Consider the following 72,089-nt stretch of genomic DNA (forward strand, 5'->3'; position numbering starts at 1 on the left):
GGATACCGACTCCAAAAATAAAATAATAATCAAATAAACTAAAAAAAAAACTAAAAAAAACTAAACACTGAGTACATTTTTCACCCAATAACCGTAATACAATGTGTTGATAATTTAGGTATTTTGCAACAATATATGATACAAAAATAATTTATATTCTGAAAGTATCTATTCCGCTGAGACTTCTGATGAGGTGTTTTGTCGAAAAGTTAGGAATAGATTTAGGCCTATGTACCATTTTCAGGTGCTGCAGTAGCAACAAAGTTGAGTTGCAGGGCTTTCCTTTAAATATATCTATTTTCATATATTATCATTCTTGGGAAGGTGTAACCGGGCCTTACTATGGGAAAGAATTGGCGGGGAAATGATTACAAGACCTGCATGATGCACATGAGTGCTCAACCGAATCTGAATAGTCTGCGTTGCCATAGAGCAAGTAATTGGCCCCATTTTCATTAATTGAATAATTTTGTCATTTTAAAAAGAGTGCAGTGCTAGCCGAGAAGTCAAGTTCGGGCCATGCATAGTTCAGAATTTGTTTAGTGGCAGAAATTCAGACAGACAAAAAACCTTTAGAGGGGGGGGGGGGGGGGGAGAAAAGATAAGGATAAATGTAAAAAAAAAAAGAAGCAAATGTGTAGAATGAAAAGAAATAACGACAACAAAAAAGGAAATGAAAAAAAAAATGATCGGCCGACCTTAAAACACGCCCATGCAGAGTAAAGGCAAGTGAGAAAGAGCCATAATGAGTAATAAAACACCTCTAAGTGAAAGTAGGTCTATAAATAAGACAAAAACAAAATACATAACAGATCTAAAACAAATGGGGTTGGCCTCAAGTTTTGAGCTATTATTTCACTAAGGACAAAGTATCGATAAAAACATCTCATCATACATATCATAGTGTTGAAGGTTTCTCTACTCACGTTAACATTTCTGGAGTTTATTGATTTTCGATCTTTCCCTGATTTTTATAATCACCACTCTATCTCTGGATCTTGAGTTTTAATGCCTTAGGACCATCCAATCAATTGTTTTAACGCTCATCATGACGCACATAAAAATAATTTAATGGAGGGGGGGGGGGGGGGGGGGCTATTTTCACTTTCTACTACGTCATTGTCTCAATTTCTAAATATTCTACTGAAACCCGCCAACCAAAATGAACCCGACCCCTATCCCACACATTCACTCGGAGCCCCGATCCAACATCGCTTCTATAAATCTGCAAGTACAGTCTCTACTTCAACAACAACAACAACAACAACAACAACAATCATGAGACTGGTTTAGCATTTAACCACTAACAAGAGACTTAACTGACCAAAGCGCGTACAATATTATTAATATCCCAGTCACTTTAATAAATAACTTTTCTGCACATTAAAGTGCACATTATCCACTCCCTGGGGAGTATTCCTAATGGTCGCCTTTATACCTGGCGCGCACATGCTAATCCAAACACAATGACGTTCTCATCCTACCCGGTACCCGACCAACACCTGGGCGGAGAGGAGCAATATATATAAAATGTCTTACTCAAGGGCACAAGTGCAGTTCCAGGGCTCGAACCCAAACTTTTGCATTTCCAGTCAAGTAGTGATTGAACCACTCGACTACGACTTATCAAAGGTATACCGGATAGTTCATGAGTTGTGAGAAGCATTGTGACTAGCATAGGTTTGTGCTTGCGAACTAGCAGTGGCGTAGCCAGCATAAGATGAAGTCAGCCGACGCCCCCGTTTGATAGTCCTGAAAATAAAATGATTTTGCAGTAGGGTTTTACAGTATATTTATGATGCCACCTTCGGATTGGGCAGGCAAGATAAAACTTATATTCCGCCCCAGTCCGCCCCAGTCCGCCCCCAGTCCGCCCCCAGTCCGCCCTCTCTGCGGCACTTTGTTTCTCTGGATACGCCATTGAAATATAGCTCACCTCCCCCCCCCAAAAAAAAGCCCGATACATCACAAAGAATATTCCTTTGATATCATTGGTAGTAGTCCTGCCTCTTTCCCTCTAGTTGAGATTCCGCCCTTATAGTTATCATTCCTGGATACACCCCCACTGAAGCCCCCCCCCCCCCCCCCCACCACCACCACCACCACCACCATCCCTCCCCCATCAAGGCCCCTTCATCACGTCCAGATACAGAGCGAAATTCTTCTTCAGTGTTCCAGTCACATCTCATGTCTGTTTCCTCTTCCATTCTCCTCCGTCTAGCGGCAAATAACGCTCCACATCGCTTAAAGTCCGTTGACCTTCAATCTCGTCACGATTGATTGATGAGTGTCGAAGTCCTGTTCGCCTGGCTTTGATGTCGGTAATGCGCGTCCTTGACGGGTTTGGACGTGCTCGTCCGACGGAAGAAATATTGCGCAGAAAAGTTCACTCCGTGCACACTCAGAAATCTTCGAAACTTTTTTTTCTTCGTCAAGTCCATCTGGATTCATGCCTCACTGACATTGTCTAACCGACTACACACCGACACTAACCCGGCCGATTCCTTGGCCATGTTTGGTCTGTTGCTGGTCTGGGCCTGCATTCTATAAGCTTCTAAGGAGTAGGATTTTGTTCTTATCTGGAAGAAAGGAAAGGGTTCTTAAATTTCACGCTCATGACTCATGAGGTTGACTGAATACTGGCCTTTTGTCAGTCTCGTTGTTGTGGCTGGGCCATGATAATAAAACACCGGCTTCAAACCGACCGATTCTTGGTCATTCGGGGGGGGGGGGGGAATGGTGATTGCTTCTTCGGTCTATAGTCGGTCTGGTGTCGGTCTTGTTGGTGTGACTAGAGTATCACGGAGGAAATTAAGAAAAGGAGGAAGAGGAAGAAAAAGAAGAAGAAAAATAAGAGAAAGAAGAAGAAGAAGAAGAAGAAGAAGAAGAAGAAGAAGAAGAAGAAGAAGAAGAAGAAAAAAAAGAAGAAGAAGAGAAAGAAGAAGAAAAAGAAGAAGAAGAGAAAAAAGAAGAAGAAGAAGAAGAAGAAGAAGAAGAGGAAAAAAGAAGAAGAGAAAGAAGAAGAAGAAGAAGAAGAAGAAGAAGAAGAAGGAAGAGGAGGAGGAGGAAGAAGAAGCACTAGACATTGTAGACCGACGGTTGATACCTCAGTCATACCGCTAAACAGACTTCAAACTGACTGATTTTACGTTATTCGGAGTAATGTATGTCTTGTTCGGTCTGTTTTCGGTCCGGTGTAAGTCTCTTTGGTGTAACACGGAAGGGAAAAAGAACCGGTCCAGAGACATGATATGTCACTGATATGTATATGGTCGCTTCTGTGCTAAACTTCCCCCCTTGGTCACACCAAGGAGGATATTGGTCACACCCAGGAGATGGGAGAACGCCAAATTGACACTATTAAAACCGACCGATTCCTGGGGATTCGGAGTAATGTTGCTTGTTCGATCTGTTATTGATCCGGTTCCGGTCTCGTGAGTGTTACTTGGGGGTGGGTATCATTATGAAGAAGCGATAGAGCTGTACGTAGGTCTGGTCTATGGTCAAGCTCCATTCTAACTATCGTGTTATGCTTATAAGCCTACCAAGGAGCATCGAATTTTTTTTGAACAACAAGCTGAAACGGTACGGGACGAGGCCTACATCCCAATCATCATCATTTGCCCACACAGAGATCTTACAGGATAAGGATCATTTCCTAAAGTTGTTAGAGCAACCTTGCATTTATGTCTTTTAAAAAAATCTTCTAGGAAACTGGTATGCTCACAAATACGCCCAAATGTTTACCTTGATAATATGGAATAACACTTTATGTTTTCGGTCAAGGAAAAAAAATAGTACTTATTCCCAACCTTTTTCGTCTTATTTAGGAAATTATTATAATCTATTTTTTTCTCGTAGTTTCAAAATTGCCATATTCGCTGGTATAGTGTGGGATCCAACCATTGAGGGGGGGGGGGGAGGGGTAGTAGCATCGGCTTTTTACTTGAGCATGGTGGGGGCGTGAAGGGGGGGGGGTTGTCGTTTTCGCTACCTACCCTTTCCCATTATCCCCTCTCTTTCTCTATATCTTTCTCTGTCTCGCTTTCTTTCTCGCTATCATTCTCTCCCTTTCATTTGCTACCATTCGATCATACCTACAAGATATTTGAACGTACATTATGTCAATAAGAAATCGCATGTAATGATATTTCAAATATCCCTTGGAATACAATACTGATTGTTTGATTGATAAATGTACTTTATTTATCCCAATAAATATTTAACATATCCCAGAAATCAGTACAGAAAAAAAGCAAACAAGTAAGCCAGCCCCCCCCCCACAAATTACCAACAACAGCACTGCAGTCACGTTCGCATTTTTGTTGTTGTTCAAATTAATACAAATTATATTTTGAAATGTCATTTTTAAGTATGATAAACAGAGAAACCAAAGGTTAAGCAAGATCGTTACGTGCGCTTTGTAGGTCAAAAAACAAAACAAGACTGACAATTAAGATTCATTCTTATCCCCTAAAAGGGAAGAAACGACAATTAGAATGCGATGCATTTTTTGTTATTACCGGAGAAAAATAATACTTAGAAGTTTTACAATTGCGTGTATAAGGATAGACGTATGTCTATTTACAAATAATATAATCTGCATCGTGGAATGGATTTTTCATTATTATCTTCATTATTATGATACATCATACTTGAATTTTTATCGCATACATACAATTAAATGAATAAAAAGAGCGAATAATACGCTTATTCTGGATGAGTCATCGGAGATATACAATTTATTGTTCCCTTATGAATTATCAAACCGTTTTGGGGATGACAATTAATTATGACCACTTCAGTTATATTCTTCAGTTTCTTTGTATTCTTAGGCACCGAAGAATATAACCGGAGTGCGGATTCAGGCGTAGTCCTTTTTATCCCATCTTTGCAAAAAGTTGACGTTTAATTATTCTTGTCTAAATCCTTCACTGCCCCTGTTGATCAATTAGAAGAATCACTTATAAAGGAAATAAAAACAAGAGCCCCCTTTTTTAAACCTCCGAGCCGCAGCCTTGGTTGAAGCCTGGTGAGGTCCCCGTATCGAATAGACAGTATGAGTCATGATGGTAGATTATTAATAGCTTGATCTATATCAAGTGCGTGGACTATATAGGGGAAGCAATCAGCGAAGATCAAAGTATTTGTCATACTATGGGCGTCGATCTACTTGGACTTGTGGGAGGGGGCCCCCATATCAAGAGAAATTGACATTTCATGGAATGGGCTATTATCATGGCGAACAAACGGCCTATTTTCAGCTTCCAGAGCTCTTTGGGTACTAAATGATGTCACGAGGTTGTAGTGACCTGTCAAAATAGGTTGCGTCTGTAGGATCAGACATCATGTACATGGGGAGTGGTGCATAGGAGTGAGGTGGGGCATTTAATATTATTTCCTCAACTCAACGCTGACCAATATATTACCAACCCGAAACAATAGGTGTGGTTATCAACGTATGACCTGAAATTTGACTTTGGCCAAGGCGCTGAAAGCATTCAATGAATATTATCTTCATATCAGGTGCCCATTAATTACACTTAGGTAGTGAGTGGCAAACATAGATTAATGTCTTCGCAAAGGACATTGGCGCCGAGGCCGGGACTCGAACCACGAACTATCACATCCACAGTCCGGTGACTATTCCTCTAGACCACCATACCGCTACTATCTAAAGCTTATCCTGATTTAAACAAAAAAGGATTATACTACGATATCTTCTCACACTGCTAATACAATAACACAAAATCGTGCATATGCAATCAGAATATGTGCTCCTAAATGATAATATTCTAAATAACAAAAGATCATTGTGCAACCACTGATACTTATAATTATTCAAGGGAAGATATGAGGGTATATTTTATACACCAGACTGTCTTATTTAAACCTCATACGGTTTTTAGCTTTATACTGGCTGATTATCTGTCTTATATTTGATTGGTTTAATGGCAACCTCGTAATTACACAAATCAAAGTATACCATATTATTCTTTCGTTTCTCTTCGTTATCAAATGTAAATAGCTCTTTAAATAATTCGATGCTTGAAATGAGGGTATCTTTCACTTTTTATACTCTCTTGTTAGTTTCATAACGCTCACGATTCATCAACAAAATTATCGACATCACGACTATCATATTCCAATAGTTATTTGTATTACACTTTCGTTCGATTTTCTGCTGATAGATCTAAAAGAAAAATGTCTAAACAATATAAAGGTACACTCGCATGACTATATCATACCGATAACTTTTATATACGCTTTCCATTGATTACAACTGACAATAGAATAAAAACATATGCAAATTGAATAATTAAAGAAAAAAACTATAAAAAAACAAAAACAATATCAAACTTTGATATTTTTTTTATATATAAAAAAAAGAAAGAAAAAAAAAATGTCATTATTGGGGCCTTTTAGGTCGACTGAAGGCATATGGGCATCTTTGCGAATCTAACAGATCTTGGGTACCTAACATAAGATTCTTTTCTTTTTGCCGACGGGAATGGGGGGGGGGGGTGTACCCCTCTATCGTCTGAATACGCCATTGCACCATGGATGAACTACTATACTACGAGAGATCATAAACGTGTTAGTATGAGGGTCACCTTGGATAGACAATAACTGGAGTAACCCTGGACACAGGAAACAATATAGGATGTACGACTTAACAATATTAGATGTATGACCAACCAAGAGTGCATTATTATGAGCCCTCTGTTAGGAATCTCCCTATATGCCCTTCCCCACTCCTACTTCCACGGTAACCATTTACGTAAACTATTCGTCTGAATGATGTATGATTTCATTTCTATATTTCCCTTTTGACGCAATTGTTTTCTGCCTCCCACGCTCATTCTCATCTTCACCTGCGTATCTTTTCCTCTCTTTGTCTAAACTCTCTCTCTCTCTCTCTCTCCCCCCCCCTCTCTCTCTCTCTCTCTCTCTCTAGCTCTCTCTCTCTGTCTCCGTCTCACTCCCTCTAAGCCTTACTTCCAGATCAGTCTTATGTTACATCTTTCTTTCCTGATTTCTCACTCTCTCCATTTTCACTTTTCTTAAATCGAAATTTGAAATTCCATTAAAAATCAATTTTGATTCCTCCAGCGCTGTTTTTTTTTCTCGATTTCCTTTCATACCTCTGTTTAAAATTATTAATTATTCTCTTTTCTTCTTTTCTCTAGCTCTGCCTTTTCAATCGTATTTTTTCAACTTTAATAATGCTCTTTCTTCCTGATTTTCTTTTTTTCTCCCCCCTCTCTCTCTCTCTCTCTTTCTCTTCTACCTCTTCCCGACCCCCTTTTCACTGGTTCTCCCTCTCTCTATCTCTTTCTACAAATTCCCTTCCTTTTGCGTTATTTGCTTTAGTTTCGTGAGCCAATTTATTATCGTCTATCTTTCTTTCATTACTTCACGATACTCCAATGTTCACTTCACATCCTCCTGTTTTTCATTACTTCTCTGTGGTTGATCGGCTTCAATTAATTTCTCTCTCTTGTTCCATTTATTATCTTGCCCCAAGATTGATCACTCTTTTTCTATTGTGTTGAAGGCCTTCTTGAATCACTTTCTAATCTATTTGCAATGTAGGGAAAGAAAGAAAAATTAATAACTTAAGAAAATCCACGAAGCCGCATTGATACTAGAAAGTATATCATTAAGTGTTTACGAATAATAGATTGAAAGTAAAGAATAATGAAGAGAGAATGATTTATTGGCAAACTCCAACGGAAAGAAATAGTCAGCAGTACACAAATATAAATACAACAATCCTCTGTAGTAATTATAAGTTTTTTGCATATATCATTATGTTCGACAAGATATTTTCTTTCGGAAAAGCACTTTGAAAACTGATTATGACCTTAACAAATTATATAATCATAAAGATAGAGAGATAGATATTGAAAGAGAGAGAGAGAGAGAGAGAGATATTTATATACCAAAACGTGAGAGATAGAGAGAGAGAGAGGAAGAGAGTGAGAGGAAAAGAGTGACAGGGAGAGAGTAAGAGGGAAAGAGTGAGATCGAGAGAGTGAGGGGGGGAGGGGGGGGGGGTCGGTATATACTCAGCCAGGAAATGATACTTAATGTTCAAAGTAAAGAACTCTATGTTATCCTTGTACATATCTATCCATTTTTATAAAGGTGTCTTTTATATTAGTCTGTTGATTTTCGTAAAGTGAAAACTATGACGTGGGATGTTTTACTTAGAAAAAAACAAACCAAGATATAATGTGAGTATTCCATGAGGCTCAGAAAACTTATTGAAGGAACAAGTAGGAATAAATAGACTTATTAAAAAAAAAAGGAAAAGAAAGAAACGATATGTTAGATATTCTGGAGGCTTTTCGTTCTTTGTACTTTGCTGCGAGATGAGGCTCGATGGCTCAGTGGTAGAGCAATGGTTTCGTAACCGGGAGGTCCCGGGTTCGAAACCAAATTAATGCGCCCATTTAAGGCATTTAATCCCCATTACCAAGTCCCTCAGAGATGACTTAAAACCGTCGGTCCCCTGGTTGCTTTCATACAAGCACATACATGAATTCTTAGCAATCAGGCAACAGAATCATCAATCACCATCATCATCTTAATGTTAAAATGATAACCACCATACGTTAGGATTATGGAATATCTACTCAGGTCAAGTTTCTGTTTAGCATACCTCATCACAAAATGTCTTCAAAGGCGTAGAACAGCAGATTTTTGGTTTAAATTACTTATCAATATTTATTATGGCATTGCACATGCACTGACAAGATACAAACCTATACAAAATACTACATGATAATAGAGATTTTATTATTGTGTGTTGAATACAGTGGAAACTGGAAAGTTAGTTTGAATTAAGCTTACAGACAAACATGACATCGGCTTATATCTAATGTACGACAGTGCACTTATGCTTATTACTGTTATATCGAAGCCCAACAAAATTATCATTAGTTAATCCGGTCTTTCCGGTGTATAGTTACTATAGCAGCATCTGAGCGAAGAAGCTAGCAACAATAATAATTCGAACCATAAGTTTAGAAATGCAAGGCAGTGCACGATAAATATGATAATAGAGCATTTATGGTATGAAAAACATGGTACAGTACCTGGCGACGCCATGATCGAGACATTGGGCGGGTACTGATCGTCCAACATAGTAGAGAGACCAACCGCGCCGGCGGGTCCGCCGTGGAAAGGATGGGTCGGCGGCGGCGGTTGCGGCGGTAGATGCGGGTTGAACATGTACATCGGTGGAGCTGCAGTGGTACCGGGGAACTCTCCCGATGAGCAGTGGCCTGTAACGCGTTGGAAGCGAGAAGTATGGCGTGTGTTTATTACGTGCATGGATTACTGATTTTAATTCATTTATATCCTCTCCTTTGTCTTTACCCATCCACATCTCCCCCCCCTCTCTCTCTCTCTCTCTCTGTATTTCATATCATTTTCTCTTTCTCATCGTCCCTCTTTGTTCTACGGTACACTAGTAATTAATTCAATTTAATTGATTTAATCTATTCAATGCAATTTGTGAGTCCTTAGTTTTCCTTTTATCATTTCAAACTGCAAATGTCCATATCACTCCGAACGTGAATATTACTAACTGTATAATTATAATACGTAAAATAAAATTCAAATCGTTATGTACTGGCGATTTCAAACTACAATTTTACAAGAATAATGCGATAAAAAAGGTATAATTGATAAGACACTATCCGATCAAAGTGATATAATCATGTATAATCTAAGCTAAACGTCATCTAGTAATCATTTTCATATTAAGGATTATGCAAGATCTAAAAGTTCATTCATACATCCATTCACCCATTCATTTTAATAATGTAATAAAAATATTAGTGCATTCACATTCATTCATTCATACATTAATATCCATTTATCTCCTCATTCATTCATTCATTCATTCATTCACCTATTCATTCATTCATTCACTCACCTATTCATTCATTCATTCATTCATTCATTCATAAATTCATGAATTCATTCATTTTCCTCTCTTGGGATGGGACACCCTTGGAGCAAAAGCTGATTTCCATATGGTCGTCTGATTATATATAATTTTGCCGATGAACAAATTATTTTTTTATAATAGTTTCAAACTTTTATAATAAATTAATATAATAATATGAATTATATAAATACATATTCCATTACCATAATGACTTTCCGTATAGAAGTCATATGCGTATCTATAACAAATAAACAATTACTCTAAAACAAAGAACATATTCATAACTTTGCATGCAATATTTGCATATTATTTGCATATTCATATTACATTTCTCAATGAATTCGCAATTTATTTCCTCACTGACATGAAAACAATGTTCTCGGCAAAACGTGACTCAACCACTCTTCATTTCAGTTGAAAAAAAACACACACCTCTTTTCAATGTTATAATAAAGGACGTTATTGAACAGTCACGGTGGTATTACAATATTTTATGGTACATTGACGATTGTGGTAATATCTGAAAAGACCAAGAAACCTCAAATGATTGACATTTTTGAAGGGCATTACATGCTCTTTGAACTAGAACAACATTTTCTCACATAACTACTGTTATTTGGTGATTGTGTTACTCGACTATAAAGTAGTATTAAGATTTAGGTCAATTGATGGTATAGCTAATTATTCTTTGCCCTAAAACATGCATACACTAGATTCGACTAGTCAATAACAGTAACGGTACGTGTAAGAGTAAACTAAAAGTTTGCCAGTTTATTTCCAAGAAACACTTTCCCAAAATAAAATGAAACCCATTAAAACTGATAAATGTTGAATCAAATATGGTCTGTATAACCACAAGGCCCAGAATAAAAAATGGCATCACTAGAGAATAAAAGAAAACCTGAAATCAATTGTTTGTTTGATTGTTTGTTCATTTGAATTTCAATCGATAATCTAATAGACGGCAAAGCCTGCATACGGCCAAATCATGTCAACATTATGCTACACCCCGAAAAGTAGCGTAGTGTATGCTATTCTATGTTTATTCAATAAATTTAGATACTATTTGTCTTACATTTGTTTACTTTTAATTTAATAAAACGTGCGCTTTTATAAAGCGACTAATCAATTTTGTACAAAGGTGTATTTTGTGCAAATATTATAATATAGTTTTACAGTTCGAACTTAATGATAGTTGCCATTATTATTGTCATTTGATCACTTTTATTTGAATTTCAATGTTGATTGCCTTGACTGTTTCAATATAATATATTATTGTATAATTGCTTTTATCATGTATATACATTGTAAACTGTTGTAACCATTGCAATTCAGTCTTTGGACTGCGAGAATGGATAGTATTCAATAAAATCCTTCAATCAATCAATCAATCTTACTTTTTCTAACAAAAATGCTTTATCATAAGCATATTAGAAGGAATACTTGTTAACTTTTAAATATCATGAGAACATTAAAACTTTCAGTAATTATTTGGAAGAATGTGTTAGTTTTAATCGTATAAAATCATCGATGCCAACTAAGTACAGAATGCTTCCATTGATAGAAAATATTTGAATATGAATATATTGTCTTGGACTAAAATAGATAACGGAAACGCATCAAGGCGAGATGAACCCAGCTGACTAATTGACGTCCAATCACAGTTGCCGACCTAAAGATGGTCAGAGTTAAAAATAAAAGGACTAACCAATCAACTGAGGGTCAAGTGTAACCATGGCCGAGCAGTTGCAAAAAAATGGTCCGAACTGTGACGAACAAACGTGGACCAATCAGTTAGATATGGGTCAAGTTTGATGAAGGTGACCAATTAAAATGGTCTAATTTGAATAATTATGTCAGGGGAATTTATATCTGAGTATAATTAATATTGAAATTGAAAACAAAACGAAATCGTAAAATATAATGGCTATTTTAAGAGCATACCAACCAAGTATATAGCTTGATGTGGTTACGATGGGAAGGGAGGGAATGCGCAAAGGTGGATGGGAGGGGAGACCACCTCTTCAGTTTTGGTACTGAGCCTACCATTATTATTCCCAAAAAACAACAAACAAACAAACACACAAACATACAAAAACAAAACCCAACACTTATTTAATCGTCAAGGGTAAAACAGGTAGACAACATGATATAGTTTACAGTTACAGACATGGCCATTCAGTATTGACTATAGGCGTACGATGCACACGATGGAGGAAAGGGGAGGGGGGGGGGGGTCGGTGTTTGGGGAAATACTATACCCCCAATAATCTTGCAATTATAAAAAACGAGGTGGTCTATTAGTTGTATAGTTTATACAAGTTAGTATAAATTAGTTGAGGATTAAAATAAATTTTTACTGTCAACATCCGTTAAAAAACAAGTATATTTTGCTCGCTTGCTTCGCCAGCGTTCAAGATATAAAAATGGGATAGTTCGACATTCGAGCAAGAGACTTTTAGCCCCCTCCTTACCCCTCTCCTCAGATAAATATTATTGTGCCCCGTGCGCATATAGCATGTAGCTGAATTTCCACGTGGAAGATATGACACTATTTACAGGAAACTTTGTATTTGTATTTAGTGCTCTCAATTATTTGTCTGTGCAATAGGTGAATCAAAGCAAGTATTACCTGAGTAGAACATGGAAAATATAAAGCCAGCTGAAACCTAGGTGCCCCAAACGCTGTCACTGGATAAGAGAGAGAGAGGTTCGTACTGCTAGTCTAAACCTGTATGTTCCGGTTGTAGGCGGTCACGAGATAGGAACATGAGTTGTTCCGCGACATACATGATACAAATACACTTTTTAAAACCTCGTCTAAAAATAACGTTAGGGCAGGGAAATGTGACATCCCCCTGGTTGGGGCGATGCAATGCTTGGACATGAAATGATCAAAAGAAAGCCCGTCTAAAACAGTTGTTTGTTTATCGTCACAACCATGTGTCTAGTATGAAGGGAATGACCATTCGATTTCAGGATTACTATTAGTTTCATTAGATACTATTTTTGATTGATTCGAATGATTATCACCATTTAAGAAAAAAACTGTATGATTCATAGCTTTCACTTAATCCAGGTTGTTTTTCATAATTTAATGAGCAGTGAAAAGTTATGTACATCATTCCACTAAAATGAAGGTACCATGGAAAACAACACAGATTGGAGCGTAGAATATTTTAGCTCTGGAAAGCCCCGAAAAGACATCTACAAAAATTAAAACAGTTTTGGTAAAACGAACAAACAAACAAACAAACCAATAAATTAACAATGAAAATACACGAAGTCTTTCCAAAAAACTTTACTTTCACTAAGATGTAATCCTAATAAATGAGAACATGTCAACAAAAGGTATGCCTAGTTTTTTTGTTCAACTTGAAATGACGACCAGATATGAAAGTTACCACTTTGCAATGATTACTCTCCACCACGCTTCGTAAGAATGTTGCTGCAAACTACCCCATGATTGAATATATCGTCTTTGAATATGCACGAGTATACATTTGATGTTAATGAATAAGATAAGATAAGATAAGATAAATATTTATTCGCCTTTCTTTCAAATGTCACATTGAGCATAACATTAGATCATTACACATTAACAATGCAACAATTATGGTAATGATTAAAAAAAAATGAACTAAAAGAAAGACGAGGAGACCCTGGTAAAAGCAGAGCTTGTAATTTTATATTGCATATGTTTTATCATGGACCTAGTACTTTGTAGTAGGTCCTTGGTTTTATCAAGAACAGTCGAATGTATACGATATCAATATTTAAAAATAATTTACATTTGTCATTATGTGGTCAGCTAATCGGGGTGTTAAAATGTAATTTTTTTCCTTTTTAAAATATCCTGTACTTCAGCCCTCCAAAGATAATGAGAAACGAGAAACACAATTTTACATTCAGTGGTCCAGCCTATTCAGGAGCGCGTGAAACGAAACGTGTTTTGTACAGCCTGATCGCTTTGCGACCCAGACACTGTTACGTAACAATGACTGAAACTGTCTGGATCAGAATCAGCTCAGCAGATTACCTGGTAGTCTTGGGCAGAAAAACGCCTCCAAAACTCTTCGTAATATTCTTCGCTACCCAAAGACGATTTCAAGTGTCCTCCTGGCTTTCAAAGAGGAACAGATCACCCAAAGTGCTTCAATTTTACCTAAACATTATTTTGAATTTCCTTGGTTGTATCATAGACCTACTTCTTAGTAGGTCCTCGGTTGTATGGTAGGTCTACAACGAATGCAAACGCCCCGCCCTTCCCGCTCTGTTTATTCGTTGGTGTTAAAATCGTTACAGTTGATATTGTATGCCGGTGATAGGATTATATAGTAGGCCGTGTAGTAGACTGATTTGAAATTGGATTGCTGTAGGAAATTTTAATATGGGTCTGTAAGTTGAGTTATTTGATGAAAAAAAAAAAATCACTTAATTTGGCTGAATATTGCATCCTCATGTGAAAAACAGGGGATCTTGATACAACGAACCAGGACCGGGGGGGGGGGGGGGATCTTGTTATATACGTCATGTACACGCAATATGAGAACATGTGTGTAAAACTAAAGTCATAGCTGTAGTGAAAATGTGTCCGTGCAATCCTTGTGCACAGGAATCATAGATTAGCAATCAATCAGCTTCGACAAAAGAAGAATGAGTGCTGCATTAATCTGTTTTCTCTCATTGACATAAGCACAATGTTCTACATCAAGAATTCCACGTTTTCGTCATTTCTGAGATTGATAGACTATTAGAAGCTGCGAGTAATTAATGTAAATTTATATTTAATATCTGTAGATATTAATTGACAAAAACACTGCAGAAACTTGATTGCTATTCGAGAAGTTCTTACTTGTTAGTTACTTTTACATGCTAAATGTGGTATTAAAGATAAAGGTGGGTTCTGGTAATGCGATTGCATTGTGAAGGAAAAGGTGTGGAATGGATCAGAAACAGTTGATCATGTAGCATGTAAGTGTTGGTGTGCACTGCAAGGTTCTGGAGTCATCAAAATCATAATAAATTTGGCCGAGTCTTGGTAAAGTAGCAAGCACTGTACACAGAAAGCTATATATGGGACAACACACATGATGTCGGGGGCTAGTACTACCTTGATTTCCTTGTCTTTCTATGCTCATTACTCAGACAGTATACATTTTCTTCCAAAATTGTTTGGCACATGTCATTTATGTGTTATCTTGAACATTCAGTGTAGGTTTCATTTGATTCTGTGAGAATATTTTTTTTAATTTTTTTTTAATACGTGTCATCTTTATTACAACGAATTCCGGAAGCAACATGGACAAAGAAGTACATGTATATATTTCGAACACAGGTCCATGAACCATTGTAATACGAAATACGAATGCGCCTTTGGCAGGGTACACAAAACAATATAACAGAAACAATAGACCGGGAGGGTAGTTGATGTTGTGCCATTCTCACAGTTGGAATATTAACATTTTGAATATTAAAACTTACATAATTATATTCATATTGCATGGTAAGGTGTATGATAAAAACCATAAGACATATATAACATGGTTTTAAATCAGACGATTCATCATGAATACTAGATTTGAATATATATCTCATGGCCTACGCAATATAGAATATAAATATCAAATCATCACGTTGATTATCCTCTATTAAGGATAAGGAATGTACACTTCCTCTGTGAAGGTAATGGTATACATCAAATGATGAAATATACCAACCAGCCATTGTTCTCTCTTTTTTTTTTTTTTTTTTTTTGTAAAATGAATTTATTGATAAATATATGCTTTTGAACAAATCAAACAATCATACACAATCAATTGAAATAACATCATAGCATTTTTACATAGTTCAAATAAAACATGTTTCGTTTTCTTGAATAACAGTGTTTTAAAAAATGCATAGCTTTTTTGTTTTACAGTTCCTTTTGATCTTTAATCGGTTGTGAATTAATCTTTTGAAAATACAAAGAATAGAGACTTCATGAAACATGAGTTTGCGATTTTCTGCTTGCATAAATGTTAAATAAACTGCGTATTTTGCATATATGATAAGAAAAATTAAACTTTTAAATATTTTGTTTTTCAAGTTATAACCTTCAATTAAAACGAACTTGTCAAAAGAAAAATTAACATTGTAAAGTTTTCGAATTATGTCTCCAAATTTTAACCAAAACAATCTTGTGTGCTTGCATTTTACAAATAAATGGAGATTGTCGTGTAACTGAGCATCATATAAACATAAGGGATTGTTACACAATTTATATTTGAATAAATTATACCTATTTGGTAATAAGTTGTGTAATAACTTAAAATTGAATTCTGATATTTTGTTTTCTTTCATAGCTTGTAAATTAAATGACCATATGACTTTCCAGTCGATTTGTTCTGTACTATTTGTGAGAATTATTTTTTTTAATTTTTTTTACCAGAACTGGAGTTTATCTTTAAACAAGGAAGTCGCCTCCTTGGATGTGAATGTATGATTGAAAGTTTTCATGAGTTTTTTTGGTACAGCGGAAAAGGTAGGGGAGATCGCAAGATACGTCACAGAGTTGCCTATTTCTTCTTCCTTATTATAATCGTGATTTTTGCTCAAATTTGCACTGACATGTATCCATCATTTTTGCTTGAATTAAAGCCAGCTTGATATCGAGGTGGCCTTTTTGTTTTAAAGGACAAAAAGCCGACTTGCGTTATCCGATTTTCAGGTGATTGAGTTTAGTTTAATTTAGTTTTTAGTTTATTGTTTATTTACCTGACTGCTAAAAAACATAAATGCTTGTTAGTAAGCAACCAGAGGACCGACGGCTTTAGGTCCACTCCGGGGGACCTGGTAATGAGGATTTAAATGACCTAAAACATAAAGAATAAATAAGGTTGCTGCTAATAACTGTCATATTTCTAAAAAATATCAAATAAACCTACCTAGAAAAAGTCATTTCCAATAAGCTTGGTAAAAGTATCGCGATGTTGGTAAAGTTCTTCTGCAACTTCTCTATCTTTAGTTAAACCGTTTGGATGGTAATTTACGTGTTTCTGGCTGGTTTTCAAACGTTTATGATAGTGTTCATGGTTATTTGATGAATCAATCTTATACGCCAGGTTATAACCAAAATAACTTGGCCTTAGCAAGAATCTTCAACATAACTGCCTCCTTCGTCTTATCATACCCAGGTAAGCCACACGAGTAGGCATATAGTGCTCTACCTGCCTTCTCTGAAATTATTATTACATCTGGGAGGTGTTTCACAAAGATCTTAAGTTGAACTTATCTCTAAGTTGGACTTAACAGTTATGGAAAGCCATTAGCATCTATGAAAATATTTTGTAAAAGGCATAATATGTTGATTCAAATCTTTCATAATTTCTAATATCAAAGAGATTTCGTGTTCTTGATGTGGAATTTATAAAAAGTCTAAAATACTTGATTTTTCGCTTTTGAATAATATTCATTTCATTTTATTTTAAGACTACAAATGGTACTCCATAATATTTAAGTCCAACTTAGAGTTAAGTTCGACTTAGGATCTTTGTGAAACACCCCCAGTACTACGAGGTACCTGTGCTATTCATTTTTATTTACAGCTCCAAGGGAAAATTGAGTAAGGAAATAATTGAAAATTCATTATATCTTAGCCTACAATAAATGGGAATCGTCCAAAATTACGTAGGAGGCGATTGATCACAATTTTCGAACTTCTTCTTATTTGTCTAATTAATTTCACACCTTTCACACTTTGACCATCAAGCAATTTCTTTGATTGTATCTGTTTTCACACAATGTCTTACAAAATCTGTATTGTTTGAAACCCATATCAGTCAGCAGTGCCATGTTTTGTCCCCTTTTTTCTCGTGTTTTTAAAATCCAGAATTTTTGTAATTACACGTTGTACAGAAGCAGAAAGATCTCGAGTCTTTTCTTAATGCTGTACATTGTGCTATTCATGAATACAATTATTATTGTACATAATCATTTCAGGTTCTAAATTGGCAACACAGTGTGAATTTCATAATCACTAGTGGCAATGATTTTGGTTGAATTCAGTTGTTTTCATTTACATTGATTCATTTTTATTCATATATACATGTACATTCTAAGCTTTTTTTTAAACCACGAAGGAGTTAAAAATAAGGACAATAGGAGCAAATTGTGAGCAACATGTGAGGGCTCACATGCCTCCGGGTAATAGTGTTGAATTTCACTTTTGTGAGCCCTGGTCCACACGTTGCTCCCTCCCTTTTCCTCTTGTATTGTTTATGTATTACATGCTCTGTCAAAATGTATTTGTATTGTGCTTTTATGATTGGCCTAATAAATAATAATAATAATTATAATTTGAGGAGGGAATAAATGAATTATTCAGAAATTTAAAATACTGCGACCTTTTTTGGGTTCAGCTGGATAGAGCATGTGCGAAAGTGCAGGGGTTTGATGTTGAAACAGGAGCCTGGTTGAAACATGCCAAATTTCACGTTTGCATTATTTTGCATACACTGCTTTTTAACCAACAATATATTGTTGGAACCTATTACAATAACATTGATAATAAAAATGATAATAACGAAAATAAAAATATTTATACTAATATTAATAACAATAATAATAAATTGCACACGCTCCACTCCCTGGGGAGTATTTCGGAATAAGATCAAAGACACACTTATAATCAAGAGAATAAGAGAAAGAACTTTATTCAGCTTTGTTTATACTTACAACACAGATACATACAAGTCCACATTATCTTCTTGTCAGCTGCAACACTTGTAAATAATTAACTTTCGAACCTTCATTCGAAATTGTATTGCAAGTCAATGCTAAATCTAAATAGATATAAATCATACAAAAAGGTCATCAATATCGTTATAAAATCACGTAAAATTTATATTAAAATTTTGTTTAGTGCAGCTAAAAGTAGTGAACAAAGAAACAATAACACGGCCCGTAGGTCTTTTACAGCGACAAAAATCGTCATTAACAAAAGTTCTATTTAAAATAATTGTACTCGTTTCTGCCCATAGAATCGTAATGCAACACGATCTCAAATATTTTCGAAATATCAAGTAAAGAGTAATTTAATTTCCCTATACTACATCATTGTCATGTTCGAACACTTCAATTGGTGACGTATAAGGCTATTGAAATTGCCTTGTGTCGATTTCTCGAAACTAGTTGCTATCGTGTTATGTTAACAATTAGTATTTAATTTTCATTGAAATTTCTGAAGTCCGAATTCCAGATATTAATATTTTATTACATTTTTTAATGTATTTTAATTTGTAACATTTTGCACGATTCATTTCTGAATTCAATTATTATTATTATCAATATTTTTACAAAATTGACTGGATAACTGACCACATGTCGTCAAACATTTACTTCATAATTCTTTGAATTTACATTCCAATTTAAAAAAAAAAGTTATGAAAAAATATAGGAAAATTGACAATTTGATACACAACTGTTTTCATGCATTGTTTAATGCTTGGTTTCATGCATGGTTTTAAAAAATCTGAAAATTCATCAATGCATGAATGAGGATTTTTCGGTGACATTCTTTCACCTCCAAATACATAAGCATTTTAAACAAAAGTATCTATTGTGGACAATAATGTAAAATGTCAAGCACTGAATAACCTTAAGAAAGACCTTTGTTATGATAATAATTGAAAGAAACATAAATTTGCATAATAATTACAAATCTTGTAAGATTTTTTCCACACACAAACCTTCCAAGTACTTATATATAAACACCCAAAATGCAGCCAGTATGTTTTTAGCTATGTGAGGTATATGTATTAATTATCTTCTACGACGATCTACTTGTGACATGCAATAGAATAAGTTTTTACAAAGAAAAGGGCCTTAAAACCATTAGTATGTACAGCTGCAAGATATAAAGCTGCTTATAGTTCAAAGGAACCATCAGTTACGAAAGAAACATGATAGAAATACAAGGAATAAACGAGAAACATTCTACGACGTCTTTTAACGATTTGGACAAGTTGTTTAAAGCGCTTTTCAGTAAAGTAGGCATATAATCACCCCAATCAATGGATTCTGTTACGATCCAGCACTTTACAGTACACACTCTCAATTCCCTTGGGACCCAACATCTGAGACTATACACTCGGATTCTTGAGATTTATTTTCTCGAATTGAAGAAAAACATACTTAAACTTTACAAAAATACGTGAATAAATCACAGTCGCGTCATAATTATACTTTCAAGAATATTTTCCCCTGAAAAACCATCATATACCTGCAAAAATTCAATCGGAGGTCTGCAATATGTTTTTTGTTAAAGCAAAACTATGCCTTACTGAATCATAATCGGGTACATCAAAAGATGATTTCAAAGAGAAGGAACAAAATCTGAAATATTCTTGATCAAGACGTGGTTTAGTAAACTTGAATTGATTATCTATTTTCTGACTTCCAGAATCAATATTTGTTCCCAAATGTATAATAAAGAGAGAAAATAATTACTAAATCAATGAACACGCAGCAAATACTCAGATAAAAAATGATCTTGCTAGGTACCCGTGTGAAATGTATTATGCAGACAGTGGCATTTACAAACCTGATATCTGTTGTAATATAAGCGCGATTAATTTCATAATCATGGTGATCGCGAAAGACAAATAAAAAGTGAATTTTTTTTTTTTTGCAGCAGCAAGTAAATAGTAATGATGATAATAATAATAAAATTAATAATAATAATCATGATAATAATAATAATAATGATAATACAATTGTTATAACAATACTAATAATGTTAATAACAATAATACAAATAATAATGCTAATAATGCTAATAATAAAGTAATATTGGATTTTTTTAAAGCGCACATATGCACCATGTAGATTCTCGATTTTGTGTAGACGTTTGAGTTAAATCTATACACACATAAAGTAGAGAAGGTTGAAAAAAAGAAAGATTTTGAAAAAAAAAGTTATAGATAAGAATAAAATACAAAATAACACAACATATAATAATGCAGCTTCCATGTTTGTTATAAAAGCACACGTTAAAATAGAAAGACATCTATACATCTTCTAAAAAAATCAATCACCCGTCATCCACTGACATAAGATATATATGATCATAATAACTACATTAAATATGTTTCGAAAACATAAAAACCCACAATATTTCATACTCAGCTTAGCAGAGTACGTTTCCTGATTTTCTTTTCAGTAATACTTTGATAAAATGTCCACAGTTGTGTGACGAAGTTGTGTCACATCATTAGCACAAATCAAGCGTTTAAAAACAAATAACTATGACTTAAAAATCTTCTCGTAAAAATGAAAAGATAAACGCAGCAATATGATGAACAATGTCAGTCAGAGGGAGATTCTCTTTAGAGAGATCTGAATTCCTCGTAGAATCCAACTAAATTTACAACGTATAATAACCCTTATTGTGCTATTGCTGCAATTTCGCACAGGCAAATCCCATATCACTATGTTTTCTGTAGCATACAAAGAGTTAAAGACTGCACCGATAACTACCAGATGACTATGGGGGAAATATTAAACCGCGCAGTAAAGGTTAGAAAACACGAGGAAATCGACTCAGTTGTCCAGATTTGGGGAGGCTTTAGTCCAACAGATTTGTGTAAATTCGTCTACATTTTGTTAGTTAAAAACAACCCATTTAAAGAATAAGAACATCAGATTATTTTTCAGCTAGTTTCTCTTGAAATATAAACGTAAATCTGTTAGAAAATCCCTAGGCAACCTTAAAGTAAATAAACGCTAGCACTTGTTGTGCGGTGCCTTTTGAGTAAGAGAGGGGTACCCATTTCTTACAAAACTGATTAGCATTCAATTATTATATATATAATACGCACTGCGTCCCTGTATAATGTTTCATTATTCATTATTCTAGTCAATATTACGATATCGCCAGGGTTTTGTGATGAGTAATATTCAGGGAATTATTCGAAGTTCATTAAATTGTTTTGTTGTTCTCTCCTGAACGATTTAGGGTAATCTTTGAAAATCGCAATTAAGTCATGAAAAATAAAAAGAGTTCCACATGAACCCTCTTAATTTCACACACGCCATTTCGACGTTATAGACGTCGTATTTTGTGATTATCATCAACATCATCATCATCATGTACGCAAATAACTATGAACAGTGATAAAACTGATATAATTTCATTAGAATGAAATACTGACACGCACGAATCAATTATTAAGCACAACATACATATTGAATACTTCAACTCTACAAACTTTTAACAATGTACTTATCTATTAACACACACATCCACATAATATTTTAATACGAAGTATAAGCAAAAAACACATAGTCATATCTTGTTTAACTACTTAAAAACCTATTTACATTGGTGGATAAAACGTTAGTGAACGGGTTTCCGCCATTATTTATATCACATATAAGTGTTAGTTTACTTTTTTTACAGTTCCATTTTCAATGGTTGAAATAAGTTACACAAAAAACATGTTTCGGGCATGTTTCATATATATGTGGTGGTCTTTGTAATGGCCTCTTTAGTAATCTGACACCATTATTCTTCTAAAATACATCAACACCATGGACTGCGCTGGGCGCATCCTTTCATACCTCCATGTTAAATACATTTTTAATAGTTGCAGGCTCTATACTTTACTATCAAAATCATACCATTCAGATACGATACTGATTTATGTTCTAAGGCAATTTATAACATGCACTTAAATCTGCAAATAATAATATTATGATAATTTGAACAGATCATTCTGTTCTTATTAAACACTTGTTGGGAAAAAGATTATACTGGGATTCAGCATCGTAAGGGGTCAGAGTGGGAGGAGCATAGCATTTTTTTCTCTTTCACCATTTGTTTGACATTTATATGTCAGGAGGAGTTAACTTCGGTATTCCTAATTCTTAAGCCCTACCACTTTCTACCAAGTTTGCTATTGACTATGATATTTAACTACGATTCGAGTGTCTCCTCCTCGCGATTGGATATATATAGAGTCCAATCAGTTATCATTGTGTCATTAAATTCATTATGTATCAGATTACAATAACTATTTGAAAACATCTGGCAAATCTTGTGGTGATTGCATAATGTTATTGATGTACACATTCTATAATGTGTGTCGCCAAGGAAACCCATGGTTTCAATAACACAATGGATTTCACTAGCACCAGTATGCTTTGAAACATTTTATCTTTAAGCAAAGATTTATCGAAATCTTGAATGAAAATTGCTTCACTAAAGCGCGCCTTATCTTAACGTTTCTGTCTGAATAGAAAAGCTAATAGACTGGGAGTTCTCAACATCATCAAAGTTGGCTTCATGCACAGCTATCAATTCGTTTTAAAAAGAAAAGTAGGCGTGTCCAAGCCCCTGAATGCCCCTTTTACATCGCATTCATACAAATATAACCTAAGTCAATCAAATACTAGCGCTTGGGTGGGGCCACACCCGCGTGCATGATGGCCTTAAACAGAAGGGGTGCATTGTCGAAGGATATGGCGTTGCACTTCAATGCCAGGTGGCGAATCTGCGGAATAAGGATGAGAAGTTCGCGGAAACGCTCGGCCGCGATGTTGTTGTTCAGCTGCACGTGGTCATGTAGTACGTAGTAGTACTGCTTGCTTAGATCCTTGATCACCGGCAGCTTCGTCAGGTTTGGATTCTCTGCAGGGGAAAGAAAAGATAAACAATTTGAATGTATAACTTATAGGATGGGCAGACATGTCTACGTAACTTGTTTTTATACTTTGATTGGAAGAGTTCAAAATGATAACAAATAAGGATTGTGGATTCTTTAAATCATTGTCAAGTTGTCTTTGGTAACGGCATTTTGATATCTTCGGCCAGTGAAGTGAGTAGACGGGGCTGCGCTTCAGTTCGAAAGGGAGGTAGAATTATGATATCAAATCTTAAATGTTGAATTACTGAAGGGCAAATTTTACTTTGTCCTTAATCCCGAGAAGTCTCAGTCATTATAAGTAAAGAAGTTAGATTATAATAAAAATATATATATTGATGGGGTATTGTAAAGTAAAAATATACTTTTCGACTTACCTGGGTTTAAGAAGCAGATGACCTTGAGACAGACGTGTTCCTGGACGCTGACCTTGAGAGCCCGGTATCTCGCCAGAGCGTTGGTAGCCACATCAATAATCTCCAGTCCATTCTGCCCGAACTTCCGCAGCTCATCCTCGCTGGGGATGTAGGTGTCCAGGATTTGGCCAAGCTTGGTGAAGAGTTCCAACGGCTGCGTTCGCATGACTTCAAGCAGGAGGAGCTCGATGAGACAAGTGGTAAGGAGCGATGTTGAATCGGAGATCGGGATCTTGGACTGGAACGGCAACCGTTTGGTCCACTGGATCTGGTGATGAAGCATCCGGTCCATGAGCTTGCAGAGGAGTTCAAAGAGTCCCGCGTAACCGACTTGTTGGTTCGTGGCGACTTCGAAAGGCAGGGTGAGCGGTTCGATCGGTTCGGCCACGATGAGGGCTTCTACTTCGGGTAGGAGGGCCAAATTGCGTGAGGCTTCGCGTTCGGCGCGCTCCATGCGACGCGCGTACTCGGCTGCGCTGATGCCGGCAACACCGGCGACGGCCATGGCGGGGTTTCCGGCGAAGTCGAAGTAGTGATCACTGGAGCTTGACCCTACAGAGGTCGGTGAGAAGGTAGGGGAGACACCGTCACTGCCATCGTTAGGGCTTTTAGTGGTCAGTCCGTTCATCTCTTCGCGAGCATACTCCTCACCAGACATTATCCGTTCAATCTCCTCGGGGCTCAACTAAACAAGGGAGAACATACAAAACAACAGAGAAAAACATGAGTAAAATCAACAAATTTTAATTCTTCGCGACTTAACAATTGGTTTATTAAATCACATCACTTTGTTCATATAATCTTATAAGACATTCTTTTTGCACAAATATATTTGGGAAGGATAGACAATTGTACGCTGTGCCATTTGGGGGAAACCTTGGCAGTAACGAATAAAGAATACGAGTGGCGCTGGGGTGACGCCCCTCCCTTGGTTGGCATGGAAACTATTACAAAATATCACAGTGGTATAACAGCCAATATCATTTAATGTCATATTGCATCGGAAAAAATGGTGTAAGCAATCAAGAATGTAATGCAGAATACTGGATCGCCGATTGGAGCATAGTTAAATAAAGCCACCGCCCTCCTTCTTTCCGTGTGTGGATACGCCTCTAGTGGGCACTTGGTACTTCAATTGTCCATATAGCAAGGCAAAGAATCTGGATACCCGAAGAAGTAAACCAGAGAGAATCACCTGTCCATTCCTTGTATTTACCAGGTTATTAATTCAAAAATATTTCTTTTATTTAAAGACATTACACGTAATAATGATAACATTATTTAAAAGTTTTACTCCCGATTGGTTCCATTTAAGATTTGATTATTGAAAACAAAAAATTATTGTTCACGTTTCTTGTTTTGTCCTATGATTTTGACATTTTGACGTTTTTACGTTGATTTTGATGTTGATTTTGACGTCTAATATGTTCCTCAAGCTTTTCCCACCTATCAAAGTGTGATTTCGATTTCAAATTATTATGTTTGTTTTCCACCTTATTTTGTCTTTTTTTTTGTCCCCCCCCCCAAAAAAAAACACACACAACACCCGAATTGAATTGAAATTCATTGTCACAATGGTGTTAATAAAATCATTACTTTCATTAAGACTTGAATAGTCTATCTATAGTTGCATATCATTGATATCAGCTGTATAACCTTACTTCTCATCATCTTTTGGTCTGATTGTCAAGATTGACATGAACTTTCAAAAGCTGCAAAGCACCTTCAAGCCATCGTGTACATAACAATTAAGTGTACAACGAAATTACAAAAGTGTGTTATGACCTGTAACTCAAACACATCAAAATCTTTTTCTTCTTTTGAATACAGATGATGTGAACTTTGAAGGGCTAACTGCGAACAATGTGTTTAATTTCACGGGATTAGTAAAAACACAAAATGGATGAAAACATTTTGGTAACCTTCGCACTTGTAGTCTTTCCATTAAACATTATCGGAGGTATACGTGTCACAGTCGCCCCTCAAATATGCAGTAGATATTCTACTGCGGCCTAATGGTGCATGTTCAAGAGAAGATTGGGTTCTTCTTTAATAAGGTGGGAAATACTTTGTAAGTTTTCTCATTCTTTTAGTCAGTTTAAAAGAACTTCGTTATGGAAATATCACATGAAGAAGATTGCCCTTCAAGTGATCTCATTTTCAAAAATACGGCAAGATATAGCTGTGTTTGGACCGTCTCATAAAGCCATGTTTGTGTAAACAGTGCATGTGAGTTTCATTATGACTGTGGCAACTTCTCATCCACAATTTGAAGATTCCGAAACCTCACAGCTAACACCAATTCATAAGAAAGAATAAAATAGACCCTTCAAAATTGCTTTCAGTTCCAAACAGTTTCATTCAGAATCGTATTGGCGGACAGAACCCAACTTTATCTTTAACCAATGCAGAGAGGAAGGGTTGACAGCTTTATAGTTTCTAATCGAATCTTCCTTGGGACCATTTCTCTTCTTTTCTTTTAGATTGAAATTAATCTCCGCTGAATGAAATTGTTTTCACCTTGGCAATTCCCATGTTTATGTGTAATATCTGTTTACCTCCCCCATCCTCCCACAGTTTAATGCTCATGTAATTATGCTGCATTATTCATCCCTTTGCAGTCTGTGTTCATCAACATTTAACAAATAAATTCGTGAAACCTGGCTACACGAAGGCTCTTAGTTTGTTAGACAGACCAAAACTATGTATTGGTGATGTCATTAGTATAGTGTGGTTTGTTTTTGTTTTGTTTTTCTCACCTGAGATAAATTTGCAACATTTTAGCGTGTAAGGGGATCAAGCCGGAGGAAAAATGTTACCTGGATATAAAACATAATGTGTCCTATTTTAAATACGACACATTATGTTTTATGATTTTAGATGGAAAGTTTTTCTCTATTTTTCATTGACCGTTGATGTCGGAGAGCACAACATAGTTGGACATCTGCTCTTGTATTGTATATATGGATATTTATCTGTGTATATTATTTGAACACTGAACATGGTAAATTCATGGTCCTCCCAACTCACCATTCATTTTGCTTTTCCTTAAACCTTCCGCCCCGCCCCGTAGCCCCCGTAGCCCCCGTATCCAGTCATCGTTACACGCCCTTCATTTTTATGGTTCTGGCAAATAAAAGCCGATTTTTTTTTTCACTGGACAATGGTGTGCTCCTATCAATTCTCTTCCATGATGTTATAAATCGTATAAATGTCACTGAGGATTAGGGGCTGAAAAAACGAGACGACATTATAAAGATCTACCACAAAATACCATCAGGGTCCCTGTGCATACCGTTCCCATAAAAAAATGGAATAGAATCCCTTATATTCATTGTTAGTTTGAACATTCACAGTGCTATCCCATTAAAAACATTTCAAAGGCACAGCGAGCCCAATCAATTCTATTCCTTTAACCAAACTTCATCATTAGTGACATTAACTCTAGCCTATTTTATCTCTTTGACCTCGCCCGAGTGCGATTGTTGCCAGCAGGGCCATATTCGTTTTCATACATCTAGTGTGCAAGGTAAAATGTCGTGTTCCATAATAGACGTGCAGCTATTGAACCCCCCCCCCCCCCCACCCGACAGGTCATTTTCTCGCACGATTTCATGCTCTGCTGACACAATGGACGCAACAGCCGATGGAGAGAGAAAATCAATTCGTGCAAAAGAAAATGTGCACAATGCGCTTTGCATCGATTGGAAACATACGCGTCCTTGGAGTTACGTCACCGGCATGATAAGATGTCGCATGCGGGCTCGGGAGGGCAGCGTCCCCGGGCAAGCAGCGGGTGGCTTGGCTGGCTGACCGCTAAGGGGTAAGGGGGAAATGAGCTTACGTGATGTATGCGCAAGCACGATAACATTCGCGGCTGTCTCCCTAATCATTAATTTCGACGTGCCCTTGCACATCGTCTCCCGAATTTATCACTCGGCAATTAGAGAGTTACGTAACGGGCCAAGGTTGGACAAAGATTTTAGGCCTAGAGCCAACAATAGAGGGACGTTCGTTAGCAGGAGGCATGACTGAGCTGCTGTACCGCAGATCCTACAAGTCGTTAAAATTACTTATGGACATACGTACAGGATCTCATTATACCACAGTCGATAGTGTATACTTTGAACGAAAGGCAAGACCTTTATCTAAATCATTACCATATCCCCAACAGCTGTATTTATTTATTTATAATATGAAAGAAGTCTTCTAGGTTTATCGCTTTTAAAAGGCATCAAGCTTAAAGTCTTGACTTTTCCGTGTATTAAAACTAAAAGCGCTTCATAACCACTGTTTTTTAGTTCTATTTGACAGTGTATCGATTTATTTTAAGAAGGAAGCATTTTGAAAAAGAAAAAGGCTGAATACAAACATCTGAATACCGTACATCGAACAGACTGAGGCCATACAAATATATGACCGTAACCAACTCACAGACCCCTGTACTTCAAGTAGTAATTGAGTGATGGGTTTCCCAAAATACACATATTGACAGAAACAGACATACAGTGTTTTTCTTATTGTAAAGATCCATGTTCGTTTGCAAATTCAAATTCATTTTTTTCGAATTCCGTATTTAAATATGATTCTACTTAACTCTAGGAGTGAGTAGACTTTGATGCAAATAATACACATTAACATAGTTGTGAGAAGGGGACTAGGGAATTGCAGAAGTTGAATCATGTGGAATATGATGGAAAATTCATGCTTAAATATCTTGACTAACAGATCACAAAGAGAACAAAACCTAACAAGCCAAAATTATCTACATTGTCTACAATTTCTAGATGCTGAACAGGCTTTGACAAGTAGCAGAATAGAAGTAGAAGTAATACGTGAAATGAGATATGAATCCCTTCTAGAAACATGTAGATTCACATGCAACGAAATTTCTTTTAAAAAAAGTTTGGAGGGCCTGTGCCCTGTGTCAACTGTCAGTAGACTTATGGGTTCACCAGAACATCAGAAAATCTGTCTTTTGTGTTATTTTTTTCGGGGCTGATTTAGAGGCGAGGGTGTATATAAAACCATGGTCGTAAAAGAAATCTACCTCATATCACATATGCTCGAAACATTTCATTAATGTCATGTCGTAAATATTTTTTCGCGACGTTTCCCTGGAAACTAATTTTCCTTATAAATGAAACACCTGGCGGAGTGGTAATTCGAATGACGTAAATGGTTCGAACATTTCGTGTCAAACTCTCGAGTTGATCTAGTTGTGACTGGTTGGATTTTCGTTTCGATTTGTTTTTGTGATAGAAAGTAACACCTTCCTCTTCCCGGCCATTCAATGTATAATAAAATAACGTCAAGTACCATGTTATGAGGGAGAAAGAAATAAAGAGTAATAAACGACAAGAGCAAGGGGAAATAAGGGGGAGCCTTTCAACTTGAAACATTTGTTTCGATGATCTGTTTTGAAGATCATTTTATTTTGAATAAAGAACAGTCTGGTGCAGACGAGAAAGATGAGAACCCGTGAAGTGGAAAGACAAATAACTATATTAAAATGAACTGTAGATGGCGCAAATCCATCATCATGGACAATGTCAAACAACGGAGTTTCTTGACTGCAAGTTGCTTTTCACCGACATGGACGAAATTTCAGGAGCAATTCAAACTGAAATTTCTATTGAAACATTGCCAAGTCTTCTTGTTTAACAAATTGACATTTTGAACAAAGCTTCGAAAACATAACCTACTCTCTGCCAATTCGAATTTTTTTCCAGTTGTTGCTTTTGCTCAAAGATTAATTTTGCCAAGATGGTATGCTTTTTATCATGGTGATTTGGCGGTATATCAAATTTATCTTCGAAGTAATCTCCGCAAAATAGTTGATAATCCCAAACTGTAATGAACCTAGAAAAACTAGGCAGATTGTGGGGACATTGCACATTTGGTATTTCAATTTACTGGTAGTTAGATAGTAGTAGCAGGAACCTTTTGGTAAAATTCTTTTCAATGTTCCCTATCATGTTTTAAAGAGGGACAAATAAGCTAAGCTTCCAGTCTCTACACCCAAGTATACCCAAATAAGAAGTATGTCTGAAATCAGACATCATTATAAGAGTAAACCATCAAAATTGATTAGCGCAAATCTGCGAGAAAAATTGAGGACATGTCCCCAAAATGTGTCTCCAACGGCTCAAGAATCCTTCCAAGGTCACGACCTTCATTACATCACATTAACCTCGAGGAAAAGTGACAGAAAAAATAGTATTATTGAATCTGTGCACTAGAGTGATCGAAAAAAAACCAGTGGAGCAGTCGGTCAGCGGAGTCCCGCCCCGAAGCCAGCCCCTCGCTACGACCGATATATCATGTTACGCGAATGGTCAGTCCCCGGGGACCGATGATTAAAATGTATTCTTGAAAAGGAACACAAAACCGGTCTAGACAACCTTGGACATTCCTAGACAGGGTGCTTACAAGAGAAAAGGAGCAAAAGAATCGGGTGGCAACATAAAATTGCAGGTAGCGAGCGAGACAGAATGTTTCTTTCTTTGGGCCAAAAAATCACGATCAAATGGTATGCAAGACAGTGGATACTTGAGATCCGTGCACATAAGAATGAATTGAAAACTACAAGAAAGAGTGAGAGAGAGAGAGAGAGAGAGAGAGAGAAAGAGGGAGAGAGAGAGAGAGAGAAAGAGGGAGAAAGAGAGAGAGAGAGAGAAAGAGAGAGAGAGTAACATGTTGTAAAATAAGCATCATGTTTATCTATAATATACGTCATACAAGAATGTTGTAAAATAAAAAGGGAGATGGGATGCATCTTTTTAGCAAGCATTTCTCTAAATAACAACCACATGACAAAATAAGGACGTTATCGAATTGTATGCATTAAGGGGAATAGTGGATTGAAATGTTATTATAAATTTTATAATAACATTTCAATCCACTATTCCCCTTATTCTATGACTTTCCAATTTGCGCTTTTCCCCCACTCTCTCTATTATCCTGTTTAATTAATGTCTCAAACTTGTACGTTTTCATTTCTTCCGAGTCACGATCCCATTGATTATTTTCAATTCAGAATGTTTTCAATAAACATTACTTGATGGAATTTCTTCTTTTCCTTTCTCTTCTTTGCTTCTTTGTTAACCCTACAAAGTATCCCTTATAAATAGGCCCACATTGTTCTTTCTTCTCCTTTTTCATGGAGGGGGGGGGGGGTGTCTTTGTTTGAATGTTTTCGTGTTATATCAACCATCTGTCTCTCCGACCCCTGTCATAATACACTCTCCGGTTTCGTCTATTGGACAAAATATCCCCCTCTTCCCCCTTCTACCCCTACTTCTCCTCCCTCGTATTTTCTTCGTCCTGTTCTCCTCCTTCTTCTCCTTTTCCTCTCTCTTCCTCTTTCTCATTCGACTCCTTCTCTTTCTTCTTCTTCAAATGGGCTTACTCCCCCCTTCATTTTCATCACCATCATTCTTCTTTCTTGTCTTTTTGGGGGGAGGGGGGGGGGGGGGGGGGGGGGGCTCAGGCAGCTGCCCAACCCTGCACTCTCCCTGCCTGGACAAAACACATTCTATGAAAGCATACCACCCCTCCAAGGCAAGTTTGCAAGCAAGGCCAAATTCTTACATTCTTTTCCAATTGCCCATTATGCTTTATTTACTGTACCCCCGGGCCATTATCCCACAAAGTGAAATGATTGTGTCGATTTTGAAAAGTAAGGATGATTACAACACCTGTTACCAAATTTAAATAATTTAAACATTCTTGATTAGAAATAACATAGTAGGAGTACATGATTGTTGTTGAGATAAATAGATCAATAGATCAACACACGGACCAGGATAGAGGGATATGAAAGTAGACAAAGAAATAAAAGGATATACAGGAGGAATAAGAAAAGGGGCAGAAAACGACCAAGAACAAAATGAAAGGGACATTTAGGAGAAAAATAGAAGGAAAAAAAAAGAAATAGGAGGCTTCAGCAAAATGTATAACTATAAAATCTAAAACGAATTGGCAAAGACAATAAGTCAACATATATACAGACTATTACAGTGGGTGTTTTAGCCATCAAACTGTCCACTTTAGTAGCAAACAGGTTGAAAGAAGAAGAAGAACACAGAAAACCTTTTTATGTGTTTAACTTCGACATATCCAAATTCCATGAGATTGTTGCAGACAATACGAATTTACAGCTGTTGATAGGGGGCGCTAGACCACTAGCTGCTGCTGACACATACGTGCTCCAACCATTTTGCTTCACTGTTTTGAGGAGTCGACAAATAGAAGTACTACTACATGTTCTTCGGTTTCTCGCGAATACTAAAGGACATTATACCGTAGGCCAGATTGATGGTGGTGGCACCCCTTAAATCTTTTTTTTTTTTTGGGGGGGGGGGAGGGGATGGGGGTGGGGGAACACAACTGCAATGCATTACTATGTTCGACAGGTAAGTAGTACTAAAAAGAAGAAGATAAATACAGTCTTGTCAATAATAACTGGTAGCAGAAGTGCTAGCTAATGAATAATGACTTACCGAAACGGGTCCAATGCTTTTATTTCGGCCGCCAGGCATACCATCTTCTCGAATAGCTGGGAGGAGAAAAAAGAAGAAAGAAAGAAAATTAAAAGAGCAATTCGACATTATAAAAAGGCTATGGATCGCTGGTTGGAATGGATTTAATTTTACAGGGAGATTCATAATAAAATATAAACATGTTAGTGTTTAGAATGAACGAAAATTCATAACAACCGTGAACTTTCTCTTTGTTACATTCCTAATTTTGTGAACTACAGAAATGCTTCTGTAACTGTAAGGAAAGAGATATGGAAGGAACGGGAGAAATAAGGATAGGAGAGAGACTGCATGGGAGGTACAGATATATAAGTGAAAGATTGTACATACACTGACTGATAGATGGCGCTATGCCACATAAAATGACGAGCAGACACGTTTCTGCTTTTCGTGAAGCATTATCATCATCAACGATTTATTCAATTAAACACATGAATGTTACATTGCTCAACACATAGTCAAGCATCCTTGTCAAGCTTTGCTTATGATTGCAGTCTCCTGCACTTTTCCAACAGAATAGTTCGGATAATCCTTTAAATTTATGATTATATGTTATGGAAATATTAAGTTTCGTTATTATATGTACACATATTATGTAAAACAACATTTTGACATGAAGAAATTATTGTTGTTTTATGTTGTATCATACCTTACATTTATGTTCTTTGTTATTCAGTTATATTTTATATGAAAAAAAAATGCAGAAATCAAATAAAATCAAATCAAATATTAGCTCATAATACAACATTCAGTAAGATAATAATCATGTCGATGCCTGTATGCAGAGGCGTCTGGGGAAAATTATGAAAGTTTAGATAACCCTCACAGAGGTATCCAAAAATAAAACCCCCGAAACGTCTGCTCGGCAACGCATATATTATTTTTCGAGTAATCACGTAATAAAAGTTCATTTCTATAACTCGCCGATAAATTTGTAGTGCTTATCTTTCAGCTACCTATTAATCAATTATCTGTAGAGGTCACTGTGTTCTTGCAGTGAGTCACGACTTACCTATCATGATCCCAGACTTACCAAGTTATATGAATAAATGAATTCAAAAATATGAATGAATACAAATTAGCGTAACGCAATATTAATGCCAATACTATATACCGCTCAAAAAAGAAAGAAAGCAAAATCGCCAAGAGTTGAAAGTATTTGCGATTGTGTTTCGTGTATACCATTCAAAATGGCCTTACAGACATTTCTGTTTTAGTTTATTTTAATTTTCCTTCTCACTTTCTCCCCCTCCCCTTTCTCTATTAACACATTCTGCCATTATTCGGTTTGGAGGAGGGTTAGTGCCCATCCATTTCCCAAGAGCTACGCCATGCACAGAAATCAGTCACAGGCAAGATGGCGCCGAGCCGAGTCTGATGGACATAATTATGAAAGTCAGACGATTCCAGGGCGACGGAAAGTGTGAATCATTTCCCGCGCGAATGTTTGACCAGGACATGACCATTTAGAATGTTGTGTCATTCGGACAGACCCTGATAATAGGCATCCTTTCAGCTGCTTAATGAATATCTGCATCCAGTCCAGTTTCTCGTTATATCCACCCTTATATTTAAAATGGGAGAGCTCTACCCTAGTTAAATTCTTAGAGGAAAAGTCCAGCTATACCTTAAAACCCAAACGAGTGATTTAACTTAAGTATTGTTTCGTTAATCTTGAACAGAAGTCAGAATCGAGCCAATGGACACCAAAATACATGATTACAATCTAAGGATCTCTCTAGATTACATTAAAGTTTGTTAGGTTTTGTAAGTTTTGATTGATTGTAATATTACACATTAAAAAAAGGCACAAATGTGTCCGAAAAGAGGCTGAACAATTTCAGCGCCCTGCCCTTTCCCGCATCGCCCCCGTTCTAAATCCGCCAATGTATCAAAGACCCCTTTCGTCATGTTCCCTCTCTTTTGTCTCTTTGCTCTCCAAGAATATTTATACGCGAGAGCCGAATAGGTGCACGTCAACATCGTTGACACCTGCTCTATGACAAAGACTAGTAGATCTCCTTAATTTGTTCCCTTTCTCTTTATTTTCCAAGGACACACTTAATTTGTGAAACATTCGTTTGCGCTGCCTGGAAATGAGTAATTCCGCAATGTTCTTCCCCTCCACCCCTACTTCTATTTAATTCTCTTAAAGATAAACTTTAGTACTGGTAATGCGATTGCATTGTGAAAGAAAAGGTGTGGAAAGGATCAGAAACAGTTGATCATGTAGCATGTAAGTATTGGTGTGCACTGCAAGGTTCTGGAGTCATCAAAATCATCATAAATTTGACCGAGCCTTGGTAAAGTAACACGCACTCACATAGAAAGCTATATATGGGACAACACACATGGTGTCGGGGCTAGTACTATCTTGATTTCCTTGTCTTTCTATGCTCATTACTCAGCCAGTATACATTTTCTTCCAAAATTGTTTGGCACATGTCATTTATTTGTAATCTTGAACATTCAGTGTAAGTTTCGTTTGATTCTGTGAGAATTTTTTTTTTTTTACCAGTACTGGAGTTTATCTTTAATATTTGTTGTCTCTCAACTTTATATTTTTGCAGGTCTCATGTAAATGTTCACTTCTTATTACAGATGGTTATGTAATATTCTACATGTCTAATGGTTCTATCACCGCTCATTTCCAAGAAAGATTATATCCTATCTATATCCCGGGTAATGGCACTGGAACGTCAGCCCAGGGTCGTTACGGCCTAATGGACGCTGTAAACTAAATTACTATTCCTATCTAAACTAGTGGTAGTAGTATTAAGTTACAGTCAAAACCAACCTTCGCCGCCTTCTGAATTTGGATTACGAATCGAAGTATCATAATTACTTTCCCATATCTCATTAATATAGTTTGAAACTGTTTATCAAAAAACAACAAAAAACTACGGACCTTGATGATCGTATTTCTAATAGAAGCCTTTAAAAATCTGTTAAATTTGGAAACAGTGTGAACATTGACTGAAAACACACATCTTTCCTTGAAAGCGTCGTTTATTTTGTGACAGTCAAGTACTTAGAATTGTAAATTGGAGGATCCTTTACAAGGCATATTAATTCTCTCTAATCCCGCATTCACATTGTTTATTCACAATTATGTTACAACGCGTGTAATTAAATTATAAATGATACAAGGATCATGATGCTCTTGTAGGCTTCTTCCATAATCAGCATAGATTCAACCAAACTACTTTTGATCATGAGACAAATGATATCAAATGTTAGCTTCGAAACTTTTCCTCCAGTATGGCACACCAGGCAGTGAGGTTAATTATATTTATCGTAAGTGGAGTTTAGACATGTCACTTTTCTTTCATCGTTCATAATGTATTTCAGATATTGTAATTTTTTGGTCAGGGACTGTCCGCCATGCCCATGCCCATGGCATGAGCCTTTACATCTGAACGTAATGAACCTCCACGATATGCCGATGCAGACTACTCTTCGAGAGAGGATGCGAGTCACCGCCGTTACATTTGAAAAGCGCCATCTTTCGGTGATTCAAAGGTACTACTAATCATTATAAACGGGATGCAATGTAGGGAGACGGATCTTCTTGTGGTAACGGATCTGTGACATGACTACATCACGAATTACATGGAAGGAAATAAATCATGCCATTAAGAAGGAACCAATATGTCTAGCTTTAGAAAAACTACACTTGCGCTAAAGACTTGAAGGAATGTCTCTTCTGATGTCTGAAACACATACACCGAACATCAAACAACTGCTTGACGTGGCCTGCCAAAACGCAGCGAGATTCTCATCTTCAACTTCAATGAATGGTTGATGACTAATCGTACTCCTTTTATTTCTGACCTTAATGTTTTTCAATCTGCAATCATTATAATCATAATTGCTAATAATTTTGTTTACGTAGGGAAGCCTCATCAGCACAGTTCTTGAGTGACCTGCATTTATTATCACCCCAACAATTGCCAATCCACATTAAAGGTAAAGACCAGTATTGGAAACGCCCCAATTTCAAAAAATGAAATGGAAGCTCTCATCACCAATCATGTGAAAGAATATGTTTTGACTAATACATGATGATAAAAAATTTGCCGGGAAACCGCCTACTAATTCATATACATCTTTCTGTGTATAGTGCTTGTAACTTTACGAAGAATGGGCCAAATTTCTTATTATTTTGATGATTCCAGAACCTTGCAGATGCTAGATGCTAGATGATCAACCTTTTCTGATCGATTCCACAACGTTTTTTTTTCACAATGCAATCGCATGACCATAACTGGTCTTTACCTTTAACAGCAGGGTGGAGAGTGGCAATTTTTGATTAATTTCTTGACAAAAGACGTTATCATCGGGCTGGAAATCGAACCATCAACCTCTGGATCGAGAGTGAATGAACCACTACACCACGACCACTACATATCGATTATTATGGCATTCTCACAAAATTAATAATGAAGCTCACATTTTAAGCATTTTTCGTTCTCATGGTACCCTCAAGTTGTAGTAGTTACCATACCAAAGGAAACTTCCGCAATCGTTTTGATGACCAGGATGCTATTTTTTCAAACAGTGAAGCTCACTTTATAGTTAAAGTAGGTAGAATGCAGAAAAGAAACCTTAAAGTCCATCTGCACTAGTTTTGCCAGTGGGGATTAGACCTCCCTGCATGGTCACTGACAAGTAGTTATCTCATCAAATCAGCTCTCAGTTAACATAAGAAAAAGGGGACCATGGGGAACCGTTATAGGTAGTGCAGTGGGGCTTTAAGAGTTTCCCTGGCAAATAGTTTGTTATACGACTCAAGAATCTCGCTAAGTCTTCCCATAATTTTGACCAAATGTACGCCATAACTTAGGGAGCCCATTCTATATTTTTTTCTATCTAAGCAAGCAAGTTCAGTTAAAGGTCCTACGATATACATTAAACGGTAATTCATATGAAGACAGTTTTGAAAAGGGTCAGCATAATGACGGCTCCGCGATTTAGTCTTTCATTTCATTGTAAATTAATGAATTAAGTAAAACCTTTTTAGAAAGATACAATAATATCGCAGACGCGACAGATGTAACTATTTTTAAAAGGGCGAAAGCAGGGTCGACTTTGTGGGCTTTGTTCAAGAAAGAAAGGAATTGTTTGTTCTTTTTGTATAGGTAACATTTTAATTTCATCACGGAGATATCTAAACATGTTATGAAATTGTGTGCATGTTGATGTTTTTCTACTGCATACTCGCAAAGTCTTAAGAGAACTGTACCCTAGGGCAATTCCAATGCCCTATTGGACTGACCCTTGGACTAGGTCCATGGACTGACCCAATGCCCTCATTACAACTGACTATATATTTGACAAGTCTGTTGAAACACAAGTTGAGATTTTGAAAGTCTTACCTTTTCTGTTCATGCCGACCTGGAGACACTTGAGGAGCCGACAGTACTGACACCTGTTCCTCTTCTGTCGTGACATCATGCAGTTCTTGTCTCGCATGCAGCGGTAGACTCTCTTGTTGCATATGCTTCTCTTGAAGAACCCTTTGCAGCCTTCACAGGATACGATCCCTGCAGAGGATAAAGGATAGATGATAAGTAAACTTCATTAACTAACATAAAAGGGATTAATCATCAACAATAAAATAAGGTGGTGATAATACCACTACTTCTTCTACTACTTCTACTACCATTCTCCTCCTCCTCCTCCTACTACTACTACTACTACTACTACTACTACTACTACAGTCAAACCTGTCTATAGCGACCACCCAAGGAAAACACAAAAGGTGTCCTTTGTACACAGGTTCCTTTAGTACATGATTCAATGAGAAACCATTTTCAAGGGAAACAACAAATGTGGCCTTTGTAGACAGGTGGTCACTAAAGCAAGTTTGACTGTACTACTACTACTACTACTACTACTACTACTCCTAGTCTCCTACTCCTACTATTATCACTACTACTATCCATAATATTATTGTTTACCCATTGAAGCCTCATGAGCTTCAATGATGTTCTTTCTGCGAGCCCTGTAATTACTAGTATCCCAGCAATTGCCAGGTACCCACTTACACCTGGTGGAGAATGGCAAATGTGGATCAATGAAGATAGTGCCGGGCTGGGTTTCGAATCCTAAACCTTTGGATTGAGAGTCAAGTGAATGAACCACTACACCACGTCTACTATTGTGTTTGCTATATTGATGACCTGTTCATTTTGGTACCATGAACTTCACTTTCCCAGGCTTAGTGTCTAGAGCCTTAATCCCCATTAATCCATGTGTATATAAACACCATCTACATCCAGCTGTGTCTATACCACCAGTGCCACCTGTATTATGATGTTATGTAACCAAGATTGAGATGCTGTATATCATGAGGAGTACAGATGAGAATAAAGCACTCTTGCACTCAGACACCAAGCAATCGAGCCATGCCTGATTTTGTAGTAAAGTTGTTATAGCACAGAGTAGAAGAACACAAAATCTACTCTCTCTCACAGTCCCATTATTTTACACCAACAAAAACTAATTATTAGACAGACGTAAGTTACTCTCTTAAATGTGATTTCAAAAGAAAAACTTTGGCACTATACTTTGATTCAATTTCACGGCATGCCTGTTTACAAATCTCAATGATTACAAAAAATGCAATCTGGGGATGTTTTTTATTTCACATGCTCTCACTCCATTTCGTCTGTTGTTTTTCTTTTATTGATTCATTTACGGCCAAATCTTAACGCTCAGTCTACGACGAATGTGGACTACAGCCAATTACAGGTCTATAACTTCGAGACGGAAGAACGGAAACAATCCATATGTCTAACAGTCCGAAAAGGGTCGAAGTTTTTGAAGGTCGGAGGACCACCAGACCGAAAAATTAAAAAAGAAAAGGGTCTTGTGTTCTCTCGGATTTGATGAACACTTTAAAGCCACTTGTTTAGAAGGTCAACCAGAATTAAAACTGGGAACCTTTGGTCTTGTGAATCTCCAGTCTTGTTAACCAAAGTTTTCTGAAATCTTAGGTCTTGTTTGCCTTAAGACTTCCGACTTTCAGTCTTGAATTTGTGAATTTCAGCCTTGTGTCTTGCAAACCTTGGGTGTTTTCAAAGTCGGACTTGTCGACCGTAGGTCTTGTGAACTTAAGGTTTCGTATCGAACTTCAGTATTGTTCTTGTGAACTGCTGTCTCCTTGACTTCCGTCTTGTGAACCTCAAATCGTGTGGGACTTCCGTCTTGTGAACATTTGTTCTCCTGGACCTTAGGTAGTGATCTAAGGTGGTCTTGTAACACTCCAATCTTGTAAACCTTAGGACTTTTGACATTTCGGTCTCTTGAACCTTCGGTCGCCGTGGATCTTCTGTCTTGCTTATCTTAAAATGGAAGTCCATCCTGATATCAAGTTGATTTAAATAGAAGAAGATAACTGAGAGAAACGGATCGGTGAGAATTCGAGCGAAATCCGATGAAAAATAAAGAAGTTGTGAATTTTTGAAGTTGCGATAAATCAAACATAAATTGGAAACTGTATGACGTATCTTGTGAACTCATCTCCAATTTGCTCTGTACAGAAAATATCATAAACTTTCATTTTCTTAGTTATTAATGATGTAATAGATTTTCTTCTAGCAAGATACGTCACCGATACGTCACCGAGTTGCCAATTTGTTTTTGGTTGTTGCTCAAACTTTCACTGACCCGTTTCTCTCATTTTTCTGCTCCTATTAAAACTAACTTAATATCAGGGTGGATTTCCCCCTTAAATCTTATGATCTTTGGTTTTATGATCTTCGGTTTCGGGACATTTTGTTATGCAAATTTGGTTGTGAGAACCTATTGTTTTGTACAACTTTGGCCTTATGAACTTAGGTCTTTTGAACTTTAGGGCTTTTGAACCTTCAGACCTGTGAACACGTGTCTTGTGAACTCAGTCTTGCAAACCTTTAGTATTGTGGACTTTATAAATACGGTCATGTAAACCTCAGGTCTTCGGAACTTTTCGCTTTGCGAACACTAAGTCCTGTGAACTTTAGTCTACTCTTGATGGCCTAAGGTCTTGTCAATTCTTTGAACCTCAGGTTTTGTGAACGTTGGTCTTGTGTACTTTGGTCCTACGAGCCTTTCGTCTTGTGAACCTTAGGTTTTGTGTGGTCTTGTGAACATTGGTCTAAATGGACAGTACCTTGAAGACGCTTAGACCAAAGAGATTGTAGTATCTCTTTGCTCAGACTTACCATAGTGGAGACCCGTAGCACGATCCCCGCAGATAAGACAGGACTTGCCATCGTCTTGGACGGGAGGAGAACGCAGGTCAGTGGCGCCAGGACTTATACTTGTAGGGGTGTATGTGGCACCGGGCACGAACGACTGCCCTCGGATTGAAAAGTCAAAGGCTGCAATAAGACAATAAAAACAAAGAGCGAATTATTTAAACAAGATTCATAATCAAATTGGTGTTATAACTAAGACAAAAATATTGCAATTCAATTATTTATGAATCACGTCACATAAACAGTCTGAATGCACACATTAGTTGTTGCTTTGTCGGTTACAGGCCTATACGAAAAGAAAATTATAGGGGAAAAGGCAAGGACAGGCAGAGTGATTAACAACAAATGAAAGAGTGAGAGGAAGAGTGAGAGGAAGAGAGAGAGAGAGAGAGAGAGAGAAAGAGAGAGAGAGAGAGAGAGAGGGGAAGGGAGGAGGGGAAGGGAGGTATATGAGTATCGAGAGATCAAAAAATAATTAAAAGAAACATGACGGAACATTTACAAAATAAAAGAAATTAAGGAATTGATAATGCAAGGACAAGGGGAAGGGGTGAGAGGGGGAAAAAGGGGGAAAAGGGGGGAAATGAGGGGAAAAAGACAAAGAGAGAAAGAAAGAGAGCATCAGTGCAAGAACTGATGTGGGAGATCAGTGCATGGTAGATCAGTGGTCTTGTAACCGTGAGGTCCCAGGTTCGAAACAAAGTCGATGCGCTATAGTGCCCTTTTAGTAAGGCATCTTGAGTCCCTCGGAGAGAACTTAAAGCCGTCGATTCCCTGGTTGCTTACTTACAAGCTTACACATGCTTTCTTAGCAGTCGGGTCAAACAAACAAACCATCTTACCTAAAGAAAATCATAAGAAACATGACGGAAATTTTACACAATAATGATGATTAAGGAATGGGTAATGAGCAATTGAGCATCATTTCAGTTTTAAACAAGAGTGGTTGAGAGATAAAGCGAAAAGAAACGAATGAAACCTGACCACGGAAATTATAACTGTTGAACATGGAAACATGAAAATGTAATTGATCTAAGAAGATTATGGAGTCCGTGAAGAATCAACTCGATTTATTCGCCATTAAACCTCTGATATTTGCTCAACTCTACATGCCATTAAACTCGTCAACCTTTTAGTGTAATTAATTTTCCAGACGACGAGAATAAACCATTATCCCCATCATTGTTTATCTCTAGTATTAATGACGCGAATTCTATTATCACAAGTACATTACCCATGGATAGATGTTACACCTTGTCTGGTGGTGGCGTAGCTACGGGGGGGGGGGGGGGCACAAAGGGTCATTATCAAATCGTGAAAAATTATAAAGAAAAGAAAGATAAGGGGAAATGGACGAGAAAAAGATGATGAGACTCCCTCGCATATCCTTCCCAAATCAGTAGCTCTATAGTCCTCTAAAGTCCCATTTCATTTTTCGAGTATGACCGGTACCCCCCCTCTCAATGGTTGGAAACCTGATATTCCACGTTTTCAGGGGGACTCTAATTAATTATTTGTGGATTCTGTTTCTAAATTTAGTCGATATGACGTAATTTGTTTCCTCTCCTTGATCAATTTCCTTCTGAATAGTGATCTAGTTTGGGTTGATAATAATCTAAGGAAGCTTTAAAAATAAAAATATTAGGTCATACAACAGAGTTTGGACTTATCTTAATCTAATTACTTTTCGTTTCCAAATTATTGTGAAGGGGGGGGGGGGAGGGTGCATCTACATGCCTATAATTTCAGTCATTACGACATCGAATACTCGCCTTGTTGATTTTGGTTAAATGGTTAAATGATGAATGTCAAACGTTTGCATCATCAATTCCTCATTTCATTTCGACATCCTCCAAACTTGGTCAACAGCAACTTCATTGTTCTGTGAGTACCTAGGTGCAAATGTTAAGCTCTCCGGGGGTGCCATCTTCCTATTATTCGGGACGAGGATAAAGACTTTTTTCTTTATTTGTCTCTTTGCCAGAAAACAGTGGAATATTTGTGAAGACTTCGTGGTTGTAGGTTGTGGTGTTGGTGGTAGAGGGTGGGGGGGGGGGGGGGGCATCGGTCTTACTCGGTTTGATAGACATGCGCATCAACCGAGACCATTGATGAGGTGATGGCTTAGGAGGGGGTCATACCATATTCTTATTACTTTCACTTTCGCCATCTTCCTTTCTTCTCTCTCTCTCTCTCTCTTTCTCTCTCTTTCTCTCTCTCACACATTTTCTCTTTTAACTTTCGAGAGGTGGGGGGGGGGGGGGGGGGGGTTACGCGTCTGCTGAATATACCCCATTGGGTGGTAATGATAATGTCAACATCATTCCTGCATTACGCTCTTTTATTTTCTTTGTCCTCGCTTCCAGAGCCTTTTGACACCAAGAGTAACGCGGAGCATCAATGTTAAGTTACACTTTAATGCTTCAATTCAAGAAATAGCAATTCGGTCGATATGATCTTCTTTCAGAATTCAAAATAAATTATTGTCTCACTCCTTCTTTTCATCCCAAATTAGCCTGTGATCCTTACGCGGAGTATACATGCTTCATTTTGTGCAATAAATCAATAATTGCTGTTTCGTTATATCTTCTATTTTACTCTATAGAAATTTAATTAGGAAGAAACAAATGAAGTGAAACTCCGCCTTTTAATCGAAATACTCGAAAACATCTGAAGTAAGTTCAGAGAAGGAACATCAAAAGATGCAGACTTAAGAAGTTATGATTTCTGGAAGAGGAATATTTAATAACATAAATATGAAGTGTAGTAATTGGAGGTCACTTGCTACTGTTTTAAATTCATCAATTGTGCAAAACAAATTGGTATGTAGAAAATGACTCTGAAGAAATTAGCGTACGTTACGAATGTGGATATATGCCCTACTATACATTACATTACAATTAAGTCAAGAGGCCAAATTTACTCCTCTGTTTATTTGTCACACTAATGTACATAACAATAATCATTGTCTATAAATTAAAATTTAAAAAAAAAAAAAATCACAAAATGACGCTTCATCACTCAAGACAAGTTTCTGTCATTTGTTAATCAAACTCCCCATCCCTTCTTTGCTCATTAATTATCCTTCCTGTGACCCGGTAAAATTATATGACAGTGTCTGGGATCCACACTAAGTCTGGAATTGAATTGAACCAGACAAATGATACTCCTCGTTTAAAAAGGGGATCATGTTTTTGTCTGTGTTACGTAATCAGCCGTCCCGCATTCGAACGCTTGAATGTCCAGTACATTAGTAACAATGAATTTCATGAGAGAGAGAAAGAGAGAGGGGGAAAAAAGAGGTGGTGAGCGAATAGCCCATTGGGTCTCTCAAGAGCTACCGAAATATGGAATTTGGTTTCGCGTTCCATCCTTTACTAGTGCCCAAGGGTCAAGACATAGTGAAAGTGTTTTGATACCACATTCACGTTTTGCAATGAAGAGTTGAAGACATTTCCAATGTAAACTGCTATGCGTATACAATTAATCTGATCACATCATATGCCTTTTGTAATCTGTTCATCTTGTCCAAATACAGTTATTTGACTTTATTTTTCGTTCCATGTCTTTCAAGAAACTTTGATATGAAGTTCAGCCATAGCACTAAATGAACTTTTCGAACATGCCGTTTATACTTTCAAGAATTTGTTATAAGCTCTAAAACAAAATCGGTGTTTCTGTTTGTATATAAAGATAAAGTCCATGGGTTGAAATATAGAGACGATAACAAAATCTGAAGTTTTTTTAAATACAATTACATAAATTAAACGTTGAAAAGTAAAAACATGTGTTCGCCGGTAAAAATCAGAGATGAGTTACAACGTTCATTTCAAGAAGTATTTCTCATATTAAAAGATCGCAAAAGCAATTTTTTTTTGTACTACAAGTCGTCGAATGTTCATATTTTGATTGGAATATTTTACCATTTATTTTATGATACTGCTAATCCAACCTGAATATTATACCTAGTCATTTTGTGATGGATTCAAATTATTCCGACTTTCAGCAGGTCTTTGCAGGTCAATGGCGGGAGCAAATACATATGTAAACCGCCAATGAAATCATGATCTTTTGGAAAATCATTGTGAGGGCATTCAAGGGGGCTATGTTGTCGGACCTTGTACAGACTAAAGATCAAGTCCAGGCACATTTTCCCTCCTTTTTTTGGGGGGGGGGGGATATTCGGATAATGACATTTCAAAGAATTAGCCGATTTCCCTCTTTAAGATTAGAAATGGTTTCCAATGATGGAAGCAAATTAGGATTTTGGAAATTAACAATATTTGGGTTTCCTACCGACCATTCATCTGGTTTGTTACGTCATGATATAGATATTTTTGGTCATTTCGTAATAAAGCTATTCAAAATCGTTTTTTTCTTAAATTTATAAATTCGATGAATGGTTGATAGTAAACTCAACTGTAGAGAAGGTGCCCAATGAAAGTCATTTAGTTGTAGATTTTATCTAAATGTCTATAATACATGTATATATACATTTTTCAAAATTGATAACATTATCTGGAAATGGGGTTCCATAACGCTTGGAAAAAAGAAAAGGAATGGGCAACAATTTTCGAAATAAATGGATATCAATAATCATGGTTCAAACGCACCACGGGATACACAGTTGATCCTAAACCCAGAATCAACACTTATAGAAAAGAAATAATGCCCCTAGCATACAATGCATAATTAAGCTGACATAGACCTGCGTCATCAGCGACTGACGCAGGCTTCGGTGCGCCATGCGAGAGTGTGAATGCAAGGTGAACATTGTAAACAATACTTGGAAGTACATGGGCAAGTTCCGTCACAAACGTGATTAGCTCAGGTGATATCGCAAGCGAAATACGGCTTCGTGTGAAACTGGCATGGCGTCAAATTCGTCATTGCGTTAGTCACTGCGTCAATCAAGTATGTAATGGCAATAGCACATACGCCAGTAATTAATGCAATATTTAGTTTACTTTCCCTTTGTTGTGACGCGTCAAAGACGCTGACGCAGCATTCCTGCGTCAAAAAATGGCGAAGGAAGATGAATGACTCAAAGAGTAAACAACCAGGACAATGGACGCATCTCACCCCGGTAGTTGTCCGGGGATAGTTGTCCTATAAGGGGTAGTTGTCTGGGGGTAGTTGTCTGGGGGTAGTTGTCCTAGGAGGTAGTTGTCCCAGGGGCTAGTTGTCCCAGGGGTAGTTGTTCGGCGAGTAGTTGTGCTGGGGGGGGGGGGGGGGGGGGGAGTCGTCCTAGAGAGTGGTTACCCTAGGGGGTAGTTGTCCTAGGGGGTAGTTGACTAGGGGTGGTTATCCGGGGTGGATGTCCAGGGGGTAGGTGTCCGGATACGCACATGCGATCTTTAACATAATACTGCTTAAATATTGATAACTGAAGACATGAAAAGAAATGTACGAGGCGATCAATAAAAAAGAAACATTCCGGTAAACAAGCTGTTTCTTATTGACCATTGATAAGACTGGGGACTGGAAGGGGGCGTTCAGATGACTATCTACAACATTAACCTCTGAAAAACATTAATCAATAGCGACCTCGGGACCAGTGGGGTGAGATACCACCCCTTTTAAACTCAACCGATCGAACCAACAATCCTTTGTGAAGAAGAAGAAGAAACAAAATCGATGATTCGTGAAAGGATACCAAGTCGCAAACTGAGGTGTCTTTTAAAGAGGGATTGAACAAGCCATGGCGTTAATACTTATTCACTTCAGCTCTTTGTTAGTTGATGTCCTTGGGTAGTGAAATAGCGCGATGCACATGCCCATGTACTTCATTGTTATCTCCCCCAAACTCCCCCTTTGTGTCTGGTCCATGGATGGACAACTATTCATACCGACTGGAGCAGCTCGCTCTGGCTGAGCCAACAACAAAGGCTCCACATAGATTATGCTTTGCAGGGACAATAGTGTGGAGAGTTATTTTCTACTTCTGCTTTCCTTTGATCATATTAAGCAGCCATTTCTTGCCCCCCCCCCCCGCATTCGTCTCTAAAATCCTCTTTCATACCTGGATAAGATTCGTTTCTTTTGAAGAAACAGAGCAGACAAATAAATGATTTTCTTTTTCAATCTTTTGACTATTTTTTTTATGTGTCTCCTTCCCATTTATATGTCTCATTCGATGATCGGCTTAGAAAAGTTCGAATGTCTACTACTCCCGAGACAAATTCAGTGATTCCAAACCGAATTCCTGGAAAGGAAATTAGATCATATTACAAATATCACACCGCTTATTGTGTCGTATCTGTTCACGTACCGGGATTATTTTTAAATCTATCACAATTGCGTACAACAAATACTCCTATTTTTTTAAAAGAATATAATAATAATAATAAAACGAATATTAAAATTTTAAGGAATTAATTCTTGCCAGGTACCCATTTACATCACCTGGGTTGAGTGTGGCTAATGTAGATCAATGTCCCTGTGATCCACAGTCCGGTGACGTATCTACTCGACCACGACATCTCTACATAAGGCCTTAAAAAGATGTTGTATTGCCCTTTAGGTGTAGGGTCGGTCGCAAAGCCAAAGGGCAATACAACATCTCTTTTTTTAGGCCTAACATTAATAATAATAAATTTGTCCATTTTTATAGCGCAGCTATTATATATATATATATACATAAATATATACTCTACTGCGCTTAATACAGCTGAGCCGCCATGAAAATGCGCAAAAGTATTCAAAATTTCTTCCTACCGGGTACCTATTTACTTTATCTGGGTGGAGAGTGGCAAATGTAGATAAATGTCTTGATAAAAGACGTAGGTACCGCAGCTGGACTCGACCCATGAATGTGATCTACAGTCCGGTGACGGATTCATCCACTAGACCAATTCAGCTCTTCATGTTAGCATTTTAGACAAATACTGACAAAAATTATGTACTCTTAGAGAATTTTGCATTTTACACGAATATGAAGTTGGTGTTGACAAAAGGGAATCAACAGGCAGAAAATAACGATAACAAGTAAAAATTGACACATCGGTCTTGAAACAATGACAATAATTTCGATCATTCATATTTTGTTGTTGCGTATTCATGTAAGCGAATGTTTTTGAATATATTGTAATAAGTCTACTTCCCCTCTTGCTTTCGACAACTTTTTTTTCACCCGGAGACTTATTGAACCCTGGGCTTGATTCCATGTATAGTGATTTGCATCTGTGCTTTATTTCAGATTTGTATGTACATATGCTTTTAAAGGAATTAAATGAAATTAAACTTGAACATGAACCGAGTCCTAAATTTATATTCCGGCGCAATGAGCTATTTGTAAAGTAGTAGGCCTAATGGTTTCTTTTTCGAGGGACCTCCCCAACTTTCCATTTTTGTCAGCAGGTTTGAAAACCCGAGGGCACATTAATCATGTTATTTCCACACTTTCGGTTAACTAGTCGGGAAATATGATAGACATGGCCTAAATAGTTTTTTAAAATTGACAACGTTAACACCCACTGTCACTTGATCTCGTTAATGGAATATTAATCATTGGGAATGTTATACTCATTTGAACCATATATAGGCATATGCGATTTCTAATGTTTGGTCAGGGGCGGCTGGGGGGGGGGGGGGCGGTTCCGATTGCTGATAACTTAGCCCGAAGGGTCCCGGATCCCGGATTTCCAATTTTTCGACCAAAGTTTTCGAACGATGTTCCAAGAAGCAAATAGAACAATTCAAATACCTTATACATGTATATATCATGTATATCATTCCCCGACACGCAGACCTTTAAATATAAAAAGATTTGTCTGCATGCCGGATTTGAGACTTAAATAGCTGAAAAGATGGCGGGGAGGTGGGTGCTGGCGCATGCACATTCTTTTAGCGACGCCCATAGACAAATTAAATAATACGCCCATACAATAAGCTACCACTAATGCTACCGTTATATTCAGAAGACTCGCTTCAGGCTCATGCTCGTCTCGAAGCCTCACATTGTTTACCTACTATAAAAGATCACATTGATCCCTCCATAAAAAGATGCGTGCTTTTATTCGTGGCTGTTCAACCTATTCCAGCAAATATACCTACCTTTCTTTTCATTAACATGCCTTAGTGGGTAAGACCCGCCCCTATCTGAGATACCGGGGACCTATATGCTAGAGTCTAGACCTTTCTAACAATAGAAACAATTGCTTTCGATTCGTAACAGTATGTTGACAACCTAATGGATGCGTATAAAAACATATCATACAGTTAGAATTAGAGTAGTAGGAAAGTCCACTTCATTAGTATTCATATTAGGGAGAACTCCCTTTGGAGTTGAATCCATTCCAAGTTATACATAGTGAAATACACATCAAAGAAGTAGATGATTTACTCTTTAGAGAGTGGATTCCACTAAACATGAAGTGATCACTGCTCCGAGTCCCCACAAAAGTGGATTTCCATTCTTGCATATATATATATATATATATATATATAAATACGAGGGAAATGCCTATTACATTGTCTTGAAGTTGATGCTTTCTCCCCCTTTTTTTTTGGGGGGGGGGGAGAAAGGAGGGTTTACCTTAAAAGCTTGGTACAATTTACACTTCAATCATAATGACGACATAAAACACGTATAGAGGTTAAAATATTTACCCTGAAGCACTAAACTTTAGTTCATGAAAATACGAAATGGGTAGGCTTACGCTAGAATGTCATACTGCAACAAAGCTGTATTCGGCACTTTAAGTGCTAAGAAGTAGCACTTGGGGTGTTGAAACAAACAGAAGCACCAACACAGTACAAGCACCTGCACATTTCAATTAAGCACATATGGGGGCAATCACTATACGAGCACATAACAGATGCACAAGATAGTTCCCGGTGCTTAAAACAGGACTTCAATCTTTTTTTACGTTTTTGTTACTGGTACGTTTTTTGTTACTGGTGTTACACGCATGTGGCATAAAAATTTGGCCCCAAATGTCCTTCTTTTTATTATATTCATAATATTGTATCAAAATATTACCGCGAAGACTTTCGAAAATTCAATCCAAGCTAAATTCAATCTACAGCCTTGTGCATCACCTTTTCAAATGTGCGAACATTGAAATGATAAATTTCTTAATCAATACACGATTCTACAGGCAATAATAGAATGTATTGAATCTGAATTTGAATTTAGTAAACTTCATTCATATATACATGAACATTTTGTTTCACAATACATAAATAAAACAATTAGATAAACAAGAAAATCAACAAGGGGTATTGAAATTGTCCTCAATTTAATCTATTGGAAGTCTTTGCGAGCGTGTTTACATAAAAATAGGCCTACGCCACTTTTCTTTTCTCTTATGGAGAGGGAAATGTTTAGGCCACAAGAACAAAGGTTTTCTTGTAATTCTGAACAAGGTGAAGGCCTACATTCGGAGAGGACAGTATTCTGGTGTGTGAGGTACGAGGGTGGGTGTGGTGCGAGGGTGGGTGAGGTACGAGGGTGGGTGTGGTGCGAGGGTGGGTGTGGTACGAGGGTGAGTGTTGGTGCGAGGGTGGGTGTGGTACGAGGGTGGGTGTGGTACGAGGGTGGGTGTGGTGCGAGGGTGGGTGTGGTACGAGGGTGGATGTGGTGCGAGGGTGGGTGAGGTGCGAGGGTGGGTGTGGTGCGAGGGTGGGTGAGGTGCGAGGGTGGGTGTGGTGCGAGGGTGGGTGTGGTACGAGGGTGAGTGTTGGTGCGAGGGTGGGTGTGGTACGAGGGTGGGTGTGGTACGAGGGTGGGTGTGGTGCGAGGGTGGGTGTGGTGGAGGGTGAGTGTTGGTGCGTGTGGGTGTGATGGGAAATATTGATAGTGTCTTGCTGAAATCAGGGACATGCTATCTAGCATGTCCCTGCTGAAATAAAGGATTCGAACATAAAACAGGGTAGGTTTTAGATGTTCTCTGTAAGTTTCCATGGTGAGTGAGTATTAAAGGTAAAGACCAGTATTGGAAACGGCCCAATTTCAAAAAATGAAATGGAAGCTCTCATTACCAATCATGTGAAAGAATATGTTTTGACTAATACATGATGATAAAAAATTTGCCGGGAAACCGCCTACTAATTCATATATTTGGTAAATTTGTTTCTCTCATGGTCTGTGAGAGATATAGGGTAGTCCCATATACATCTTTCTGTGTATAGTGCTTGTAACTTTACGAAGAATGGGCCAAATTTCTTATCATTTTGATGATTCCAGAACCTTGCAGATGCTAGATGCTAGATGATCAACCTTTTCTGATCGATTCCACAACGTTTCTTTCACAATGCAATCGCATAATCATAACTGGTCTTTACCTGAGGGTAGTCGGCTTTTCATGCAAAAATCCACTCATTCTCCGTCCTGGATGAAAGAGGGCGGTAAGCCACGCCGAGTCAAACAGAGTACATTACTTTCATACAGAAAAGGAAAACAAATTAATACAGAGCGATGTAAAATTATGTTGTAATACTAACATGGAGCATTAATGTGGAGTGTTTTTACCCCCTAACATCTACAATGATTTTAATTGCTTTTTTAGAATGTTTAATTTAATTTTCTTATTTTCCAGTTGAAAATAAGTTTTCAGCTTGCTCCAAGTAATGTCTTTTTCCATTCGGTGTAGACAATTTCCTGAAAACTTATTTTATATTAATTAATTTTCTCGAAAAATCTAGTGTTTGTGAATCATAATTACACCTTTAACTTTTATTCACGGTTCCTATAATAAATCTAGCTAAGTATTGTTGCAGACCTATGAGTCATAAAAGCAAAAAGAAGCTAAATAATTATGATCGTATTACCAGAATTCATCGAAATTCATCATCCCCAAAAGTGACCAAAAAAGGTTTGAACTTCCAAAGTAGTCCCTCACTAGGAGGTATTCCAAGTCTTTCCTCAAGGTCTGTTTTGTCCGTTATTTTCTTTTCCGAAAAACCGAACTTCACCCAAAACCAAACGCGAAGGACGTGTTAATTTTGCTCTTACATAAGAAAGCGTTTCTGCGGTGGGTCACTACACAGGGGTCACATTCTTCCAATGAGGAGCAAAAACATTTTTTCCCTTTTTACTTCGCCTGGTCATCTTATCCGAGAGAAAGGAAGGTTTTTGTTGAGTGGTTCCTCGTAACAGTAAGGTCAAAGTAATTATCCCGCAATGAATTTGACTGTTATTCTGTAGCTCATCTAGGTTGAACGTTCGCGCGTTCACAAGGAAAGTGACCAGAGCATTAGCGGTTTCTGAATATTGTATTTTTTTCCTGAATCTTTTCTTCCCTTTTCTGAGTCCTTTCTTTCTACGCAATGTAATCTATTAGCATTAGCGAAGGTCTATTAGTCCTTTGATTCATTGAAAGGTATTTATTACGAGAAATTCAAAGTAAACATGATTCATTCTTCACTAGTGTGTCCACACAAGGTGGGAACACTACAAAAACAAATCAAAGTGAAATATTGGTACCTGAACCTGCCAAGTAAAATCCATATTTTTGAGGGGCATAAGAATAGTCGAATTCCATCGTCGTGACGGATTTGTAATAAACCTCAAACCTGGTATAACTTATAAGGGCTATATTCTACATACAGTATGAAATTGTGATTGTGATAATATTTTTGGGAGAACCAGTATTTTAGTTAATTAATAAATCTATAATTAGCATCCTCCCCTTTCTCCTCAGACGTGTACTTTTCATAATTGTAATTCTCCCCTATGTTTATTTGAAAAAAAAATAACAAAGAATTCTATATCAACTTACAGAGTGTAATTATGAAAAACAAAATGATGCTTTATATAGTATCAATTAGCATTTTAAACGCACGGGTCTAAATGGTCTTGCCCATTAATTAACTAAACAAAGGATGGAGGGGGACGGGGGTTGGCACCGAGGTAAAATTACTGGTAGGCGGTTGTTGACTCCCATCGAAGAGGTCCTGGTTCGGTCCCTGTTCGTCATTTGACCTTCACAATTGGACGAAGTGTTCCACCCACATTTGTCAACTCATCTCTCAACCCAGGTGTTTTACCTTTGCAACGCTGAGGACCTGAGGTACTGGTAAACATAATGCGGGTTCTCGAGGAGAGTAATATTAATTAACCTTTTAAAACGAGATCATTCTTTATAATGTTATTCATAATATGGAAGAATACTAATATTACGCAAAAAATGGCTGCTCTTGCAGACTCATACGACAGGTAGGATGAGAACAAGTTTCAAACGTGGACCAAAGTTTGATACTTTGATGCCACATGTATCAAAGTATGTTTGTTGATTTCCAACAAGATTGAGGCAATTTATAAGCATGTTGATGATACCCCACTCTCACAAAACACAAATAATCTTAATACATTATCTATGCTCCGGACGATTTCGTTTTAAAATATATTTTACACCGAAATCACATGACCAGTATATTGGACGTTAAAACAATACTCAACCACACTTATCTAAAAAAATGTTTACGACTATGAACTACTTACGACACCTTACAGCTGACACCTGGTCAATAGTCAAAACTATCCGAGGATACAAAAGTACCCTTCTTCACCTTCAAAATTGGAAATAATATCATAATACGGGCTGTTACGTAATAAAATCACCATATCACCCTTTGTCATCTTGATTTCTCTCTTTCTCAAAAAGTCAAGTGGAACCAGATGTAATTTTCTAATCAGCATCTGTACTTGTCCTAATTGTTCATTATCATCACCACCACCTGTATTGATTAATATAATGTACCTTATCATTTATTTAAGTATGTTTATATTCATGAAGTGACCTCTATCCATCATCGTAGCCTCAGCTGAAAAGTGATCTTTTGATATAGAAATGTTTGCTAATGAAATATTACTCGATTACAATGCATATACATGCAAGGTTATCGGTAATCAATTTACTCATATAAAATATATGAACTATACAGTATACTCTCTAGAATATGTAGTGATAAAGCTGAATATATTTGGAGCTTCTTGTGCTGTTGTCTGCTGAGGATAAGAAGGGCGTTAACACAAATTCTATTAAACAGGAGTTTATCCTCTGCCTCTCAACAAATGCAAATTATACTGCTGCTCCTCCTCCTCCTCCTACTACTACTACTATACTACTACTACTACTACTACTTCTTTCTACTACATGTATATTTGTGTTGTTGTTCTGCTCTTACTAACGCTATTATTAGCTTACCTGCCAACTTTTCACTGCAAAAAATATGCAACTCTCTAGGCAGAATTAGGAATACAGTTTATTTTGTACACTTATCAAACAAAATATTTCAGAAAAAGAAGGAATCTATAACTAGGTTCAAAACCATAGCTTGAAAGCCAACGAATATTCCTCCAAAATAGGAAACGATCGGTAACTATGTTATTAGTACTGTCAAACCTGTCCATCAATGCTACATAAAGGAAACAGGGAACGCGGACACTTTAGACAGGTGGCCTTTTTGGACAGGTTCTACAACATACATTAGCTCTGCATGGTCATCATAGACAGGTAGCCCTTATAGTCTATAGAGAGTTGCTTCTAAGGCAGTTTAAAAAAATTAGTAAGAAATAAGCAAACCAATATAAACAAATGAAAAGAACCGCTATGTTCAGATGATGACAGTAGAATGTCTCTCTACAAAGACATTGTTGTGGACCTAGGTAATTTTAAATTAATATTTCCAATACACTATAGCTTTATTTCTAATCTTCTCAATCTTTGAAGTTCGAGTGACAACTCTATATATCACTATCAAGTAACAGTCGATAATAAATCACCACGGGCGGACATTGAGCATAATATTATGCATGCTAATTTTTCGAACTAAAGTCATTCCAATGCCAAAAATTATTACAAAATAATAGTATTTTTTAAATTAGATCCAAATTTACCATTATTTTAATTGATTGCCTTGAAATATTAAATCCCTTTTTAAAATGCATTTTAGGCAATGGACAGCAAAAGCCATTACCAATGTACATTGCGAAGAATGAGAATAATAATCAATGTGATAAATTAAGTAAAAATGGAGAAGATGAAATACATTTACATTCCATAATCAAGGCATCTTTGCTCTATCAAGGTCATGTTAACAAAATGTACCCCCAAACAAAGTGTAAGTTGAAACGTAGATTACGAACGTGTCGAAGTTTTGCTAGTCCAGAAATAATGTAATTTAATTAACCTTTGACAAAAATCTTGCTACGTTTCATACTTGGGCATAAAAACAAAGGTTTGGGCTCGGGATGCTCAGGAGTTTTGATTTTACTTCTCTGTAAATTTGTAATGTCTACATATTCGTATCTTTGTCATGACTAGAGCACAGCTTTAGATAGTACAGAATACAGATACATCTCAGAACTAGACAAAAATGTACTTGTAACAAACTTCATAATAAAACAACGCGTGGAAATATTAGGGTTCATTTTATTTTGGAGTGGAAGTCCAAGATCAAAAGAGGAATCTTCCCCCCAAAATTAATTCAAATCATTACTCTCACGGTGATCTCTAATGGATTACTTTGTATATTTGGAACAGATTCAACTCCGAAAAACTATAATTACTCCAAGAAAAGGGCGCATTTCCACCTCTCTCTGGGTATGCATTGCCACTGTCTATACCATTTATACAATTCGTAGACCACTTGTGACTTTTATGTCACATACGTTATTGACTACATTAAAGAAAGAACACGATACCATACTCTGTAGCGTACAGTTTCATTCGTGTATATTGTTTGATGTTCAAGGAGTTCAAGTTCAAGCCCTATTTAAGCTTGAATCAGTATTACGAATTATCTTGGATATAAATGTTTCCCATGTTAATTATGTTCGTAATTATAAAATATTTGGTAACGTGAATGGCGCAAAATTATGACAAAATAAGTACGCAATGTATATTTCATATGCAACCTTCTCAGAGCCTCATTGTTAGTTGCATACTTGCATTCTTATTCTTCAATTGAATTATTGGGGGGGGGGGGGGGAGAGAGAGTGAGGAATACCAGTTAGCGCATACGTTTACATCTTGCGATGAAGCAAAATTAAAGACATTCAAATATTCACTAATTCTCATTGTCTATTTTCACTTTTCAGTGTTTCGAGATTTATGCTTTTTAAACTTCTATTACTATATATAGTACCTTGAATTTGATTTGACATGATCATTATTATCCGGGTCTATTTTCCTTGTCACTTCCACACAAACTTCAAAATACATGAACTTCTTTGCATTTCACTATATTATAGTCTAGAAGTTCATATGACACTATGTTGTGACTATGCATTGAATCGTAAAATGTAATCTTCATTTCAGAGTGTAAGATTTATGTACTATGTATGCAAACGTATACCAGAAACCATGAACATTTTTTGTGATTTTGATGTTCGAATCGAACTTTATGGAGCTTACTTTCCGAATGAATTCAGAAACAAGAACTTTGTACATTATTACTTGGAAACAAAGTACAGCATGTTATAGAGTATGCCTAATAAAAGATACAATATACCCATTACATTCACCATATATTGTTATTACACATAAAAACACTACCTGTACTATACGTTTCTACACAGTAAATCGTATACACAGTACTACAAGTTCATAGCTTATCTGTGCGAAGATTATAACGGTACCTCACAGCTATACGAGGCACCATAGCGAATATAACGGTTTACAGCTAGAGTAACGGGGCTCATTATTATGCAACAACTTGAACGAGAAGAGAGGATTATCAGACAAAGGCCTATACAGCCGCTTGGTAGTGCGATCAATAAGTACTTGGATAAACTAGCTAGCTCGTGGAAACAGCCGCCATTTTTTAAGGCAAAGGCATTGCCAACAAATGCCAAGTTCATGCCGAGATTGAAACAAGGATGGAATGTAAATCACATTAGGCATTGAAGTGAATTGAAATGACATGAATGTACAGAATCAATATTCAATAACAGCACATACAGCCAAATCACGTAACAAAGTTATTGTGGCGTGTGCTTTAAACATACACGGTTACAAACTCACTTACACCAATCCCATGTCAAGTCCGAATTCACATACTATTAGAAAGCCATGGTCAGACGATCGAGATTTCCTGGACTATTTATCTTGACTCGAATGCGAAAGCTTTATCAATCATGGCTTTCCATATCACTGGAAAAAACTAACACCTTTTTACTATTATTTAGTAGTAGCTATATACATGACATATACCATCGTCTGTTGCACCTATAATGATTATGTTAATAAGTCCAGAATGCCATCATTTTCAATATCATAATCTTGAAAAGCATGTGCGGTCCGCAAAAACCTCTGCTTTGGCGCGGCAACCAGCCAACAAATCTATCCTTCAACATTCAACGTGGCTTCTACATTCGATGCAATTGTAAATACGATCAGACTTGGCGAGAATTACCATGCGAAAAATCATTGCCATACTTCAAACATGTCAAAACAATAATACTCTGTTAGGTCAATAATAGTATGACTTTATATTCAAAATACTACGATTGTTTGAAACTTTGAACTTTAATATAGTTGTCCTTCTATTCACTATCTTTAAAAATGCTCAAGGTATTATATTTGACAGACATGACAGGCATGATGTTAAATGTTTATCATCCTACGAAAGACGGTAATGTTATTTAGAATATGTTTACCGCAATTAGTTAACCTGAACTCATTAATATCATGCGTTCATAAAACCAATAAACTTGAATGATCTCATTTCAAAACTTTTTTCGATGAACTCTTAGAAATCTTGTTATACTTATAGAAAAGCTGAAAACGATCGAAAAGACAAGTCGGGAATATCTCACCTTGAATTTGTTCTACAGTGGGGCGAGGTGATTCCCCGGCCCCCGTCATCGCGTATGGATTCCATCTCGGATAAGGTAACATATCAGGCCCTGGTCATCGAACAGGGATCATACACGGAAGAAACAGGCCAGGCCAGGCTACAGGGACGTCGAATCGGAAAATGGAAGGACGATATCTAAGGAGTGGCGAAGGAGAGCGAGTTCTAGACTTGGAGTTGGACTTCTAATTCTCACGCTCTCTTTCGCTCTCTTGTCCACTAGGTTTCTAATTATTGCCGTCTGCTATGTCCCCCAATGCACAGCCTACAAACTAAGCCCTAGACAGTCAGTTGCTTTGCAGACGCTGTTGCGTAATATCATATTATTGGTCATACATGCATACACACAAGTCGTGCAAACACACAAATACATCGCAACACAGACGATATACAGTATGTACACACACAGAGAGAGACAGGACTGGGTCTAAAACGATGAGAATGGGATTTAATCACCCAGCGAAACTGTCGAAATCAAGGTTACGGATGAGACCTTGTATATCAGGGAGGGGTGAGCCAGAGAAAATGCGAATCCGCACTGTCAAATTGCAACAATTATCATGGTTACTTGATGCTGCGAAAACAATCTAACACTCAACTACCATATCTTTGGCGAAACCATTAAATTTCCATTGACAAGTTGAAACGAATTCGAGAAAAATTGAAGGAAAACGGTGAGATTTACCTATCGATGCCGTCCCTGTGTTCGATATGAAACTGACCATCCCTCCCCCGAAGCGTAGTGGCCAAGACCTAAGCGGTTACGTAACAGTCCGCTCTACAATTTACCTTCCCCTTTATTCATGACATTGTACACACAAAAAGCCTCGCCCGCTTGTTCGCCTCCTCGCCTCCTCGCCTCCTTGCCGCTCGCCTGAGCGCTTCGGTGATGCCGATGCTTGCCTCGCACGTCGTGTACAGAATACGGCTGGATTTGTGACAAAAATAACACAAGAAAGGGAAAAAGAGAGGGCATAGTCTTTTTCTTTGTGTCGCTTATTTTCGACTCCCTCTCTGAAAAACGGATCTTGAGATTGCTCAGCCAAGTATATAAAATCCTGGATTCTTTTCAAAGTTGGTATTTTGCTTTGATTCTTTGAGCGTTTTCAAAAGAGATTAAGAAATCAAACTCAATTGCTCAAAGAGATATTTTGACTTCTTGTCACTCGTGTGAAAAAAGGTAACTCTGTACACACATTCCGTCTACTTTTTGATGGGCAAAAGTATAGTCTGCATTTCTATGGACGAAAAGAAGGAACGAGAGTCATCAAAAATTGATAAAAGAAATATTAAGAATGAGAGTAAGTGGCATAAAATAGAGTAAGAAGAAATTTTAGCAATATTCTGAATACGCAAAAAAGGGGTTGGATAAAAATGTATAACTAATATGGAAATATAAGATTTTGCCAAAAATTTTGAATATTTTACCCTCTTTGCCTTTGGGTTATATTTTGTCCAATATTGGATTTACTTTAGAAAGAAACAAAATGCATGCTCCCTTTCCCCTCAGTGTTATGTCAAACTTTTTACTTTAACAAAAATTGAAAATGAAATTGAAGCAAGCATGTTTTTTATACTGAAATATGATTCGAGAAAAATATTCCTAAAACAAGGAAATAGAAGTACTTCATTAGGGTTTCATACCACGGCTCGTAGAATTGACCTTTCCATAACAAACTTTTATAACAGACTTACAACCCATCGAATCAAATCTTATAATCCATACAAAATGATACTTCAGAGAGAGAGAGAGAGAGAGAGAGAGAGAAGGGACAAAATAAATGCCCTTGAACGGCTGTATTTGGCATTCAATTTTAGCTTGAACTCTGGCTACTCTGCATAACTACATATTACTGCATACACGCATATTTTTCCAGGAAATACTCCCAAGTGAAAAGGAATTGTAAAGCTTCATGATAAAGTGGGAGGTCACTTTTTATGAACAGGAAACTTTATCAAGTGATAACCGCTGCGTCTTTTTGATAATGACATTGATTTCTGATGAATATCATCATTGTAATAGCCACCTTTCGAGGCAATTATCTCTTATGTTCTTTACTGATATCATTTTGACTGATTGATGGCTGACTATAGTTTGAATGATAGTAAGAAAACTTATAACATTCTGCGGTTATAAGGCCGATAAAAAGGGCGTAAGAATTTAAGTCAGAATAAGCTTTATCAATTATCTTTATGAAAAGAGAAACGCGTGGTACGTTCATTTTGTGGCATGGGCTTTTATAATATTCTGGTGACTTTGATTATCATTCTATTGGGGAGAAAAAAAATTGAAGTCAAAGATAGAAAACGAATTGTAATGGAGCTGAATTTACCTCGGGACAAGCTGAATCTTCAATATATCCTGACTGAATGTACCATGGTGCATTATCTCATAAACTATTACTTTTGTTCGTTTTGTTCATTAAAAAACAACTAGATAATAGTTTGGGGATATCTGGAAACATAATCATGCCATAAAAAAGGTAGTAAAACAATTTGTTCATAGTTCTTAATCAACTCTCTTCTCATGATCAGCTTCATATCTATGAGTGGGACACGATGGTTTAGTAGAAGAGCAATGGACTCTTAAAGGTACTATGTCCCTTTTGCAGCCAACCTCAAATTCTGTAGAACTTTGCAGGAATTATGAATATGTCATGTATGTCCTATCTGTGAAATTTAAACGTTAGCAGTGTCCTCATATTCAAATTATGCAAGGAAATCCGTTTACTTGCTAGACTTCACTGTCAGACACTATTCAGTGACTGACTGGCTTTTTTCTTCTTTGGTAATAACATACATGAAAAGAGTTGTAAAGGGTACATGAGCATTAGTCTACATCAATAACCCACTTCTTGTGATGGCCAAGATTAAACTGATTGAAACTTTGCGGAGCATAAAACGTATGACCATTCGGTACAATTGTCTGAAAATCAAGACTATTACTTTTGGGCTCTTTAGCCCTAAAGTCGATTTGACAACTTATAGTTATTATTTTCCCACTTGAAGACATTTTTAAGCCCCACATATTTTAGGGAAGTTCTAAATAAGTATTATCTTTCAAATGCAGTTGGAATTTAACTTTTTCATATTTTTGGCCTGCAAATGGGACATAGTACCTTTAAACAGGGGTCCCGGGTTCGATACCAATTCGATGCGCTTGTGATCTTTGGTAAGGCATATGTCCTTATTACCACGTCCCTCGGAGAGGACGTAAATCCGTCGGTCTCCTGGTTACTTACCTACGAGCATACTCATGCTTTCTTAGCAGTCGGGTAAAACCGATCAACCAACCAACCAACCAACCTTCATATTAGATAAAAAGTCATAATTATCCACGTGTTACACCCTTTTTACGTTTTTAACTGTTTTTATATTGAATAAAAACGTATATTTTCAAGAATCATTACTCAGATTTATATGTTTTTAAGTTGGCGATGATGGAAAAAAAAAGTTTTTATGTAAATCAGCGTCTTCTATAAACATGACCCAAAATGATGTATTAAATTGTTGAAAACAAATATGATAACTTAATAAGTGATTGTAATAAGCGCGAAATAAGTTTAACATTACAATTTTTGTCACTATATCAGAGCTTTTTATTAGTCGTTTTGTCTTGTTCATCAATTACAAATCCAAATTCAAGTTGTTGTGGGTACTTGGTGGAAAGGGAAAGAAAGAAATTCAACATCACATAGTCCACAATCATGTATGTTATTTGAGGGTCGATAATTACGACGTGGCAGAGCGACCAATCAGGGGGGGGGGGGGGGGGGGGTGCGGGAATGTGTAACATAGCCCTCGCCCTCCCCTCCACCAATAAAATGCTTCTTACATTCCGTCCATTCTCTCTCTCTCCCTCTCTCTCTCTCTCGATCCCTCTCTCTCCCTCTCTCGATCTCAATCTCTTTGTCTCTTACCTCTTCCTATGATACTCATTTCGCAACACATGTCAAAATGTTTTAACATTTAAAATTTTGAAGCACTTGAAACAAATGTTTACGCGATTATCATCTAAAATATATTTTGTAAAAAATCCTCGATATTTCCATATTGACTGCCAAATCCAGGAGCAATATTATTATCATGATATATTCCTGTATCGCAGCCTAATATGTCGACATCACATGCATAAAGTGCGTTTGCCCAGGGAAATGTTATCTGCACATTTGCCTGGTATGTCAACAGTCAACCTTACCAAAATTGGTACTGGCCTTCACCAATAGAAGTTATGGGGACTGTAGAAGGACGGTTGTGTTTTGTTTATGATCTGTTGAAAAGTATAACGTGGAGTTCTGTGTCAGGGTCTTGGGATCGACTAATAAAAAATCTGATTGAGTGAAATAAAAAACTTAGGTACTTTTTCCTCGATTTCTAGCCGATGTTGACGATTTTATTTTTGCTGGCGTTGATGTTGCCTGAGGTCTACTTACCCGAGGGGGGGGGGGGGTACTCATATATTAGGCCATACGGGGTTGTGCCGCTGTAATGGGTCATTTTTTCACAAAAATCCCTAAACTTGGGTCCCACTTTTAACAAAAATATAATTAAAAATGGGTCCGTTTTTTCAAAATTTTCAAATTTTTCGGGTGTTTTGCCATGCAAGCACCCGAACAACACCTGAAAATTGTGAAAAATGGGTCTTTTTTCGAGAAAAATGACCCCTAATAATGGATAAGGGTGTCGAGGCTTGAGCAGCACACCCCCGTCCCAAGGTCTACTAATCTTTCTTTTTCACAGTCAAATAATCTCCTTCATGAATTTTCTACGAATTGAAGCAAGGATGTTATATCAATTCAGTAGGCTTATACTTTGTCATGTGATTTTGAAGTTTCTTTTGAAAAACAGCTAAGGTTTTAAAGCCATTAAAAGATCCCGTGAATGAGTTATCATGGGTCATTTAGCGTGATTAAAAGGAACATGGCTATAATCAAATCAGTCGCCGTTCACCCCATCATCTTATTAGTGAGAAGATGTAATAGTTATTATGGCCGTTACATGCACATAGGCCTTCCGTTCTGCATTATAACGGAACAGTATGATCGGATGTGCCGCGCTTTGCTGGTCGCTTTTAGTCTAGCCACGGGCTTTCATTGATTTTTCACTTTTCTCCAATTATTCTTGCCCATGCCCCCCGTTTATCGATTCCAGCCCGCCACCATTATATCATCAATAATAATGAGTATTGCGGTGATGTGCGGTCTGGACTACAACAGTCCTCTCTTTTTCTTTTTACGATCATCCTCCAAAATAAGATAAAGGGCTAGAGATCATAAACACAGTTTGGGAGCAAAGACTACGTCTGGTCAGCAACGGTAATGCACTCAGCATTTGGCCTTGTAGACATGCAAATCAGTCGGCCAGACGAAGCAACATGAGTGATTTGATAAACAGTAATGGTCAAGCAATGGCTGGTCAACTGGTCAAATGATACGAACCCGCTGGGGCCTCAGCAGTAAATATGCAGATGAGATAGCGACAACGTCCAAGCACAAGGCATTTTCAGCGCGCGGGGGCGAAGCGGCGTCGACCTTGAAAGCAATTAAGCTAACAACATACATGTGCGCACATAACTCATGGCGTTGTACAGCACTTTATTTTCATAGAGCGAGCAGGGAAATCCACGTCCATGACATAACATTACGCCATCTTGATTAAAGCCTTGTTTAACGATGGGGGCCAAGTCTATGACATGATAAAGACCAATGTTCCAGGGTCTGTGTAATCATTAGATGATAGAAGGACAAAAGGCCAAAGAGCAGCCACCAAAATAATGACAGAGTCAAAAAGTTCCATGAGATTTCAAACCAGTGAAACTTAGAGGATTTAGTACAAATGCATGATTTTAATCATAAACCCCTCTCAAATTAGCATAATTATGTGAAAGAAGGTCTCTCATGAACAGGTGCAGGTCTGTCTAAATCTGTTACAACATATAAAATGACTAAAATTTATATTTTTCAAAAATTCATTGCTCAGGAGGGTTTTTTTTCTTTTTAAAGGACCTATAATAATATCTCGAGTAGTGCCTCAAGGGAGAAGGAACTTACGAGAAAAACATAAATTAATGATATTTTTGTACACGGCAAGTGGGAGAGTTATCCACATCCTACGTCACAATCCACTGACCGGGGACTGCGTGGTCGAGTGGTTTGAGGCGCTTGACCGAAAATGCGAAGGTCGAGGGTTCGAATCCCGACACGGCACCAATATTCTTTGGCAAGATATTAACCTACACTTGCTACCCTCCACCCAGGTGTTACAAAATGGGTAACCGGTAGGATGCGACCGTCATTGTTGGTCAAACAGTTTTTGAGCGACCGGGGTAATGTAGGACTTCCCCGGCCCCCCCCCCCCACTCAGAGGTCGGAATGACCGCATGCGTGTTGCCAAAATGTCTGGTAAAGGGGTACTTTTCGTGCGACAAAGTCTGGCCCGAGATTTGTAAAAAAAGGGGTGTATTTGACTTTTCACCCGGAGATTTCTTTAAAAAGGGGGTGTTTTTCTTTTTCTCTCTCATCTCTTTGGACTCCTGAGAAATTATTCCGAATTTAGGGGGGTACATTGAGCATTTTTCCTGATTTAGGGGGGTCTCCAAGGCAGGAAAAGCCCGCGAAAAGCCCGCGAAAGGGGGGGGGGGTTCGGAAATGTTGGCAGTCCTCAGATAGGGGGTGCTTTCAAAAAGAGGGTACGAGCATATGCGTACCCTAAATAACACTGAGTGGGGGGGGGGGGGGGGGCCGGGAGGATTTCCCAGCCAAATTCGCGAGTTTGTCATTAAAATTAATTTGTCTTGCGTTCAAATGAGACCACTGTCAAAACCGTACGATTTTCTCTCTCTACAATACATACTCTGTCTCTGTGTGTTGTGTGTGAGTGAGGAAGGGATGTGTGTGTACGTGTGTTCTATAAGTGCTTATGTTGGTGTCACGTGATACTGTCATGTGACTGTATAAATGTGGTCGCCCCCCTTGATGCGCATATTTTTTTTTTACACAAGTGTTTAGCCAGTTCAGTCAAATAACTGACTGGAGACAGAGTCTTCGCGGAATTTTTTGGATTGCTGAAGCTGTACATACTCGAGCGTGTAGCTAGCAGCGGCTGCGTTAACCTACATTAATTGTAGGCATGGGACACGTTTCCCCCTCAATTTGTTAAGGAGGGGATCGTCCCCCCCCCCGGAAAATTCGAAAAAGTGCACACAAAAAATATGTATAGCAAATACTGACTAAAGACACTTATAAGCTATGGAGGGCCCAAGAGTACAGCGTTTACACTAATAAAAATGCAAAAAATCTTCTCGCTCGGTTGCTAACATCACTCGCACAACATCCTTCAAAACATGCAAGTAAATATTGTATAAAATCTGTATTCAATTGGTATCATGTAACCACAGATTACACTGTATGTTCTAAGGTTATAGAAAGAGACCAGTGCTACAAAAATGGACATTCCGCTTGCTCTTTTCAGTGTTAAAGGTAACTACAACAAATGAGTGATTGAATCTGGTGTTGGTTATTCTACCTGACTGCAAAGAAAGCATAAATGCTTGAAAGTAAGCAACCAGACGGCCGATGTCTTTAGGTCCTCTCTGAGGGAGCTGGTAATGAGGATTAATGCCTTACCAAAGGGCACTAGCGCATCGACTTGGTTCCGAACCCGGGTCACCGGATCACGAGACCACTGCTCTACCGACTGAGCTATCGCGCCTCCTCCAAAATATATATATTTGCCAGGCTGATATTTGCCATTTCAACTCCCATAGCGATATATGACAAAGGCCTAGAGTGGAAAATAGAAATCCCATCCATGCCCAAGCTCCTTGCTGATACTAAAATTAACCTAATAAACTGATATTAACAACCCTACGGACTGCAGACTAATTACCAGCAAAGTAAAAGTGAAGTGTAAAAAAAAAGTATATTGCTTGGTTTTATACTATAGTTTTGTTAGGGAAAGTAATTTTTTTAATACAACAAAACTTCAAAAAACCTGTGAAGGGGTAGTCGGTGCCGTAACCTTCGCCCCCTCGTTCAAACGTTTTTCTCACTTTTTTTGTAAATTATACTTTTGTATGCGTTTAGTGAACAAATATGCTTATTTGGAAGCCTACATGTCAAGCCCAATGATCGGGAGGCTCGAGCTCCCAATCCCCCGGCCCCCTTACTTTTTTGAAAAAATATGTTGAAGAGAACCTGCCAGTGTCACAAAATATGAGATATCAAAATATGCTCATCTGACCGTAATTAAATACCTAATATTCCTGAGCTTGCGGGGGCTCAACCCCTTGGGCCCTACAAGGGGCCCTTAGGCGGGCCCCTGGATATGCTCACCTGATCGTAATTAAATGCCTAAAACCCCCTAAGCTTTAGGAGGCTTCGCCCCCTTGACCCTACGCCAATAGTGACCTGCCATTGCCACAAATAAGGTATCAAAATAAGCTCATATGACCGTAATTAAATGCCTAGAACCTCTGAGCTCCATGGGGGGTCCACCCCGTGACCCCAATAGGGCTTTGCCCCTGGACCTTAAGCATTATGGTTCAAGGCATGGCCACACAGAGGAATTTTCCTGTTGGGGGCCGGGGGGAAATGCAATGAATTTTTGACAATTTATTGTATTTTCTTCGTTTTGGGGGATTTGTGGGGGCGGCCGCGTACCCTAGCAAACACTGCGTACAGTCATGATTCAGGGGCTAAGCAATGGCCTCGTTACTGTGAGGCCCCAGGATAAAAATCATGTCGATCAGCTATATTAGTGCCCTTTTGTGAGGCATTAATCCTCATTACTGTCAATTATGATTTAAGGACGTAGGTTCCCTAGCTGATTAGCATAGTAGCACACATATGATTTCGCAGTCACGCAAAACAAACACTCGCAAATTAATATTCAATAAAATCTGAGAATGTATGCCATTATCTAGATCTATTTGAAATAAATAATTTTTTAAATCCTTCCCTAAACTGGGGTAAAAATAATTATTCCACCATTATGACCAACAGTGTATAAGGGTGGTGGTGATGCGGATTATTATCTTCTGTCCCCCTCCCCCAACGTTTTTGCTCATTACGCCACTGGTCCGTCGCATTTCGTCCCCCCCCCCCGGTCATGAAAAGAAATCGCCGCCCCTAAATGTAGAGCATACAATTCAGATGTATTTTGAAACAAGTTAAAGGTAAAGATCAGTTATGGTCATGCGATTGCATTGTGAAAGAAACGTTGTGGAATCGATCAGAAAAGGTAGATCATCTAGCATCTAGCATCTGCAAGGTTCTGGAATCATCAAAATGATAAGAAATTTGGCCCATTCTTCGTAAAGTTACAAGCACTATACACAGAAAGATGTATATGGGACTACCCTATATCTCTCACAGACCATGAGAGAAACAAATTTACCAAATATATGAATTATTAGGTGGTTTCCCAGCAAATTTTTTATCATCATGTATTAGTCAAAACATATTCTTTCACATGATTGGTAATGAGAGCTTCCATTTCATTTTTTGAAATTGGGGCGTTTCCAATACTGGTCGTTACCTTTAAAGGCAAAACAAGGTGAATGAAACAGCGATAACACTAAAAGAACAAGAACAACAACGTACATTGCTTGAAGCCAACGTCTTTCACTATGAATATGTCTTAGATTGGTCTTAAATTGTGCCTGTTATTGACTTACCGTCTTTTCTCAAACTGATTTTGACTCATTTTTTTCACAGACGTGCGTCATGCAATTAAAACTTTAACCCGGGCCTACCGTATTTAGTAATATCATTCTGTGTAATGGTTTATTTAGGAAAAATGGAAATTTAATACTGGTAAATTGTTAGACAACATCACTCAGTTTGATTCGATTGGAGAAATATCTCATTAATGAATCAGTGTTGAAGCTATGTATTTTCAAACAAATCTACACCATTAAACTTAGTTCTACCGCCATTAAAGGGACTTGGTAACATCGTTCAGATGAGAGAAAATAGTGACTTCAATGCTAAATGTATAATTAAAGATAATCTGAAAGTTTGAGTAAAAACAGACCATTATTAATGATACAAATTGGGAAAAATGATCTGATCGATTTCTTAATACTCCCAACTCTATTATTACAATTTAATTACAATTTAGGTGAATACAAATTGTTACAAAGCAATGCATTTTAAAAAGCCTGTTATATGTTTTATTTTCATGGAAAAATGTTTGGGAGAATTTACTATTAGAGGGTGTCGCACAGTGGATTTTTTCAGTTTTTTTTTTGCATGTTAGAGAGTTAGTATAGTACAAGGAATATAATAAGTAACATTTCATACAAAAATTACGCAGTTTTTTAATCAACCTTCATAAATGTTACCGAGTCACGTTAAGCCAGATTGATATTGTTATGTTGTTCGATAACATCATTCAGTTTGATTTGATTGGAGATATATCTCATTAAAGCTACATCGTCTCAAACAAACCTACACCATTAAACTTCACGCTCACTCACACATGATATATTGCGACACTTTCAAGGCTGTTTATTATTTCAAGTTCATGTCTGGTATATACAAACGACAACAGTTTAGATATAAAATGTAAGTTCTTCTCATTTAAACCATTGGTCTGGAAACAATCTTTGCCCATTGTTGCATATTGTATTAAATTTTCACTGACAATGAATTCACATTGTAATGCAATTTTAAAGTTTCCCAGATTTATTTAGGAGAATAGAAGATTGATAGTGTTAAGTTGTTCGATAACATCACTCAGTTTGATTTGATTGGAGATATATCTCACTAACGAAACAGTGTAAAGGCTATATAGTCTCAAACAAACCTACACCATTAAACTTCACGCTCACTCACACATGATATATTGCGACACTTTCAAGGCTGCTTATTATTTCAAGTTCATCTATATACAAACGGCAGCAGTTTAGATATAAAATGTAAGTTCTTCTCACTTAAATCATTGGTCTGGAAACAATTCTTTGCCCATTGTTGCTTATTGTATTACATTTTCACTGACAATGAATTCACATTGTAATGCAATTTTAAAGTTTCCCAGGCTTATTTATGAGAACAGAAGATTGATATCGTTAAGTTGTTCGATAACATCACTCAGTTTGATTTGATTGGAGATATCTCACTAACGAAACAGTGTAAAGGCTATATAGTCTCAATCAAACCTACACCATTAAACTTCAAGCTCACTCACACATGTTATATTGCGACACTTTCAAGGCCACTTATCATTTCAAGTTCATGTATATACAAACGGCAACTTCATGCTCGGTCGCTACGCTCGTAGATCCTTCGCATAATATCCTTCAAAATGTACAAGTAAATATTGTACAAAATATGTATTCTGTTGGTATCACGTAAGCACAGTTTACACTGTATGTTTACAAGATTAAGAGTTATAGAAATAGATCAGTGCTCCAAAAATGAATATTCAGCTTGCTCTTTTAAGAAGTCCCTTCCTGCCTACTTACTAAAATTTACCTAATAAATATTTACAACCCTTCGGACTGCACACTAGATACCGGCAAAGTAAAAGTGAAGTGTGAAAAAAGGATATAGCTTGTTTTTATACTGTAGTTTTGCTCAAGAATGTAATTTTGTAATACAACAACTTCAAGTTCAAAAACACGTGAGGGGGTAGCATAGAGCTTAAGACTTATAATATAGCTCTATGGGGGTAGTCACCTCCGCTCCTGTCACTGGCGTACTGAAGGGGTGGGAGCAGTAACCCCCCCAATAAAATTTAAAAATGGGTTTATTTCTAATATGATACCAGTGATTTACAAATGTTGCTAAAATGGCATTATTTTATCATGAGCTCCCAAGGGCTCTACCCCCTGTACCCCCACGAAGGGCCCTAAGGCGGGCCCCTGGTTGCTCATCTGGCCGTTATTAAATACCTAAAATCCCTGAGCTACCGGGGCTCTGCCCTCTAGACCTCATTCCAATTAGTGACCTGCCAATGTCACAAATAAGGTATCAAAATATGCTCATCTGACCGTAATTAAATGCCCGGCTAAACACCTTGAGCTTCATAGGGCTCCGCCCCTTGACTCCCGCCGGGGCTTTGCCCCTGGACCCCACGCCAATTTACGCTCCACTTCCTTCGCTCGCTTTGCTCCACCTGATCGTAAATACTTTAGCCCCCCACACCACCCCCACCCTCCCGAACATTTTTGCTCATTACGCCACTGGCCCCTCTTGCTCAATATGTTTCCTCATCCCTCGCATTTCGTCCCCCCCCCGGTCATGAAAAGAAATCGCCGCCCCTGATTGTAGGTGTTTGAAGCCCTAAAATCTAGCTTAAATCTACCCTTGGGATATTTGTAGACTTTAAGAAAGCATTTGATACAATTAATCATGATATTTTATACAGCAAACTTTCACACTATGGAATACGAGGAATAGCATTACAGTGGTTTAAGGACTATTTTTATAGAAGATTTCAATTTGTACAGTACGGAAATGTAACATCTCCCATGCTGCCTTTAACATGTGGTGTACCGCAAGGCTCTGTCCTAGGCCCAACGCTTTTCCTACTTTATATTAATGATATGCCATTTGCTACACGTTACTTTAACTTTCGACTCTTTGCGGATGACTCAAACTTATTCCATACATTTCCTGAAGGGCAAAAAGAAATTGATATGACTGAAGTGAACACAAATCTTCAAATTGTTTCAGACTGGTGTAATGCTAATAAACTGACAATTAATTTACAAAAGACGAGTTATATGCTAATAAGAAACCAGAGACGGCAGATTAATGTTCAAGGGCAACTGGCTATATCAGAAGCTGAAATAATAGAAGTTGATTCTTCGCTCTTTGTTGGGATAAAGATTGATAAACACTTGACTTGGAAACCCCACATACAAATGGTTAATAAATGCATCAGACAAAAAGTAGGAATCCTCTTCCGCTTACGGCATTTTGTGCCTAGAAATATCCTAGTGTTGTTGTATAAAACCTTTATTCAACCTCATATATCATACGGAATTGAAGTGTGGGGGAGCACTTACAAGTCTCACTTAAATTGCATACTGTATACACAGAAGATGGCCATACGGACAATCACATTTAGCCATTTTATGAGTCGTTCAGCACCATTGTTTTACGAATTGAAAATCTTAGATATTAACAAGTTCTATGAGTTGTCTCTATGTACATTTATGTATGACCTAGTACATAATAATTTACCTCACTGTTTGACGGATTATTGTGATAAAATTGAGCATAGATACAATACAAGAAAAAGAGAAAAGGGCCATCTACGTATACCACTGTATAAAACAACACAAGGCAAATTTTCAGTAACTTGTGTAGGAACCCGATTATGGAATGAACTTCCCGATGAAATCAAAAACAAAGGGTCTAGAAACACTTTTCGTAAACATCTCAACGATTACTTGATGAATAAGTGATTGAATTATGCAAGTACACATGTATATATTGTAAATAATCTCCATATTACATTTTTGTTGTTTTTTTTTGTCAAAAAAATGCAATTTTTTGTATAAATAATCTGTAGATACATGTATCTATGACTTTTTAACCTGGTATATCCTCTTCATAATTATATTTGGAGTGTAGAAATTGTGCTACGGTATTACTCAACATGTATACTTCTACTGTCAAGTTTTATTTTTTGATAATGATATATTTATTTTTGCCAAGTGTGTGCTAAGAACAGGGGCCAGACTCGACTAGCACATGTGCTATTATTTGGCTCCTTTTCATCACCTTCTATATTCTATGAGAAAAGACATATGTCTAGCATATCAATACTTTGTTAGGTTTTTCTTTAATATGATCTATAATATTCATTTATGGACATGTACCATTCACGATGTATTCAAATGTTTAATCACTGATGTTATTGATGATGAATAAATAAAATAAAATCAAATCAAATCAAATCTTCTCTTTCGTAATTATGTTCTAATTTGTTTTTCCTTCAATCTATATCCTCTTCTCTTTCGTCATGTATTTCTTTGTTTTTCCTTCAATCTATCCTCTTCTTTTTCGTCATGTATTTCTTTGTTTTTCCATATAAATGTATCCTCTTCTCTTTCGTTATGTATTTATTTGTTTTTCCTTCTCCATATCCTCTCCACTCTTCTTGTGTATTTCTTTGTTTTTCCTTTTCTATTATCTCCCCTTCCCTGGGTGTACGTGCTTGCACAAGTACTATATTGCTGCTGGTGATTGTAAGCGGTGTGCGCTGATGACTTAGACTCTTTCACCAGAGCACTTCTAGGAATTTCTTCGCAAAAATGGCTAAATAGTAAATGTTATGCGCCCGCTTCATAGCAGACGACGTTGTAAATGTTTATTTACAGACTCTTTGCAGGTTTGTTCACTTTGTTGTGGGCTACTCAGAGGTCCGATTTTAGCGATCTATATTTCACAAGTACAAGGTTGTAGGTGAAAACCAATAGC

The 72,089-nt window shown here is 37.3% G+C and overlaps 1 protein-coding gene across 1 annotated transcript; it reads right to left on the reverse strand.

Annotated features, from left to right (window-relative positions):
- Nucleotides 1–21,398: 21,398 nt before the first annotated feature.
- LOC763973 (nuclear receptor subfamily 6 group A member 1) lies at nucleotides 21,399–58,200 on the reverse strand. The gene is made up of 6 exons (XM_001200128.4): nucleotides 57,617–58,200; nucleotides 40,816–40,974; nucleotides 37,984–38,151; nucleotides 32,567–32,622; nucleotides 24,024–24,747; nucleotides 21,399–23,633 (listed from the first exon to the last, which is right to left on the reverse strand). Exons 1-6 carry the CDS (start codon nucleotides 57,696–57,698, stop codon nucleotides 23,395–23,397), a joined length of 1,428 nt encoding a protein of 475 aa, XP_001200128.2. The 5' UTR covers nucleotides 57,699–58,200; the 3' UTR covers nucleotides 21,399–23,394.
- Nucleotides 58,201–72,089: the final 13,889 nt, after the last annotated feature.

Source organism: Strongylocentrotus purpuratus, unplaced genomic scaffold (assembly GCF_000002235.5).
Source record: "Strongylocentrotus purpuratus isolate Spur 01 unplaced genomic scaffold, Spur_5.0 spur5_scaffold_4, whole genome shotgun sequence".
Lineage (NCBI taxonomy): Eukaryota > Metazoa > Echinodermata > Echinoidea > Camarodonta > Strongylocentrotidae > Strongylocentrotus > Strongylocentrotus purpuratus.

Coding starts and splice junctions, on each gene's coding strand:
- LOC763973 (XM_001200128.4), bottom strand. CDS start 57,698: ATGTTACCTTATCCGAGATGGAATCCATACGCGATGACGGGGGCCGGG. Junction 40,975..57,616: donor CACTGTAGAACAAATTCAAG/GTGAGATATTCC, acceptor GTCTTATTGCAG/CCTTTGACTTTTCAATCCGA. Junction 32,623..37,983: donor GGTCGGCATGAACAGAAAAG/GTAAGACTTTCA, acceptor TTCTCCTCCCAG/CTATTCGAGAAGATGGTATG.